General features: G+C 58.9%; 4 protein-coding genes across 7 annotated transcripts; 2 read left to right on the plus strand and 2 right to left on the minus strand.

The window, feature by feature from the left end:
* Nucleotides 1-775: 775 nt before the first annotated feature.
* On the minus strand, nt 776-3,323 carry PEX11G (peroxisomal biogenesis factor 11 gamma). 2 transcript variants are annotated; one of them, XM_054396210.1, is made up of 5 exons: nt 3,258-3,323; nt 2,992-3,180; nt 2,670-2,848; nt 2,432-2,479; nt 776-1,723 (listed from the first exon to the last, which is right to left on the minus strand). In XM_054396210.1, exons 1-5 carry the CDS (start codon nt 3,321-3,323, stop codon nt 1,495-1,497), a joined length of 711 nt encoding a protein of 236 aa, XP_054252185.1. In that variant the 3' UTR covers nt 776-1,494. The 2 variants fall into 2 exon arrangements, with proteins under 2 accessions (XP_054252185.1, XP_054252184.1); XM_054396209.1 differs by having other exon boundaries at nt 2,429-2,479.
* A 5,253-nt stretch (nt 3,324-8,576) lies between these two features.
* Nucleotides 8,577-13,371, plus strand: ARRDC2 (arrestin domain containing 2). 3 transcript variants are annotated; one of them, XM_054396354.1, is made up of 8 exons: nt 8,577-8,853; nt 9,765-9,831; nt 9,954-10,101; nt 10,441-10,543; nt 10,814-11,070; nt 11,381-11,540; nt 11,784-11,935; nt 12,026-13,371. In XM_054396354.1, exons 1-8 carry the CDS (start codon nt 8,577-8,579, stop codon nt 12,077-12,079), a joined length of 1,218 nt encoding a protein of 405 aa, XP_054252329.1. In that variant the 3' UTR covers nt 12,080-13,371. The 3 variants fall into 3 exon arrangements, with proteins under 3 accessions (XP_054252329.1, XP_054252330.1, XP_054252328.1); XM_054396355.1 differs by having other exon boundaries at nt 8,577-8,823; nt 9,735-9,831; XM_054396353.1 differs by lacking the exon at nt 8,577-8,853 and having other exon boundaries at nt 8,860-9,831.
* An 8,581-nt stretch (nt 13,372-21,952) lies between these two features.
* Nucleotides 21,953-26,783, minus strand: IL12RB1 (interleukin 12 receptor subunit beta 1). The gene is given in 16 exon segments (XM_054396051.1): nt 21,953-22,396; nt 22,500-22,581; nt 22,673-22,769; nt 22,877-23,020; nt 23,111-23,260; nt 23,372-23,473; nt 23,563-23,733; nt 23,822-24,047; nt 24,118-24,200; nt 24,284-24,394; nt 24,578-24,614; nt 25,109-25,260; nt 25,332-25,501; nt 25,666-25,814; nt 25,816-25,866; nt 26,502-26,783. Coding segments are annotated over 16 exon segments (2,451 nt in total).
* A 972-nt stretch (nt 26,784-27,755) lies between these two features.
* Nucleotides 27,756-50,622, plus strand: MAST3 (microtubule associated serine/threonine kinase 3). The gene is made up of 29 exons (XM_054396052.1): nt 27,756-27,968; nt 30,571-30,602; nt 31,999-32,070; nt 38,168-38,256; nt 38,487-38,559; nt 38,733-38,753; nt 39,923-40,001; nt 40,501-40,658; nt 41,823-41,898; nt 42,247-42,456; nt 42,536-42,637; nt 43,156-43,288; nt 43,761-43,828; nt 44,196-44,281; nt 44,411-44,619; nt 44,953-45,091; nt 45,312-45,444; nt 45,555-45,720; nt 46,000-46,101; nt 46,882-47,004; nt 47,277-47,386; nt 47,490-47,635; nt 47,816-48,048; nt 48,150-48,350; nt 48,437-48,663; nt 48,776-48,898; nt 49,026-49,162; nt 49,335-49,516; nt 49,607-50,622. The coding sequence occupies exons 1-29, from the start codon at nt 27,756-27,758 to the stop codon at nt 50,620-50,622; spliced, it is 4,659 nt and encodes a 1,552-aa protein (XP_054252027.1).
* The last annotated feature ends 596 nt before the right edge of the window (nt 50,623-51,218 follow it).

A 51,218-nucleotide genomic window follows, 5' to 3' on the forward strand; every position in this document is an offset into this window, starting at 1 on the left:
GTGTTTCAAAACGGGGTTACTTAAATCACTATGGTGACACCTTGTCCCATGCTAAGTGTGTTCTGGAGGAACAGTTTTAATGAGGTTAAATAAATATAAAAACACCACTAAATTGCAGCTGGTGACAGGACAGGGCTGCCCCCAGGCAGCAGGACCAGAGCGCTGCACTTGCTCAGGAACAAGATCTGAAGCCTGCGTAGAGGAAGGAGAAGAAGTCTCTAACGGGTAACACCTCTGAGTTGTACCAAACACTGTGAACCTGGCACCAGATCCCAAGCACAGCCAGGAAGGCGTCAGCTGGGACACTGCAGAGGGTGAGGTCTTGACAATCAGCAAGGACAGAGCATAGCAAGACCTCACTCTGCTCTTTGAACACAGGCAGATCATTTCCCTTGTCTGTGACAAAAAACATCACAGAAGAAAAGGTTAAGCTTCCTGGACATAGGATGTACACCACCCTGCCTTGCACAAGCAGGGAGCACAAGCAGGGCACGGACTCAGCAGAACTGTTCCAAAGAGGCATTCCCATGGCTGCAGTCAGCTGCTCAGAATCCTGTGGTGGGAGGCAGGCTGGGGACAGAGGGCGAGCTACAGCTAATGCAGCACAAAGTCTCTGTTGCCTCAGTGCCCTTCTGAGCTTTCTAGAAGCAGATAAAGAACATTTGCTCTCTTATCAGGAACAGAATCATTCAAGGCCACCTCTGAAGCATTCATCTCGTTTATTATTGGCACCGCCTAGGAATGGAACTGTAAAACTCATCTTAGCACTGGTCTGATTGGTCCTTGAAGGTGATGAATACATTAAAGAAGCTGCTGCGGGAGCCCGGTGGAAGAGCTCCACCCGGTGGCACAGCTGGAGGTGCGGCGCCGCTGCTCCACCTCCCGGGGAGCCTCAGCTTCCAGGGTTTCTCCGTAAATGAGCAACACAGAAGCCTCTCCAGGCACTGCTCACCATTGCTATTTCTTTCCCCGCTCACATCTGAAGAAACATCACTTGCTCCCTCCTGGTTGTGCCTGGGACATCTGCTCTGGGCTCCAAAAAACATCCCCAGCCCAGGGTGACCTCCCTGGTTTGGGTGAGGCACCAAGTGCTGAGCTGGAACTTGCAGGATCTGTCCTGCAGAAGTTGAGTGTCACAGACCGTGGCAGTTTCTCCACCTGACACTGACTTTGTGCTCTTTCAAGTGACAGCGAAGTCTGGAGGGTTGGATTTGTCTTGTGGGACAGAGGAAGAAAGGATGGAAGTAACTTTTTCCCTCCCTGTTTCACCAATCCTAGGAAATTTCTTGATTTTCAGAGGATTCACCTGATTTCTCTGATGAAGAGTGATAAAACCATAAAGTGCAATCAATCCTGTTACTCGCATCTTGACTGCAGCCCCAATTACAGGAAGTGTGGAATTACAGCCACCAACACCCAGGAGTTAAAATGCACCCTGCCTCACCAAAGGCTTTTTTTCCACGGGAAAACTGGCTTCCCAAAGCTTAATTGTGGTTATACAGCTTCAGAAGTTCCTCCTCCAGATGCTTGGTAGATGCCAATCAGGGAAGAGATGGTTCCCAGGAGACCAACTAACCAGGGAGGGAAACGTCCAGCCCAAAGAAATCCTGGAGGCAGCCAGTGGATTGCATTGGAGAGATCTGCTGTGGCTGTGAGGATGCTCAGAACCTCAGCCTTCACCTGGGCTTTCACTTCCTTTTGACTCCAGGGTGAAGATGCACTGCTGGAAACAAAGGCAGCATCAGTGGTAGCCCAGAGTGACAGCTCACAGCAGCATGCCCAGGTGGTCAAGAAGGCCACCAGCATCCTGACCTGAAACAGCAATAGTGTGACCAGCAGGAGTAGGGCAGGAACTGTGCCCTGTACTGGGCACAGGAGAGGCTACACCTTGAATGCTGGGTTCAGTTGTGGGGCCCTCACTCCAAGGACATTGAGGGCTAAAGCAGGTCCAGAGAAGGGCAATGAAGCTGGAAAAGGGTCTGGAGAACAGCGCTGGTGAGGAGCAACTGGGGACCTGGGGGTGTTCAGCCTGAAGAAAAGGAGGCTGAAGGGAGACCTCATTGCTCTCTACAACTCCCTGAGAGGAGGTTGGAGCCAGGTGGGGATTCGTTTCTTCTCCCAAGGAACAAGTGATAGGACAAGAGGAAATGGCCTCAAGTTGCCCCAGGGTAGGTTTAGGTTGGACAGGAGAAACAATTTGTCAAGCCCTGGAACAGGCTGCCCAGGGCAGTGGTGCAGTCCCTATCCCTGGAGGGGTTTCAAAGCTGTGTAGATGTGGTGCTGAGGGACATGGTCTAGTGGTGACCTGGCAGTGTTGGGTTAATGCTTGGACTGGTTGATCTTAAAGGTCTTTTCTAACCAAAACCATTCTGTGATACTAAATGAAAGCAGACATGTCTGGGTTAAATTAGCTGGAGAGGAATCATACCACCTGTGCTGCCTCAGCTTTCTTCTTAACTGGAACAAGACCCTCAGGGATCTGAAAACAAGACAACAGTATTTCTGTTTTAGCATCAAAGGGGAGTTTTTTTTCTCTAGCGTTAAGTGCATCCTTGAGGAAGAGATCTTCCTGCAGCCGAGAGGCTCCTTCATGTTAGCCTGACTACAGGGAACACAGTTCATTCCTTGTCTCCTTCCCACCACAGCCTGCAATTCCCTCCCAACCTTACCGCAGGATGCCCAGGAGCAGGGAGGAGGCCCAAAGTGCCGTGCTCAGAGTCCACCACTTCTGAGAGCCGACGTGGACGATGCCAGCGTCAGCTGCCCAGGCGATGTGCTCACAGGGGTAGTAGAGCTGGTTAGCCAGGTTGCAGAGCACCGACAGCCCCCGCACCAGGCAGTCCTCGTCCTGTGGGGAGCATGGGGGCCACGCCTAAGTGCCTGTGGCACAGCCGGGTCGGCAGCCAGTGCACCCCGTGCCCTACAGTCACCTTGGGGCCCAGCCCATAGCTACAGCTGTGGGTGCCGGTGCACTCCTTGCCTTGCGCTCACCTTGGGTCCCAGCCCGTAGTCACAGCTGTAGCTGAGCATGGCGAAGTCGTCGAAGAGGCGCAGGACCGTACGGCAGGCACTCAGCTGGGCCGACACGGCCAGGAGGCTCCGGGACAGCCCGGATGGCGAGGCCTGCGGCGTGGCCAGCGCCCCGCCCGCCAGCTGACAGCCATAGCAGAGCGCACGGACCTGCAAAAGGCACAGCCCGGTGAGGATCCGGTTGTAACGGCAGGACAGGACCCCACCGGGCCGTTCCTGGCACTCACCGCCCGGTCGCGGCCACGGTGCGTCTCCAGCGCGGCCACTAGGCCGCTGAAGGCACTCGCCGCCATAGCAACGGTTCCGGAAGTGGCGTCACGACACGGCGCGGAGCCTGCCCGGAAGGTGTCGCATCTGTCGCCTCGCGACGGGGCTCGTGGGTGCCGCAGCCTCCCGTCCATGGCGGCCAGTGTCGTGCCGGTGATCCAAGTGCCCCTCGCGGCCTCCCTTTCCTGGAGGCGACGCACGTTCGGCTGGGGACTGAACGCTGGGCTCCGGCAAGCATCTGGCAGCCACTCTTTTACGGCCAGATCCCCGGCTCTGAGGGGTTTACAGGCCGGCCCCAGCCCTGCCGCCTCGCAGTGCCGAGCCGCGCTCGGGGTGATCGCGGGGAAACCTGCTCGGAAACCCGGCTGGCAGTGCCCCCGCAGTCACACATCCACATACACGCAGACCCCCACATCCGTGTCCTCCTCGCCTCCCCTGTCCCCACACTTCCCTTTAGAGACCCCTCCCTTGCCCACGAGTGAGAAATGGCTCCAAGTCCCAGGCACCAACACCTCCCCAGGACATCTCTTCATCTGCCTCCTCTCTCTGAGAACTGTTTGCTGCGTGGGCAAAGGTTTCCAGCAAAGTGCTGACAGCGGGGCCCTGTCTTTTCCTCTCCTTAGTCAATATCCACACAGACGTGTGACTGCAAGTCCAACTGCAAAGCTTTTCTGATGTTGCCTCCTAATACACTGGCTTGAATTTAATTTCCATTTCCATTCCCTCTGCCAGCAGATGAAAGTCCTGCCCCAATCACACAGCCCACGCTGGTCCCACACACAGTATCTGGATGTCGATGCAACTTCAGACACAGAAAGCACAACTGGCCGGGGGGGCAGGAGTCTTTCTAAACTCCTCTCCCACTCCTCCCAGCAGCACCCAAACTGGGAGGGTCCCGCAGTCTCCCTGATTCCCACAGCCATGTGAAATCTTTGGGCATGGCTGGCGGTGTGTGAGCTCCCTCCCTGCCGACGCAGCCCAGTGCACGTCCCAGCTGCACGGCGCCAGCGCCTGCAGCCCAGAGATAAGCTGCAGTCCTGCTCTTCCTCCCAGGTTTATAACCCCCTCGCTCCCCTCTGCAGCCCTGGCCTCAGCCTCACACACGTCAGGTCGACGCTAAAACCCCACAGCAAAACAGGGTCCCAGGCCAGGCCGGGCAGAGATAAATTAGGGATCTTCTGTAGCCTTTGTTCTTCCTTCCCTCCCTGCAGGGCTGCGCAGCTCCCGGTCCTGTGCTCCTCAGCCCTCGGAGCCGCGGCGGGAGCAAGGCCAGCAGCCATGCAGGTCCCGGGCCGGGTGCGCAGCCTGGCGCTGGAGCTGGAAGACAGGAGCCCACGGGGTGCCTACGGCGGCGGTGAGCTGCTGTGCGGCCGGGTGCGGCTGGAACTGCGCGGGGCGCTGCGGCTGCGGGCGCTGGAGGTCTGCGCCCGGGGCCGAGCCGCAGCGCACTGGCTGGAGAGCCGCAGCGTGGGACTCAACATCGTCTACCGCGACTACACTGCCTGCCAGACCTTCCTGCACCGCCGCTGCCAGCTCATCCCCGGTAAGGCTGGGCACGGGGGTCTGCACCAGGGCGACGGGTTGGGAACCCCGTGGGCTGCAGCAGTTCCCTCCAGGAGGGCCCCTGCTCACCTCTGCTGTGGGTTTCTTTGCTGCGGGTTTCTTTGCTGCTAGTTTCCAGGAGGCTGCGAGCTGCAGCCTGCTCAGCACAAACAAGCTGTGGCTATTTTCTGTTTGCCCAGGGCAGTGCAAACAGAGGTGTCTGTTCACAAGTGTGGAAAGAGCACTTAGGAGTTCAGTAAATATTTGGTTTCAGTTTCCTGATGCAGGCACCACATGCCCAGCTGGCACATTGCTTAGATGCACGGTGGGGGGACAAGGAACTGCCTTCTTTGGTTGGGATGAAACGGTCCAGAGCCAAGGGATGTGGGACAGCCTTGCTGCCCAGCTGCTCCTTAGCTCTGCCTCTCCTGATCAGTCTGCCTGCTTGAGCCTCTGCAGTCATTATAGCTGGGGCTCAGGGGCTCTTTCTCCCCCTTCCCCTGCCTCTGATGGCCTTGTCACCTGTAACTGTGCCATGTGACACCCAACCCTGGAGATGGCTGCAGGATTTAGCTCATGCTGAAGGCATTGATTGTGTCTGTGATCAAGTGAAGCCCATAAAGTGGTGCCAGCTCTAGCTGGCAATGGTAGAGCTTGCAGGAGGAAACTGGAGCGATGGAACGAGGATGTGAGCTGATGTGAGCTGCCCTCCTGGAGCTGTTCTTTTCTCTGGACTGCACTGGGGGAGTTACATTCGCTCTTTCTGTGTGACTGCTCCTTGCCATCTGCTCCCAACACCTGCATTACTCTAGAGTCTCTGGGTTTTGGCAGCAGCTCCTCTGTGCTGAGCCTGAGGATGGCCCTTGCAGCTGCCACTGTGCCAAGTGTCCTGATCACAGTTAAGGACAAAGGGGAAGCCCATGCCCTGACACCCCCCAGCACTTGGTCGCTGGAGTGTTTGGATGGTGTCCTCAGTAGCTATAAGGTCACAGGGTGAGTTCTGTCCCCTGTTACCCCTCCAGTCAGACTCTGTAGGGAAGCCACAAGCTGCTGCAAGTGCCTTTGGCCTTTGCTGCTGGGTCTGTGGATGACAGAAGCCCCTGGAGCCATCTGGAGAAGGACACTTGGCCAGGGACTACTGGGCCTTGCCAGCGCCCTGCAAGCCTGTAGCTTGAGCAGACAGTTTCTGGCCCTCACCTGTGGCACTGGGAAAGCTGAGCTGGGCTCCCTGGGGAGCAGAGAGCCTCACCAGAACTTGGGGGCTGGGATTTTTTGTCTCTGTCCATGTGTGGATTCCTTTTCTGCTTTCTGAGACGGACACAGGTGTGTGATCTCTGGAGCTGCAGCCTGTGAAGAAGTGCTGCTCTGCAGCCACAATGTCCCCCTCTGGATCCTGCTGGATCCTGCTCTGTCCTGCTGCCCCCAGCAGCAGTGTGAGGACCTTCTTGATGTCAGCTGGCGAGGAACTGCTGAAAATGTGCCAGCACCTGAAGGTCCCCGTGACTGCTCCCCTCTTGCTGCTTCTGGATGAGATCAGCTGTGCCTGCACGGTGGTTAAAAATGCAGAGTTTTGTCATGGTAACAAGGCAAGGCAGAGGAGGGAAGCTCAGCACAGATAAGAGCCCTGCCTTCTACTCTTCTCTCAGCCCTGACTTTATCTTCAGCTTCCTGGCAGGGTGGTGAGCACCAGCGCTGGGGTGCTGTGCTGTGCAACAAGAAAAAGGGTGGAAGAAGGATGTTGGAATATTGAGGTGCTGGAGTGGGCTGATCCAGAGACCTTGGCTGGACTGGATGATCTCAAAAGTCAGGGAAGGAAAAGCCCTGTCTGAGCTGTGCAGGGTGTCAGCTCATGTAGGACTGGCTAAGCCTGGCCAGACTCTAGGTGGGGCTGAAGTGTTGTAAGATCTTTCCTGCTCTGAGCCCAGCCTGGACTTGTGTTGGGTTTGGGCACTCAGGAGCATTCTTGAATGCAAAAGTTCTTGGCCAAGGTCCCACAACTCCTGCACCTGGAGATCCCAGGAGAAAGAAGAGTCCTTTTCCCAGCACTGAGCACCCAGATTGATGAGAGGGGAACTTCCCACCCTGTGTGGAGGCACCAAGGAGTAGCTGTGGTCATCTCATGGAGCTGACACGGGAGGGAGGTTTGCAGAGATGCTCATCCCGTGGGTGAAGGATGACTCACAGGCTGAGGGGTGTGTGCCAGCAGGCGGGAGGAGGAGGCTGCCAGGCACAGGATGGAGCTGAGGACCCAGCCCCTCTCTAGAGCCCCACCATCTCTCATGTCACCATGCACTGTGGTGGGGACACCTGGCACCTTCCCAGAGCTGGTGTCACCACTCCTCAGGCTGTGAGTGTTCTGCCTCCAGCCCCTCTCCCGCTACCTGCAGGCAGGATTCATCTTTTGCTTGTGGCAAGGAACTGAAACCAGAACACAGTCCCATTCCCCTAGGGAGGGACACAGACCACTGCAGTTGGCCTTTGGAGGCAGCTAAAGCTTTGAAAAGCTTCAGGCCAGCTCATTTTTGGTGGCTGAGATCAACCCAGTTCCGCACAGCAGGTCCTGCCCAGCATGGCTGGGAGCAACTGGAAAATGCTCCAAGCTTGGGCAGCCAAATGCTGAGCAACATTTTTCAGGCCTGTTTTGTCTCATCCCCAGCCTGTGCCCGGGGTGGGGGCTCTGGAGTGCTGCAAATGTGAAAAACGTGGTTCAGGAGGAAGTTTCTAAAGCTGCATTAACCCTTTGCGGGGGGTGTGGGGTGGAGCAGACCTCTTTCTCCTCCCTTTTACAAGATCTTCTGGTGCTGTTGATGTGATGGCTACCTTGGGAATCACCAGCTCCCAGTTTTTGTGCCTTTACCCTGGCAGCAGCAGCAGCAGATGCTGCCACCAGCACGGATCCATGCAGGTGTAACTTGGTGCTGGGTTTTTGGAGCAGCACCCCACAAACACCAGTATGAGCTGGTGAAAAAACAGTGCAGGCCTGGTGACAGAGCATGGGGAAGATGGATCACTCCCTTTGTAGCTGCACAGCTGAACATGAGCCAGTTCGTGATTTCTTAGAAATCAGCAAGGCTGTGTCCCAGTCCAGCTCTGCTTCCTCACCAGTCGGCCTGGCCGTGCCACAGGAGGAGCCCAGATCCAGTTGCAGCCTGTTCTGATGCCTGGGAACGGCCCTTGAGAAAGGAAGAACAGGGATTTGAGTGCAGCCCTCACTCTGGAGGATCGGGAATGGAGGGAGCTGTGGCTCCGAGGGAGAAATCCCCCGACAGAGCCACTGCCCGTGGACCTGGGAGCACCGATCTGTGCAGGAATGGGATGGGCACAGGATGGGAGCTGAGGGGGATTTGGAGGTGCACCGAGCAACTCCCCAGGAGTTGTCCACAGCAGAGCTGGCAGCACTCAGCTTCCCCAACCATCCTGCTCCGGGACACATTCCCATAGTCGGGACACCCCCCGGGATGTGCGGACAGAGCGTCAGGATCGCGGGGCAGGCAGAGGAGCTGGGGACACTCATCGGGAACACCCCACAGCCCCACTGGAATGGGGACCACGCACCCCACCAGGGAGAGGCCGGGCCGGGGGCCGGGCCGCACATGCTCGCTGCCTTGTTTTGCAGGGCCCGGCGGGGCCGCCCCGTCCCGTCCCGCCCTGCTGGGGCCGCCCCCGGGCTCGCCGGGCACTTAAAGCGGGGCGGGCGGCGGCGGGGCCGGGTTGTGCCAGGCAGCGGAGCGCTCGCCATGATCTTCGATCGACTCAAACGCTTTTTAATCTTGCTGGAAGAGCCGGAGAGGGACGTGCCGGCCGCGTTCAGCCCCGGGCAGGCGGTGTCGGGCCGGGTGGTTCTTGAGTTGGCGGCGGCGGCGCGGGTCGGAGCCCTCCGGCTGCGGGCGGTGGGCGCTGCCCGCGTCCACTGGACCGAGTCCCGCAGCGCCGGCTCCAGCACCGCCTACACACAGAGCTACAGCGACCAGGTGGAGTTTCTCAGCCACCGAGATGCGCTGCTGGCACCCCCAGGTACGGCACCGGCCCCCCTAGAATCCGAACAGCCACCCTCAGGGTGCGGGGATGTGGCTGCACCGGGACTCAAGGGGCTGAAAGAGCAGGGACGTGGGGCAGCCTGGAGCCCTCCGATTGCTGGGTGTACAGCCACCCAACCCGCTGAGATAGGGTGCGTGGGACACTGGCAACTGGATACATTGGCACCCAAGCAGCTGAAATCTGGGTGCACGTCATCCCAAACGGCTGAAATGGGCGTGCAGGGGTGCCTTAGTGTCTGGGCGCTCTGTGAACTGGGCACAGGGGCCTTCTGCAGACACCTCAATTAATGAGTGCACCCCGGGGTGTTGGTGTGTGCAGCTGAACCCCCGTTAGGGAGCAGCCCCACATGAGGTTCCCCCTTTGTTGTGGGTGCTCCCTGACAGGGAAGCAGCATTGGAAGACTCCTGTGGAGGGTCGGGAGCTTGGTTTGAGCAAGGGATTGGACTAGAAGATCCCCAGAGGTCCCCTCCAACTCCAGCTGCTATGTGCAGTGCAGGCAGAATCAGGGTGCCAATTCTGGAATGCACAGGGGCAGCTTGGCTGCCCACCCTCCCAGAGCTGCTCCTGGCATGGCTGGGCATCCCTGGGCTCTCATTTCCGAGCCACCATGAAGCAGAACCTGCTCGGGAAGCTGCCTAGCTTCTGGGGAAGTGTCCCTGGATTGAGTGTGCCTGGAGACATGTGGGAAGCAGACAGTGCCCCGCACCCATGGGACATGCCCGGCTCACGGGGCGCAGCTGGGACTGCTGCTGCAGCTTCACCCTGGCAGGATTCCTGTGCCATTGTGCTGCCCCTTGGTTGTGTGCTGTACATCTCCAGCACCGATCTGCCCAGGGAGGAAGTTCTGCAGGAGGGAGATAATCGTCTCAAATCTGTTTTGCCCACAGACAATGGTGAGGTCACCGTCCTGCAGGCAGGCAGACACGAGTTCCCCTTCACCTTCCAGCTCCCCGAGTAAGTCACCCGGGGTTTGCTGCCTTAATGCAAAGAGGGAGAGGAGCTTCTTGGGACAGGGCATCTCACAAACAAGGCTGTTGCAGCAAAGCCCTTCTGAATTGCTTGTTGCCTCTGCACAGGACCCTGGCAACCTCCTTTGAGGGCAAGCATGGCAGTGTGCGCTACTGGGTGAAGGCCAAACTGCACAGACCGTGGTCAGCAGTGAAGAAGGTGAAGAAGGAGTTCACTGTGATTGAACCCATTGACATCAACACGCCTGCACTGCTGGTGAGCTCCTCCTGCCCCACCCTGGGGCACTGGCATCCAAGTCTTCTCTGGAAGCCCATGGGGAAGGTATCAGCCTCCCCTCTGGCATTACAACACAGCCCTGGTGCCCAGAGGGAACATTTGCCCCCATGCAACTTGTGCCCTTCAGCACTACCTGGACTGGGCAGAGGTCATCTGTGGCTCTTAGGTTTTGGAAACTTCAATGTGTTGCGACAGCTTCTTGCATCAGACACCCAAGAAGCTGCTGATGCTCCCCAGCAGGTTCTTGGTGCCAGGGAGGTGCTTGCTTTGAGTTTCATGCTTGCTTACTAAGGAGCTTAAATATTTCCCATTCTCCAGGCTCCCCAGGCAGGTGCCAAGGAGAAACTTGCTCGTGCTTGGTACTGCAATCGTGGCCAGGTTTCCATGACTGCCAAGATTGACCGAAAAGGCTATACCCCAGGTAAGCCCACCTGCAGGTGCCCTTGAACCTCTGCAGGTCCTGGGGTAGACCCCAGGGGAAGGAGTTTTGAGGTTGTTGTGAACTGGGCTCGCAACTTCTGGCATGAAATCAGCTGAGAGAGCTTTAGTATACTTGATGTGGGCAACCTCCTCAGGACAGGCTCCTACCACATTAAACCTTTGTGCCTGTGGTGGCAGACAGCCTGGCAAGCTATGGTGATCCTGTGCTGGAATCCCCTGGACTCCTCCAGCATGAACGTCTCTCTTCCAGGGGAGTTCATCCCCATCTTTGCCGAGATCGACAACTGCACAAGCCGAGCAGTGGTGCCCAAGGTGGCCATCATCCAGACCCAGACCTTCATCGCTCGGGGCACCAAGAAGCAGAAGAGGCTGGTGGTGACCAGCATCGTTGGCGACTCCATCACAGCGGGCAAGCGGGAAGTGTGGCACGGGCGGGCACTGAAGATCCCACCGGTGGCTCCATCCATCCTGCAGTGCCGCATCCTCCAGGTGGAATACTCCCTGAAGGTGAGGGACTCATGGGAAGCGTTCGCAGCATCTCAGCTTCCCCTTCTCACCACAGCTGTGCTTATTGTCCCCATTCTGAGCCAGTGCAGGAATTTTGGGGCTGGTGATTTGAGGTTTTGAGCTCTCCCTGTTGTCCCATTGCCCCTCACACACAGCACAAGGGCTCATGCTGGAGCATTTCCACCTCCCTTTGCATCCCACCGCAAGAATTCCGTCTTGGCCAGCTCAAGCCAGTGCTCTGGGGAGATACCAGCCCATCCAGACTGGGGAAATGCCCAGGGCTAAGCTTCCCTGTGTCTTGTTCCTGCAGGTTTGTGTGGACATTCCTGGGACGTCCAAGCTGCTCCTGGAGCTGCCGCTGGTCATCGGAACCATCCCACTGCATCCCTTCGGGAGCCGCACATCCAGCGTCAGCAGCCAGTACAGCCTCAGCCTGGACTGGCTGAGCACCATCCCAGAGCAGCCGGAGGGTGAGGGTCTTCCTCTTTCCGGGATCTGGGTGCTGGATCAGTGAGTTCTCAGCCTTCTCTCTTGCTCCAGGACCAACTTCTGCTTTGTTTGCTTTATTTCCTTGGTTGTGGTGCTGCATCTCCTGGGTTTCTTCTCTGAACTGGGAGAGTTTGGGCAACAGTGGATCTGAAGCCCTTTTACCTGCGTGTCTCCCATTAGTGCAGAGTGTTTCCTCCTCCCTGATGGCTCTGCTCTCTCTTCAGCTCCTCCTGAATACTCCTCAGTCGTGTCCAGCCCTGAGGCCGAGCGGAGCCTGGCTCCACCATGCCGCAGTGAGCTCGGTGGTGTCCTGGAGGGTCCTTTCTTTGCCTACATCCAGGAATTCCGATTCCGACCCCCTCCCCTGTATTCAGAGGTATCAAACCCTCCTGAGCTGGCAGGGCTGGTGGGACCAGCTAGGATGCACCCACTGCTGGGGTTCTTGACTGTAACCTTGGCTTTGCAGATTGATCCAAACCCTCCTTCAGACAACATCCGTCCGCGCTGCATGACCTGCTGAGAGAAGCACATCGGATGCGGCTGACAGAGAGGTGATCCCTTGGGTTGGAAGCTTGCACCCTCACAGCACTGGCCTGGAAAAAGGGACATGGTGGCTGTGAGACCAGAGCTCCTGCAGCACCGAGTCCCCAGTTCTGCTCACTGCTCTCGGCCTGGACTGATGCTGAGCCTGCTGTGGCGGACTCGTACATGGTAGGAGGACACAGGAGAGCCCACAGCGTGGAGTAGCTCCGTGTGTGGTTGGGCAGGATGTGGAGGGTTAACTACCCCAGTATGTTGGGGTTCAAAGGGAAGATGTTTGCTCTCCCTTTGCCTGCAGTGGCCATGCACTGGCAACTCCTGTCATGGAAAACAGGAGCTTGGAGAGACTATTTTAGGATTTCTGGAGAATATTTTAATTTTGCTTGGGTTCAAGTCCCATGGTGCTGGAGGTGCAGCCCTTCTGTAGCAGCTCAGCAAGATTGCAACTCCTGTACTGCAGCTCAGTAAAAGGCCTTTTTCTGGCCAGATGAAGCAGAGACTTTGTCTGCTGCTGATAATGTTTGACCACCACAAGCCTGGTGATGCTTACAGGAGGAATGGTTAGAGCTGGCCTGCCAAAACTTTAAAGGCTTCCATGTGCTGTTACCAGAGCAGAGGACCTGGAATTTATGGTCAGTGGCGGTGCTTAGGTGCCACAGAGAACAGGACAGCTGGTTGGTGTGTTGGCACCAAACCTCCCCAGTGTGCTGATGCCTCCCCTGTGATGGGGCTGATAACCATCCCCCAAAGTACAGTACCCACCATGGGGGTTTGGAGCTGTGCCTCTGGCATCTTGCTGGTGGACAAGCATGGTCTGAGACTGGCGACAGCCATGAATGGGAGATGTGGAGCTGAAGAGTCCTTCAGGACCAGGAGTTCTGTTCAGGACAAGCTTGATCCTGTGCCTGTAGAAGGGTTGGTGGCCCTGGCTATGCCCTCACCGTGCAGTACCCTGTGCTGACTGGCACAGGAACTGGTGAACTGGGTATTGTACCATGGGGCTGATCCTGCTCACTCCAGCAGGATCTGAGCAGGGTTTGGGTGCTGAGGACTTTTGCATTCCCTCACTGAGCCAGTCCTGCCCACGGGGCTACTGATGTCAACATGCCCCTGAGCCAGGCGTGCTGGGGCCACCTGCCCTGGGGCCACTCCACTGCAGCTTGCTCAGGTGAGTTTTGTTTTCTAGCTGTGAACATTTTTGTAACGACCACTCTTGTCTCTATTCTTTTTGTACCACTTTTTGCTGGGGAATCTTTGTTCCAAATAAATTCTTTACACCCAGATGTTGCCTGGATGGTTTTTGTTTTCCTCTGCCTTTCTGCTTCCCACTGCCCAGAGCACTGCAGCTCACGTGGCTGTTGGGATGCTCCCTGCCCTTGCTTCATTCCCTGCCGCAGGCACCCAGCTCCACCCTGCACTCAGTCCCACTCTGTGCTGGGATTAACTGGGTCACTCAGGCAGGGCTGATCCCCTGTGCTCAGAGCTCCCTGCTCTGGCTGGGGCCAGTGCTGAGAGCAATGCTCTGTGCCATGCCCCCAGCTCAAACATCTCCATGCAGCTCTGGACCTTCCCCCTCACCAACACAGCCCAACTCCAGGTGATCCTGTTCTATTTTTCCATGCTTGCTGCTTCTTCCTACCTGAGCTGTCAGAGGACAGATGTGGTCCTCTCTCTCCAGCAGCCTGGCAGGGACCCTGCAGCTCCATCTGGGAGCCAGGACACTCCTGTGGTGGCTCAGCCATTCCTGGAGGAAGTTTGGGATCAGTCCCACGCTGGGCCAGCTGGGCAGGGCTGCTGTGCAGGGATCAGGGAAGCTCCTTCACCTGCTTCCTGGGGCTGGGATTTGGTTTTCAGCAGCATTTCTGTTCTGATGCAGTGAATCTTGGCACTTGCAAAGCAGTGCTCGAGGCAGGGCTTTGGTTCTGCCTTCCACAGACTGCTCAAAAAAGTGTTGCCACTGGAATGTGATTTGATTTTTTTTTTTTTTGCCTTTATTGTTTTCGTTGTTTGCTGATCTGCTCAGGGCCGTGGCACGTGGGTGAGATAACCCAGCCCAGAATTTGCCTGTGAGCTCACAGCTCATGCAGCCTTCATTCAAATCTGGTTTTAATTTGGCATCCTTGGGCACACTGAGTAATCCTCCTCAGGAGAGGATTAACCAGCCTGGCAGTGGCGCTGTTTGCATCCTTGCTGGGGTTGAGGCATGCCCAGATCTGCCCCTGGTGGTGTGGTGGCCACTGCTGTGTGGCCTCACGGCTCTATGCCAGGGCTTTGGGGGGACATCAAAGAGGGCACAACCTGCAGCACCACAACCCCCTGGTTCGAGATGCCTCCGAAGGAAACCCTGTGACCAACCCCACCCCAGCCAAGCTCTGCCACACCGCAGCACAGCACAAGGAGGCCATTCTGTGCTGGGCAGCGCCGAGCGGTGGTGATCGCCAGGGGCTGCCGGTCAGACCATGATCATCTGCTGTGGCCACACAAGGAGCTGCTTATTCCCAGGACTGAAGGGGAAGAAAGCAGCGAGCACCCCCCCACATCCTCCTGAACCTTTCTGGGAATGCACGTCATGGTGACAGCCGTGGGGACAGGCCATGGCGGGACAGGGAATCCAATGCCAGTGGGCACCACTCCCACACCCCACATGGGAGAGATTTTCCCAGCAGGAATTCTTATAAATGCCTCCAGGGTTCTTCTCCTAAGGCCAGGCAGCAAGGCAGGGGGCATGGCTGTGATGGGTCCCCTGCCAACAAAGGGCTGTGTCCCCGAGTCCTGGCAGGGCTAAAAATACCTCGTCTGGGATCCTGGGAGCTGGGGCGAGGCACAGCTCCTCCCGGGCAGCGCTTTCACAACCACCAGTGCTCCCTGCAACCTTCGCCTATTTATCTTCCCCAGCTCCAAAGTCCTTACTGCCCAGCACAACCTGTTCTCCTGTTTATCGGCACAGCATGGTGGGGGCTGGGGGTCTGCAGGGGTGCTCCAGGGTCTGCTGAGCCCAGACGGCCCCGTGCCGGCCATGGCCCAGAGACCCAGCGCTGGAGATTCGTTGCGTAACTACAGTGCTGGGATTATTTATAGCTCTTGGCCCTGCCTGTTGGAAAATGCTTCCCAGACCACCCAACAAAATTTGCTCCTTGCAAGGGGCATGGAAACACCATACCACCCCCTGCCCCCAACTCTGCTGCTCTCGCTTTTCCTCTTTGCCCTTCAGCCTCAAAAATGTGTGACACCCTCTGCCTTGGGCACTGGAGTGCTGGGACCTTCTTCACAGCTCTTAGCTCTGCAGGGTGCTGGGACCCCCACACTGTATCTTACATCCCTTCAGTCCCTTTCTGTAGCACCTTGAGGGGCTGCTCCTTCCTCCCCAGTTCTCCCAGTCCCTGGAGGATGCTCAGTCCCAGCATGGAGGCCACAGCCTTCATTCGAGGCTGTTGTCTTGCAGCAGTCAGTGGCCGGGGGCCAGCATGGCTGTGCTGCAGGGAGGGTGACACACAGACCCTGCAGCCATCCTGGCGCTGGCAGGGACAGAATGTGCCAGCATCACCTTGGAAGGGCCAAGGATTAGCTGCACGCATGCTGCCTCCTGGTCTGGGCACCCATCCAGCTCCAAAGCAGGAGCCACCTTCCTCCAATCCAGCTGGGCCAAGCCCTGCAGGGTGCAGCTTGCCCCAGTACACATCATGGGAGCACCAGGGGCAGGGGCATGGCTGGTGATACCAAATCTGGGGACACCCAGCTTGGGATATGGTTGATGTGCTGCTCAAATTCAGCATCTTTGCAGCCAGTGGGACACGGCTGGCACAACTCTACCCTGGGGAGCAGCAAGTTGGTGCTGATGGGTGCCCAGGAGCATGGGGACCTGCTTGACCTATGCTGTGCCAGGGGTTCTCTGAGCACCTCAGGGACATGCACACAGTCCCCAGCACCACTGGGCTTTGTTTTGGTTTTGTTCTAGCTTTCAGTGCTGTGACCAGCACAGCTTGGCCATGGCAGCATCTCCAGGGACATCTCTTTGCAGGGTGGTGGCAGAGCTCTGCTGGGACACTGGTAAGCAGCTGTGCACCCCAACAAGCCAGAGCAGCCTCGTGGCCACCCTCTGCCTACTGACTCAGCAGCTCTTTGCTGGGGCCACTCCCACCCATGGAAGTCACAGGCAAAGCCCCCAGGTCCCTGTGCCGGGGTTTTCCCTGCTGGCTCAACTGGAATCACAGCTTTTCCCCAGAGCCAGCACAGGCAGCAAGGCCTTACTGGGGCAGGCTGGGGAGAGCCTGGGCTTGGTTTATGCCAAAAGCCAGGCTCTGGAGCAGTCAGCTGGACGTGCTGCATGTGCCACTTGTGCCATCCCCATGGAACACAGTGGTGATGCAGGTGGGCTTTGTGATGCTCATTAAGACATCTCACAAGCCCCAGTGGTGCTGGGTGGCACTCCTGCTGGGTTTGCCACGGGGCTGGCTGGTACCATGGGCTGCCAGCAGCAAACCACCACCTTGATTCCCTGTAGCAACCCCAACTGCTTGATTTTTCTGGGGCAGACCCCCCCCTCCCTGTTTGGGGTCTGTCGCTGTGGGCCTTCTCAGGCCCTTGCACAGTCCCAGCTCCCCGCCCTGGGCAATGGAAACTTTTTATGACTTTTTTGACTTCTCTCCAGTTGGTTGGGAGTGAGGAGGGAGCTGGGAGAGAACCAGATGCCGCGCACAAACATGTCTATGTATAAACACCCAGGGCTGCAGGGGCATGGTGCTGCCCGTGCAGGGTGCCACTGGGGACCCTCCCTGCTGAGCTGGGTGTCCCCTCCCCCACTGGGATCCCAGTGCAGCATCCTGGGCTTGGTGACCCAGAGCCATCCCTGCAGGGATGCAAATATTTTGGCTTTGTAAAAGAAAAAAAACACTAAAGCAAAAAACCTCCCCCCCCCCCCCCCGAGTCATCCATGGAAGCACGTGAGGTGTTGGCACACAAACAGGGCTTGTGGGGACGGCCATGGCACAGCTGGGGACGTGGCACAGCTCCCACACCAGCATGCTGGGAATGGCTGAGATCTGGGAATGGCTGATATCTGTGAGTGACACAGCTGTGCCCTGTGCCAGGGACATGCCACCATGGGACTTTGCTCCCAGCACTGCTCCCCATCCTGGGCCATGTTTGCTGGTGCTCCTGGGTGATGCTCCGCCAGTCGTGTGGAACCCTCATCTGACTGAGGTGTTTGGCACCATGCAGGATGCCAGTGGCATTGGTGGGTTGCTCTGGGTGCTGGTGGGGACTCAGTTTAGAGGTGAAGAACAAGGGGCTGTCACCCCCACTGGTCCTTGTCCCCCATCTTGGCCCTGCTCAAAGTGCAATGGGGCAACCTTGATAAACCACACAGCTCCAGTCCCTGCTCCTGCTCCCCAGTCTGAATCTCCACAAACAGGGATTTGCTCTTTTTTTCTTTCCCTCACCCTGCAAGAAGCAGCAGCTTTGAGCTTGATTCAGCTAAAAATCCTTGGGTCAACAAAGCCCAGTTTGGGGGAGAAGAAAGGGCCAAGCCAGCTCACAGGGACACCCACTCAGCACCAGGGCTTTACAGTTAACCCCATCCCTATTTACTGACCTCGTTAGCAAGCTTTCACTCAATTACTTTTACATGCAGGGCTTTACGTGGAGCAGGAGATCTTTTCCTGCCCAGCAGCTGTGTAAATGCCACCACATCCCAGGCCAGTGATGGAGACAGCGATAGCTTGGGGGGATCCCAACCGGTTGGAGGTGGCCGCGGCAGGCAGCACCGGCGGGGCGGGCGGCAGCGGCACTGTCGGTCGGTGCCGAGGGGCCCCGAGCCGGTTCGCTCCGCTTCCCAGCGATTTGGTGTGTGAAAAAAATGCGGGTGAGTCAATCTGCCTGCCAGGAGCTGGTAAACGGGGGGGTCGGGGGGGAGTTGGGTCTGTGTTTATCGCTGCAGGGCTCGGCGGGGAGCGATGGGGATCTCCTGCAGAAAAGGGGATCTGAGGGAGTCTCTGCTTCCCACCAAGCCACTGTCCTTAGGTCAACCCCGGCCACTCCAGCAAAATATGTTTATGCTGCAAACCTCTGGCTGGCTCTGCTGCCAGGAGGGCAGGGAATGTGTGCGCTGATAAGGGCACCGCGTCCTTCCCTCGCGATCAGCCGATAGCTGGGGAAGCGCTGCCCGGCTCCCAGAGCCTTTGTTTATGAGTTCTTTTATTATTGTTATTACAAAGTTTTGGTTGGGGGGAAAAAAATCCCTATTAATAATTCTAATAATTCCCTGTGGCTTAGCCGCATCGGGCTGCTGCCAAAGCCTGGAAAGCTTCGGCTGTGCCAGAGGCTGATCTGCCCCCTCCCCTGGGGCAGCCAGCTGAAAACATGAAAACTGCAGAGGAAAAAAAAAAAAATCATTTCTTGCCCTCAGCCTGGTGTTTCTCACGCGGCAGAGGAAGAGGATGGCTTCTGGCCGCTCCTTCTGGCTCATACACTGGGGCACGCAGCATCCCGTTGGGATTTATGCAGCGACTCAGCATCTAGGGCAAGTCCAAGCCCCTCCGGGTGCCGGGGGGAAACCATAAAATAGTTAATCTTGATGGAGCTTCAAGGCATTTTCCATTCCCGGGTCTGGAAATGGTGCTTGCCCGGGTGAAGCTGTTGCAGCAAAGGGCTGAGATTGACGTGAGCAGGATAGAGCCAGGGGTGCTGAGCGGCCACGGACCTTGTTTGTGAAGTCAAACTGCAGTTGGTGTTGTTGCGGTGAAACCGCCGATTGCGAAAGGTCGCTGGAATACTCAGGGCTTTAAAAACAAGCTGAGCCCAGCTGTGGCCAGCCCCTGTCCATCCTGCTGTGGCCGCCTATCCAGCTGCGGTACCCTCAGCCCCTTCCCCACTCCATGGGCACAGTGGGGGTGCCTGTACCAGCAGGGCTGGGGGAAGGACGAACCCAAATTTTTTTTCTTAGGGAGGAAAAGCAAAACTTCCCCTGCAGCAGCCACTGAGAAACCTGAGCATCCCCATCGAGGGGGATTGTACTGCTGGGGTGGGAAATGCCCCTGAGTGGGATGCAGCCCTCAGAGGTTTAGATTGGATATTGGGAAGAGCTGCCTGGCACTTGGTCAGGCATTGGAACAGCCTCTCCAGGGAGCTGGTGGAGTCGCTGTCCCTGGAGGTGTTCAAAACCCCTGTGGCCATGGTGGTGCTGGGTGACCTTAGAGCTGTTTTCTAGCTGAAATGATTCTGTGGATGCTGCTTAATTAATAAAATAATAATAATTTAAACCCTCCCTATCCTAGGGATTGGTTTGTTTGTTTAGAGATTAAGACGAAGCAGCTCCTGAATAGTCACCTAATTCTGCCGGGAGCAGGTGGCACTGTCACTGGTGGCAGTGGTGGCTTTTTGTCCGGCAAATAATCCTCCTCCCTGCCACGGTTCCTGGTGGGACTGGGATCAAACATTGTGCTGGCATCTGATCTTCTCCAGTCTGGGGCTTGGGGAGGGGAAAGGGGCTGGGAGAGGGACAGATGGGCAAGGGAAGGGACTTCAGGGTTGCAACCTTCTTCACTGCCCAGGCTGTTGCTCTGGGGGCTGTTTTTCCCCAAGGCTGGGAAGCAGGTTAAACTCTTTGATCCAGGAGCAAAATCCCAGCCTGACCCTGAAGCCCTCCCAAAGGGGGACCCCACAGTTCCTTTGGGATGGGTGCTGCTTTTTTTTTTTTTTTTCCCCTGCTGCGATGGCTTTTTGCTGCTTGTCCCTGAGCTATCCCAGATCTGCCTCTGCATTTAGTGTAATGAGTTGCCTGGCCTCAGGCTTCGGGTGGTGACAGCTCTGCCAGGCATAGCTGGTGCCCTTGCGGCACGTCTGGGGCCTGCTTGGGGTCGGATCCGGATGGGGGAGCTGAGAAGGTCACCTCCTGGCTGCAGAAGCTGGTCCCAGTGGCTGTCCTCGGGTCACTGGGCTCAGAGCAGCTCCCGGAGACTCATTTGGAAAACAGTTCTGTTAAGTTTAAACTAATTAGGCAGTCCCGAGCCGCTCACTCGCACTAATTGGGAAGGCTGCCTTCAATGAGCTTTCCCCGGCATGGTGCCTGCAGGCTCTGCGCTGCACCGTGCTCCCGGCTGAGCACCGGCCAGCTCCAGACGCGGGAAGAACGCACGACTCTGCCGGGGGGATGTGAGGGGTGCCGTGGGTGGGATGGAACCCTGCAGGGTGTCCCCATCTCTCCAGAGTGCAGCATTCGGGGCCGACTGTCCTGGCATGAACTCGTTCCACGAAGAGGAGTGATTAACCGGCAGCGCTGGCGCCGCACCGGGCCCGGTGTTCATGGTGCCACCCAACCCAGATGAGCCCTGACCTCTCAGCCGCTGCCCCGGCCCCAAAACCGGGCTGTAAACAGCGGCTAGGCTGAAACCCGAGCGAGTGCTCGCAGCCAGCCTGTAACCCAACGCTTCCTGACAGCAAGCCCCGCATAGCCCACTCCCAATAGAAATCTCTACATCTGATCTCCCCAATGGGTTTTAGGGACCTGGAGGATACCGAGCCCCATCCTCCAGCTGATCCCCAGGGACTTGGGGCGCTGGAGGGCAAGGACAGAGGCGGCTAGTGGCGCAGGGGCCTTCGGGCGATGCACGGTGGGCAGGCACAGATGGATATCCTGTGCCGGGAAGCTCCGTGGGACGCGGGGCTGGTGCCACCTCGTGGCTTCACCGGCAGCCAGATGCCTCGGACCTGCGGTGGCTGACACCAGCGGGCACAGCAGCGGTGGTCATGGTCCTGCGGGGCCCCGATGAACGCATCCAGAACCGCCAGCTGTGGGAATGACTCAGTGGCAGCTATCCCCATCCCCGGAGCGCCAGGCAGAGCCATCAAAGCCCAGGCTTCCAGCCGGGGGAAGGTGCCGAAGCTCAGCCATGCGCCGCCGCGGGCCCCGCTGCGTTACCTCCGGGTGGCATCGGCGAGATTTCCGCCCGCGCGTGTCCGTGCTGTGAGCATCACTTTGGTGAAATCACGAGTGGGGCCAAGAGCAGCGGCAAGGAGGCTGAGTCGTGCGCTGGCAGCTGTGGCAGTTACCACAGTTCTGCCGACAGTGCCTTGCCCCGGACTTCCCCGCGCTGCTAACCCCATTTAGATGTCTTTTTTTTTTTTTTTTCCCTTATTTTTTGCACTCTCAGCAAGTCAGCGCTGACGCCTCCAGCCCCTCACACAAAACCACAAACCACTTTTCATCTTCAGCATCTTCAGTTCTGTCCCAGATAAGGCCCAGGGCCGTGGCACAGCCCCATGTTGGGGTACTGGGGGGGCCTTGCTTGCCCCACATCACCCCCATTTCAGCCCCGCAGAGTCCTGTGCCACCCTCAGCTCTAAATCCTTGCTGAAATCTTCCTGGCCAGGCAAGAGAAACCACCTCAGCTCTGCTGCTTCTTGCATTTTGTTTTTTTTGGGTTTGTTTTTTTTTTTTTAAATTTTATTTATTGTTACATTTCTTTTTGAACATTTTGCACTTTTTTCCCTAGTTCTTGCAAATTGCCAGTGTTTATGGGCTGTTTATGCCCCCATCCCATCAGGTAGGGTGCAGCCAGCTGGGTTAAAGCTTTGCTTCTGCTCCTGATCTGGCCAAGGAAATGCCCTTAGCTCCAGATGGACTCTGCAGCCACCTTCCCTTCTGATTTATTGCCAAGGAACAGTTGAGGCTGGGATGTGCCTGGCCAGATCCCGGCCCATGGAATCTGGAGGCATCACCTACCACATCCTGGTAACCAAAAAGAACCCTGAAAATGCCAGTTTGGCCACGAGTTCAAGGGGTGAGTGCCCAGCATCCCATGGGAGCCCCCTGCCCCCTTCCTGCTATCCATCCCTGCTGCCCTTGGTCCAGTGCTGGTTATGGCACCAGCTCCTCCTGTGATGGGTTCCATCCTTCCTCATTCCTGATGATGATGGGTTTGTTGGAGATGAGAAGGGTGATAGGAATCAGTGGCTGATGCAGCCCCCATCTTCCCTCCTCTTCCTCCTCCTCCTCCTTGCTGGGCATGTGGCTGATGCAGCCAGCGCTGCCAGGTGGTGGCAAAGCCTCTGGGCTCAGCACCTCCTGCCTGCGGTAGGCGAAGGGCAGCTCCTGCTCACAGCCCGGTGGGCACAGCACCACTGGTTCCTCAGCTGTGGGACCAGGCTGATGTGTGCCACGCCATGTGCTGCTGTTAGCCATCTCCTTGTCAGGATTCAACTCTGGGATTGGCAGCTCCTTGCTGGCATTTGGCTCTGGCATCAGCAGCTCAGCAGGGCTGAACCTCTCTGAGGGCTCCACAAAGCCTGGCCTGGGTTGGCCCTAACAGCAAGATGCATTTGGGATGGGGATGTCCCATGCCAGGACCATGCACAGGTGCCTGCTGGGGGGCAGGACCTGACCTTTCCTGCACCTCCTATCTCACCTGGCTCATTTCACTGGTGGAGAACTGGATGGCTTTGGTGCCCATGGGCTGGGGCAGGGGTGGCAAGAGGAGGCGGCGAGCCCTGGGGAGGGGGTGGTTGGTGAGGGGGTGGATAATGAGGGAGTTGGGGGCCTGGCGGCCAAGGCAGGTGGGGGTGAGGGTGCTGCCGTCACCTTTTTTTGATCAGCTGGTAGATGGTGGCCATGGTGGGGAGACTGAGTAAGATGCCTAGGTACTTCAGGTTGGATTTCCATGCTGCTGCCTGGGGACCTGGGGATAGACATGGCTGGGTGGTGGCACTTCTGCCCCCAGCACCACGCGGGACTTAAGAGCCATTTCAAGGCAAGGGTGAGCACCCTGAGCACCCCAGCCATTACCCAGTGCCTTGGTCCGGAAGTGCCACCAAGTGCCACAGGTCCTTCTACTCTCCTCTGTCACCTCTCGAACAGCCACCCTGTAGGTTGTGCCGGGCCGCAGGTTCTGCAGGGTGTGGTGTGAGACTACGGCGTCCACCTCGGCGTCTACGCAAAAGGAAACGAGCGAAGGGTGTCCAGCAGCTGCCTGCAGGCTGACCTCCTCCTGCCCTACGGGGGAACAGGGGTCCCACTCACACGTCACATTGTCCCCCTTGGCCATGTGGCAGATGAGGTACTTGGCCATCGCCCCAGGACAGGTGGCATGGGGGGGTGGGCTCCACTGCAGGGTGATGGTGGTGGCATCCCCGGTGCTGGCGTTGATGCGGATAGGCACGGCCAGTGAGGCTGCGCCCGATGGGGGCGGGGGTAAAAAAAAAAAAAAAAAGGGGAAGAGTTTTGCAGCCCTCTCTTTCTGCAGCTGAACCCAGCACAGGCACTCCCTGGCTCCCCAGGTACCATTGCCGGCGTAGTGGTGCTGCAGGGCGAGGGTGGCCCAGCCCTGGTGCGGGGCCCAGCCGTGCACAGCCAGGCGGTGACACGCAGGCACCTGCAGCGCTCCTGGGGACGAAATAGGGATGCTGGTTAAACCCCACAGGGCCCCAGCCCCAAGCAGGGGGCACAAACTGGATGCTCAGGGGGCTCCTTGCCTCTCTCCACGTGGATGCTCCCAGATGGGAAATCCTGCTGGATGCAGGTGCCTTGCTTGGGGTCGCCATGCAGCACCTGCTGCTCAAAGCAGTAGACAGAGCCAGGGCTCGGTGCCTCCCACCGTGCCACGATGGTGCCGCCAGCCACACTGATGTCCTCGAAGCCAAAATCTGGGATGAATGGGGGCTGTGAGGGACGGCTGGGAAAAGACCTCCCTGGAGGCTGCCTGGGAGCTGGGTCCCTCCATAGGGTGGATACCTGCATGCTGCTCTGCTGGCACATGGAGCTGCTGTGGGGGGCCCGGTCCAGCAGCATTGGCAGCCATCAGCAGGATTTGATACTCGGCCCCGGACAGGGTGAGGTTGTGCATTGTCACCTCCCTCCTCAGCACCACGACCTCCTCCTCAACCAGCTCGGTGCAGTGGCACGCTAGCATGTGCGCACGCAGTGTGTAGGTGACATCTCCCTGCTCCTTGGGGGTTTGCTTGGGGAGAGAGAGGGAGGGATGAGATGGTGGGGGGCACCTGGCAGGGTCCTTGGGGATGGCACCATACCTGCCAGCCTAGCCTCAGCACGCGCTGCCCAGCTCTCCCCAGTTTCCCCAGCTGGTAGCTCAGCACAGGGCTCGCCCGGATTTCTGTGAAAGGAAGGAGCCTGGCTGGGCCATTGGTGGTTTTGGGAGCTGCCTGGATCCCATACACCTCCTCTCCTCTTCCTCACCCTCGGGAACAAAGATGGAGTTGCTCCAATTGCTCCAGTAGCTGCTCCAGTGATGGGGCTTGTGTCGGAGCTGGACCTCAAAGGCACCATTCTGCCCCAGGGCACAGGTCACTAGGGTGGGGTGACAAAGGCAGGCAAGGGGTAACATCCTCTCCCCCTTTTCTCCAGCTTTTGGTTGTTGGGGAGTGCTGGGGGGCAGGGAAGAGCTCAGGGCAGAGCCTCTGGGCTGCACGATCTGGGACCCCTCCTTCCTGGGAGATGCTTGTCCCCTGCATCCCCACAGGATAAACCAACCTGAGTCATCCTTGCCCATCACTGTCTCGCACATCACCTGCAGGGAGAACCAGGGGGGCAGGCACCCACCCAGTAAAACCAGTATATTACTGGGACATCAAAGTGGATGCCACACTATGTCCCCCCAATCAGGGGACTGAGAGAGCAAAGCAGGGCACAGGGGACATGGTGGTCAGGAGGGTGCCCTCAACCAGGGGCACCACACCTTTGGTACTGGCACCTGCCAGCAGCAATCATGCAGCATCCCCAGCTGCTGGGGACAAGTGTCCAGATTTTCTCTGTCGTCATCGTTGGTGTAATCCGGGGCTTGGCTGCGTAATCCCCACACATCGCAGCCTGATCCCCTTGCAGGCACAGCAGAACCCTGCAGCTGGGAGGAGCCAGCAGAGCTGATAATACCCCGGAACAGATTGGGCACGGACAGCTTTGGTGGCACCACCAAGCCCTTGCACTCCCCAGGCTGCCTGAGCTACCCTGGCACTGCTGCCCATCCCATCAGTCACCGCTGGTTCTGGCACACCAGGGCTTTACCTGTATCCAGCCTCGGTTGCCCAGGCTCCGGAAGCGAGCCTCCCGCTGCAGTGGCTGGTGCCTGCGGTAGCACGGTGCCCCTGGCACCTGCAGCCATAGCTGCCCACCAGTCTTGTTGAAGGACATCCCAGAGGGAGGTGGATCCAGCTTGACTGTAAAGAGCAGGTTTAGTTATGGTTATGGTGCACGTGCTGCTACCCAGCCTGGCCTCACCAGCACTTACCAGCCTCGTTGAGGTACAGGGTGATGTTGGGGGTCCTGTGAACATGGTGCCCCCAGCGTGCCTCCACCCAGGCAGTGACATTGGTCAAGACATAAACGCGACGCTCACTCAGGATGTATGTTGTGCTTGTGCCCACCTTGAACTTCTGGCACGGCCTGGGTGGCATGTAGCTGGAACAGGAGTGGGCACAAAGTTGGACCCACATGGGGCAGCACCTGCCCTCCCAGTGGGTTTGGGACTTGGAGGGTGCATGTCTCCATGTGTCCTGGTCAGGATGCATCCCATGGGATCCCCAGGCCAAGATATCCATCCCCACTTGTAGTGCCCGACTCACCAGAAGGTCAGCAGGTAGGAGGTGTTGCCGGTGGGGCCTAGGGGTGGCCAGGAGCAGAGGAATGGGCGGGAGCGGGACTGGCACTGCTTCCAGCAGGAGAATCCAGGGGCCATGGCAGTGCCTACAGGAGAGGGCAGCGGCTGGGGGGATTCCCACACCCCAAAACCCAGTGGGTTGGGCAAGGCCGGGATAGAGCAGGAGCTCCAATCACTGCTCCATTGCCATGTTGCTCACCCACGGTATCCAAGCAGCCACCTGGGTGATTCTCACCCTAAACTCCCCATTTCCCCCCTCCCGGGAGCTGTGGCACTGGCCAGTGCCGTTCGCTCTGGCCCCTGCCCGCTGCTGGCAGGGATTCACCAGGCTTCAGTCGTCCCTGCGGTTTCAGGCGAGCGTCTCCATCGCCGTCGCGGCTCCCCGGGGCCTTATCGCCCCCGAATCGTTCATTGAAAGTCTGTAAAGTTATCTCTCATCTGCCAGCGCCGCAGAGGCACTCACCGCCCGCCGCCAGCGCCGCCAGCGCCGCCACCAGCCACCCGGCCATCAGCCACCCAGAGCGGCTCACGCTGCGCCGGGGCTCTGCTGCCCTTCCTGGATGCCCTCTCCCCCAGCACCCCGTGGGTGCTCCCTTCCAGCTCGGAGGCAGCCCGGTGCTGGCAGCAGCTCCCCGCGCCCGGCGTTTCCTCTTCTGCCGAAAGCTCGCCCCAGGAGGCTGTTCCCAGGCACCCAGAGGCGGGGGAGGGGGGAGGGGGACGGTCATGCCTCACTTTTACCAAAACCAAAAGAGAAAGCAACCGAAATGTCCTTCTGTGCCACCCAACCTGCTGGGAACAGACCCGGCCCTGCCCCCATGGCCCGCTGAGAAGTGCAATGTAAGCCCGGGAGAGGCCGGGAGCTTGGGGGCCTTCGGCTGAGCTCTTGGCGTGGTTTTGGTCCCCCTCGTGCCGTGACCGGGCGAGTCTCGGGAGGCTGCTCCAGGGCTGGGCTTGTTCAGGTGCCCGGTAGCGTGTGCCTGGCAATTGCTGAAACCAGGCTCTTGTCCCCATCCCCAGCACAGTTTGCCCCTCCCGGCCGTACACAAAGCCCCAGTGAGGCAGGCAAGCAGCGGGCACCGGCATGCTGGTGGCCGCGTGATGGGACGGCTGACGCCAGGCTGGTGGAGCCAGGTGGCATCGAGGGCCAAGCACAGAGTCCCCTTGTTCCCACAGAAAGTACCCCCTTGTGTGGCTTTTGCTTGGGGCCGCAGGGCAGCAGTGGCAGGAGTGTCCCTGTGTCGTGACCCCTTTGTACCCCTGCTACTGGCATGGTCAGAGCTGAGACACAGAGGGTGCCCTGGCACCTGCTGCTCTTTCCAACTCAGCAGTGTGTGCCCCCTCCCACCTGCCATGCTGTGCCAAACTGAGCCTTGCTGGGCTTTGGCAGGCCGCAACATACAGCAGGACTGTGCTGTACCTAGCTGGGCTGTGCCATGTCATGCTGGACTGTACTGGACAGTGCTGGGCTGGGCTGGGCTGGGCTGGGCTTTGCTGAGCAGGGCTGGGCTGTGCTAGGCAGTGCTGGATTGTACTGGGCTGTGCCAGGCTGTACCAGCCATGTGACAGATCTGGGCTGGACCACACTGAGCCAGGGATGCTGTTCCCACCCTGTGCCCTGCTGTGCTAGCCCCAGGCCATGCCATGCTGGGCTGCATTGAACCAGGCAGACTGTGCCAGTCCTGTTCTGTGCTAGCGTCAGGACATCCTGTGCAGTGCTGTGCTATTCTAGCTCTGTGCCATGCCATGCTGTGCTGTGCCAGACCCAACACCATGTCATCCTGTGCTGTGGTCTGTTCCAGCCCTGTGCCATGCTGAACTGTCCCATATTGTGCCATAGAGGACTGTCATGCTGGGCTGTACTGAGCCAGGCAGACTGCCAGCTCTGTGCCAGTCCCTTGCTGTGCCATGCAATACCAGCCCCGATATGCTGAGCTGTACCAGGCCAGGAAAACTCTACCATCCCTGTGCCAACCTCACGCTATGCCATGCTAGGCCCTGCTATGCAGGGCTGTACTGAACCAGCTAGACTGTGCCAGCTCCTTGCCACGCTCTGCCATGCCAGCCCCTGATGCGCTAGGCTGTACCATTCAAGGAAAGCTGTGCCAGCCCCTTGCCGTGCCGTACCAGCCCCGAACCGCTGTCGATGCACGTCCCGTGGTGACGCGGCGGGGCCGCTGGGCGGCGCGCCGGGAGCGGCGGGAGGCGGCGGGGCGGGAGCACCGGGAGCACCAGGAGCACCGGGAGCACGGGGATCGGCGGGAAGAGGAGGTGGGCGCGGCGGGATGGACGAATCCAGCATCTTGAGGCGGCGGGGCCTCCAGGTGAGCACTGAGAACCGGGTACGGAGAGCGAGGCACCGGCGGCGGCGCGGGGAGCCGAGCCCCGGTGAGCCCGGGGGGAGGTGGTGCTGTGGTGGTGCTGCGGGGGCAGGGGGCTGTGGGCGAGAGGTAGGTGCTGAGGGTGAGGGGTGGGTGTCCTGGGGACGGGGCGCAAGAGGTGGTGCTGTAAGTGGGAGGGGGGTGCAGGAGGTGGGTGCTGTGAGTGCTGTGGGTGCGCAGGAGGTGGGTGCTGCTTGTAGGAGTTGGGTGCTCAGGGTGCTGTGTGCCAGAGGTGAGGGTGAAGTGTGGCACCCAGTGCCAAGAGCAGGGTAGAGTACAAGGGGTGCCCCACGACAGCACCGTGGTGCCTCCAGACCAGTCCGTGACAAACCACTGTGCCAGCACCACGTTGCCCCCTCGAAACAGCCAACCCCCCCTCCGTCGCTTTCATTCCTGCTCCTGCCAAGGAGCCCCCACCCTCCCTGCCTGTCCTGCACCCGCTGCCCACAGGAGCCCCAGCCCCCGTGGGGTGAAAGCCGCAGTCCCCTACCCAGGCTCCGATTTTCCGTGTGATCTTCCCCCCGCCCCGTGCCCGCTGGCAGAAGGCAGTGGCACTAATCGGGGCCGGCCAGAGCTGTCGGGGCAGTTGGAGGATGGCACCAGGCTGCTTTCATCTGAGCTGGCATCTCCGCGGGGCAGTTGTGCTCCATCACACGCTCAGCCCAGGAAGGAGCCTTGGGTGGGAGCCGCTTCCCCTGGGTTCTGGGTGGATGGGGCCATGGCCATGGGATTTGGGGCTCTTGGCCATGGGTGTCACTGCTGGCAGTCCCTGGGGAGAGTGAAGCCGTGGGGCCCTGGCTGTGCCCACATCCCCATGGCAGGAGCGATGAGAAGGGACTCAGCAGGGAGCAAATCCCAAAGTGCTGAGCAGCAGTCTCCATCCTTAATGCCATCCCCAATCCCATTCTCAATGCCATTCCTGATGCTGTTTTTGATGCCATCCCAAATACCATTCCTGATCATATCCCAGGTCCCACCAGGACCTGCTGACAGGAGATGCCTTGTGGTGGATGGGGACATGGGGTACCCCATGGGTCCTGGTCCAGTGATGCTATCCCATGCATGTCCCTGTGGATGGAACATGGCTGGAGAGCCCCTGGCAACGATGGGTGCTGGGTGCCATAGGGCTGCTTTGTATCCTTGCACCCATGGATGGGGAGGTCTGTGCAGTGGGGTGGGGAGGAGCATGGGGCACAAAGGCTCTGACCTTCTGTCCCTCTGTCCCAGCTGCATATGGCTGACCAATGAAACTAGCTGCTGCCTCTGCTCAGCAGCTGGTGGCACAGCCCTTGTTGCTGGTGGGGATCTGATCTGGGTGACAGCAGAGCTGGGTCAGAGTGCTGGGGGTCTCCTGCTGCATGTGGGGACCCTGCAGCCCCTTTCCCAGCAAAGCCCTAGGGTCACCCAGTGCTGCTGGGTGCACTGGGACACCCACCCCCACCCCAGGCACCCACTGCCAGTACTCATCCCACCCCGTGCCAGCACCCACGCCACCTCAGGGCAGACACAGAGCAGTGGGCCCTGGGGCTGCCCAAGTCCCTGTGTGCCAAGGCATGATGTCATCGGTTGCCATGGCAATGCTGCTGCATCACTGCGTGGCAGCACACCCCAGTGCCGGGATTTCCGCAGGGGCTGCGTGGCGTGGGCAGCAAGATGGGGCACAGGCAACCCGGGGTGGGGTACAATGGGAGCTGCTGCATGCATCCAGATGGGTGACAACACCCCCTCCCTGCCGGGACCTCCCTGCCCGTGCCAAGAATGTGGCTAAGAGGCTTAGGGGTATTGGCATGGCAGGCACTGGCGGCGGGCACAGGATCAAGGTGATGATGTGGCATTAACCACCACATGTGCCAGCATCCCACAGTGTGCCATGGCACATGCCAGTCCTTTCACACCATGCCCCTTGCAGTGGCTGGTGAGATTTGTGCCACTCTCTGTGGCACATCTGGTGGCACATGGGTGGGCACCGGGGTTGTGATGGATCCCACCATGCTGGGAGGATGGTATAGGCCAGGGTTCCTGCCCACACAGGTGCCCTTTGCCCTGTTGCACTACCTGGAGCAAACAGGTCTTGGAAGAAATATTCCCAACAGATGAAAAAATCAAGGAGTGCAGGCACTGCTAGCTGCTGCCTGCAGCCAGGCCTGGGGGGACAGGGTTCGGGACAAGGTGCAGCCACCACCATGCCATGCTCCAGCCAGGCACCTGGGTGCTGCTCCTACTCCACCACACTCGTGACCACGCTCCTGGGCCTGGCCATGATGCCACCAGCCCTGGGAACTGTGGAAGATGTGTCCTTGCGCTGAAGCCAGACAGGGGATTCATCACCCTTAGAACTGGGGCACGCAAGGCAAAACTGATCCTGCAGTGCCAGCCAGGTGCTGGGGGCCATAGTGGTGGCTGGCAGGAGGTCGTGGGGGTGTCCCATGAGTGGGCACCCCTCAATGCCTGGCACCAGGCTCTGACCCTGATTCTCATTTTTTTCATTGCAGAAGGAGCTGAGCCTGCCACGGCGAGGACGAGCGTAAGTGCCTGTGCTGGGCCACCGGGGAGTGGGGTGGCACTGGGAGGGACATGCCTGGGGACGTGGCACTGGCATCGCAGGGGGCAGCAAGGATGGGTGTCACATGGTGCTAGGGCTTGTTGTGAGAGGGTGGCGTCGCCATGGTCTCTGATCCTGGAGGAACCTGATTGTATGCGTGCTGGGGGTACTGGGATGTATTGGGGTGAGGAGTGTTCTGCTGCAGGTGTATTGGGGTGCACTGGGGTGTGCTGAGGTACTCTAAGTGGTACTGGGCTGTACTAGGCTGTGGCAGGAGGCTGTTGTAAAGCTCCCGTGGGGGCTGTGTGTTGTTGGGTGCACTGGGGCTGTTGTAAAAGTATCTCGGGGGATCACTGGGCTGGAGCCGTTGGTGAGTCCTGAGGCTTGTGCTGGGGCATGAAGGAGCTGTGCTGGGAGGGACCTTGTGGCAATGCTGGCGCTGTACTGGAGCCATACTGGGGCTATACTGGATCTGTATTAGGGATGCACTGGAGGAGCACTGGATCTGTACTGGGGCTGCGACAAGGATGCACTGGAGCCATACTGGGGCTGTGTTAGGGCTGTGCTGGCGTCATACTGGGGCTGTACTGGGGCTGTGCTGGAGCTGCGATGTCTCAGCAGCGGCATCACCCCAGCACATCCTGGGCGCGTTACGGATCAGGGCTGCCGCTGAACCGAGCCGGGTTGGGTCGGGTGCACCGGGAGTAGCCGTGCCGTGCCGTACCGTGCCGAGCCGCACCGTGCCGAGCCGCAGGGGCGGGGCCGGGGCCGGCGGGCCAAGCGGGGAGCCCCGGGGCCGCCGCCGGCGGAGCCGCCCAGCGCGGGGGCAGCCGGGGCGGTGGCTGCGACGCGGGGAGCGGAGCGGGGCGGCGGCAGAGGCGGGATGAAATCTCGGCGGGACAGGCTGAAGATCCCCTCGCTGACCTTGGAGTGAGTCGGAACGGGGATGGGGAACGCCGGTAGCGGCCCCGAGGGTGGGCAATGGGGCACGGGAGCATCCCCGTCCCGCTGCACCCCCAGCCCAGAGTATTCCCATCCAAATCCATCCCTATCCCAGTCCATCCCCTCACCCTGGGGACACAGGTCCCAGCCTTCCTTCCCTCATCCACAGCGCAGACCCTCGCCCGGTGACCCCCCCGCGGCAGACCTAGACCCAGCCTTAGACCCTTCACCGTCCCTGATGTCCCCTGTGCTCATCCTCCAGCTCTGCCTCACTCCCATCTCCCTGCCCCATTCTGATCTCCTGTCCCCATTCTGCTTTTAGCCCCTGGCCGCCTCTGGACACCCCACCCCCCCCCAGCCCAGCCAGAGAGGTCTGTGCCACTGGGGTGCCCGCTGGCCCACCGGTGACACTACCCTGGCACATCTCTCCTTGCAGCTTGCCCCCGAGCAGCCAGAGCCCAACACTGCTGAGCCCCTGCAGCCCCTTACTAACCCTGCACCCCTGGAGGTAAGACACCCCTGAAACCCCTCCTCGGGCACCACAGCCACCAGCTTTGTGGAAGAAGGGAACAATAGTAGAGATGGCAGCAATGAGATAGATCCCCCCCAACCAAGAATGTCTGCAGGACACGTGGGGTGGCATAACCAGGGTCTGTCCCCAGCCCTGTGCACCCTGAAAGTGGCCTGGCTATGCCAGTGGGCTGCCAGCTGGTTCATACTGGGAATGCCCCCACAGGTGCTGGTGTTCAGGCTCCAAGCATCCTTGTTTTGAGGGGGGGGGTCACCTCAAAATCAAGCCAGGGCAGGGCCCCATGAAGGGAGCAAGGTGGCAATGGCAGTGGTGCCTTCATCTCACCCAGGAAACCTCCACTGTCACCTTTTCTGCTCTGCCATGGGGCAAGGGGAGGTGGGGGCTGCTCTAAGGGTGGGTGCCCCCTGCCAAATGCCACAGAAGTGAGTGGCTGGGCCCTGTTGTGTGCTGGCTGCTCTTTGCCCTGGGGACAAGGTGCAGCGTGGGTGTACCGACACCTGGCAGTCACACCTGGGCCCTGTGCCTCATGGTACCTGCCTGACACTCATGGGTGACGCTGGGGACCTCCACCTGTCTGCTAGGATTGGCACTGGATGAGAAGGAACTGGCAGGAGCTCTGTTGCTGCACAGCACCATTTGTGGCAGGCAGGGACAGGCAGGAGGCAGGATGCTGCCTGCACACAGGGGTCCCTGCTCCCCTCTGCCAGCCCTGTTTGGCCTTCTCTTGCCCGCAGCAACTGTGGCACCTGGCAAAATAAGCATGGCCAGGGGGTCACTTAGCCAAGGCCTTGAGGATGGTGTTTTGGAGATGATCATGGTGAGGATGAGGATGGAGATGAGGATGAAGAATGTAGCAATACCTCTGGATGTTTCCATGTGGTGGTGTCTCCTGGTTGCTGGGCAGATGAGGGAAAGCACAATGCTGCCAGGTTTGGTGCTGGCCTTTCACCATGCCCAAACCACCTGTGTCAGGATTTCAGGCTGTGGCACCAGCTGGCTGCCACGGGGGGGGTTTGTCACCAGCAGGGAGGAGGATTGGTGCCACTGCTCTTTGTTTGGGATCTGCCTGGTGAAATCCCGTATGGGAGGGAGGTTGTGGGACATTTGTTGGGGCACTGCCAGGCAGATGCCCTCCAAGAACAGTGTCCTGTAGGCAGCAGGGTGCTGCTAGAGGTGTCCTCCCCCTGAAGGACTCCCAGGCTTTGGGGCTGCCCCTGCTGACTTAGAGAGGGGATTTGTGCTCCTTTTACGCATCATCAGCAGATGCTGCATCTCCATGGTAACGCTGACCCCATTTTGGGGTGCTGGCCCATCTCTGTGGTAACCTCAAGCCTCCATTTTGGGGTGCTGCCCATCCGTATGGCAAACCTGACTTCTTTTTGGGGTGCTGCCCTGTCTCTGTGCTAACCCTTACCCCCTTTTGGGGTGCTGCCCTGACCCAACAGTAACCCCAGGTCCCATTTCGGGGTGCTGCCTCTTTTCTGCGACAGCCTCATCCCCCGTTCCCTTTGGGGGTGCTCCCCCTGTCTCCATGGAAACCCCGGGCCCATTTCGGGCGCTGCCTGTCTCCATGGCAACCCCGGCGCCGCCGGGCGGGAAGGGGCGGGCGGCGGCAGCGGGAGGCGGTGGCGGGAGCCCGGACCCAGCCCCGGACCCAGCCCCAGCTCCCTCGCGGCCCCGGTAGCGTCTCTCAGGCCGTGCCGGTGCATGCGGTCGGGCCCCACGTGGGTCCGAACCGCCCCGGGATGTCGGACCCGAGCTGCTGGGGAGCCCTGCCCGGTTACCGGAGCCAGCGGGCCGCCGGCGCCCTGCTCCAGCGCTCCAAGAGGTACCGGGGGCGGGCTGGGGAAGGACCGCGCAGCGGGGCGCGGGGGTTGGGGGGAGCTGTGCGCTGGGGTGTGTGGACTGGGGGGGGCTGTGCGCCGGCGTGCGGGGGTTGGGGGGAAGTGTCTCTGTACTGGGGACGCGCACACTGAGCTGTCGGGGGGGGGCGCTGGGTGTGGTGTAGGGGGAGGTGTGCACCAAAGATGCCTCTTTTTGGGGGTGCTGTGCCCTGAGGATGCATCCTCAGAGCCCCGAAGGTGCCAGGGAGCAGAGCTGGGGCAGTGTTGGGCGCCGCTGTGTAATGGAGTGCTAGGGGGGCTGCCGCAAGCCTCCAGGCTTGAGCCAGGCAGGAAGGTGTCCCCGGGGAGGGTGACAGGCAGTGCTGCTCTGGGAAAAGTGCCGTGAGTGCCCTCTGAGCACCCCTCCCAGTTGTGGGTGCTGGCACCTGGCATTTCCATTCAGAGATGGAGCAGCAGATGTGGGCTGCTGTAGCTGGCCCTGGCACGAACCCTTCACCACAGAAGGTGTTGCCAGTGTGGAGGCAGAGGGGAGAGATTCTCATTGTGATGCCCTCGGGACGTGGCCGTGGGTTGGCACCAAGCGACGCAGTTGCTTGGCAGATGAATCATCTGGCACCAATCCTGCCCCTGCCAGCCTCCTGCTTCACCTGAGCTGTGGGAACCATGGAGATGGGGCCCCTGAGTGAGTGAGGAAAGCCACTGGACGGGGTTTTCCAACCTGGGCAGGGGGCCTGGGAGGGATGTGTAATGCAGAGATGATCTAGGCAGGCATCTGTCCCCATGATGAGTTTGTAATTCCCGTGAGGGGCAGAGGATTTGTTCTTCTCTCGTTGGCATTCCTGGAACCCACGGTGAGAGCTGCCCTGACCTATTTACAGTGGGCAGGAAGCATATGATGTTATTTACTGGGATTAAGAGGTTTGAGGGATCCTAATTTCCCCTGGGGGGATGCTGAGATGGCTGGCAGAGGGCAAGACAGCTGCTGCTCGGGTGGCACAAAGCTGTCCTGTGTGGATGCAGCCTGTGGGTCTTCATTCCTCACACGCCGCAGCGGAGCCTGCCAGCAGCTGGCACAGGTACCTTTCCCTACCTGCTGATGGGGACCTGCATCAAGGGGAGGTGCAGGGGTGCATCCCAGGGTGGGGGGTAGGCTTTAGGCTGTTTTCTTGCAGTGCAAAAAAATAAATAAGTCCATATCTAAATTGTTGCCCTGCGATTCCCTGCCGGGATTTGGGATTTTGCTCTTGGGAGGTGCCCAGCGCCCTGCTCAGCACTCCAGGGAGGGCTAATCAGAGCATCCACAGTGCCAGGCCTGGGGCTGGGTTGGGGTGAGGGGCTGGAGCAGCTCTGCAGAGCCATGCTGGGTGCTTGGTGGAGTTGTGACGATGCGGAGGGGTTGTACATGGTGTGTGCCAGGCAGTGTGTTGCATTTCACTATCCAGATTCTGATCCCCAGCTTCCCCCATCCCACTTTCCATCCCCTGAGTTCAGTCTGTCACAAGTCATGGAGGAGAAATGTCATGGAGAAACTTTGATGTTAAACACAAAGGAAACCAATTTTTCCAGCCTGTGCCTTGAGGCACTTCCTCAAGCATCCTTACTGTGTTGTGAGCCTGTTGGGGGGGGGAGTGAAGGAAAAATGTGGTCTGTAGCCACGTGAAGAAGGAAGCCAGGAGTCCTGGCTGTGAATCACACAGCCAGGAGCAGAGCCCCCTCCTTGCTCTTTGAGCCTGTCCCTGCCCTGGCAGCTACCTTGTTCCCACCACCCTACACCCACTGTGCCCCAAAACACCTTCTTTACACCTCATGTCCACCTCTGCTGCCATCTGGCAGATGCTGCTCTACCACCCTGGGGTGTTTTAGGGGTCAAATCCTGCATGTGCACTCCGTGGGGTTGACCTTGCCTGTGGATGGGTGTGACCCTCGGTGTTGGTGCTAGCTCCTTGCCACCCAGCACCGTTTGCCCAGATCCCAGTGGAGCCATTTGCCAGTTGGAGATATCAGTGTCGTGCTGTGTGGCTGCATCTTGCCCTTCCCACAGCTCCGAGGGGGAGGCAGCCTGCGGGAACTACTGGGTTTTGCTCCATCTCCTTCCTGTGGGCATCCTGACCATACTGTGCCAAGGCTGTGTGCTGATGCCAGTTCCTCCTTGCAGGCAGGCTCGGGGTGGGTGACACAATCTCTTGCTCCCAGCTTTGGGTCACAGCAGCTGGCACACACTTTTCACATCCTTTGAAATCAGTGCTGGACAGCAAGGCTGAGGCAGCCTCAGCCTGAGCAGTGCAGGAGGAGACGCTGACGGTGATTTTCCACTCCATGTTTGGTACCAAACGCACAGTTGGTGATGGAGGCAGAGAGGGCAGCAGCCCTCACTCCTGTCTTCAGACCCTGGCAGCTCAGCTCTACCCCACAGGCTACTTTCTAGCCTGAGCTTTGTGTGCTGGGAAGGATGGGAACCAGCTGCAGCTGAGGCAGTGGGAGAAGGGAGGTTGAACAGCGCAAGATGGTTGCAGTGCTGAGGGTGGAGTGCACGGAAACAGGAAGCTTTGGCCTCCCTCTGTGTCACCCTTACTGGAACTGCCTCCTCAGAGGGTTTGTTCACTTCCAAACCGAGTGAGAAGCAGCAAGCCCCCGGGGTGACCCTGACCCCCATGCATGAGGCACAGGCACCCCAGGCCCCACGGCAGGACCCAGCAGAGCATCGCAGAATCCCTGAGCAGCTCCAGAGCTGTCTGCTCGCTGCAGCCCTCCTGCTGCAGCCCTCCTACTGCTGCCTTTGCTGCCGCGGCCTCGGCTTCCCCTCATGCCTGAGGTGGCAACAGGTTGTGGTTTGCTCCTGCCCGGGGCGTGGGTGCTGGGCTCTGACTGCAGCTGTGGGTGCTTAAAAGCAAACAAAGGGGCCAGGCAGGGCTGGGAAGGGCTGACTCGTTGTGGGGGAAGGTTTCTGCCCCTCCCTGGCATTGTAGCTCAGCTCTGTTGCTGTGTGGGGGAGCTCTGACCACTCTTGTGGAGCCTGGGTCCATCCTCGCTGTTTTCAGGGCTGATTCTGGCTGTGACATGACGTTCAACGATGCCCTTTGATTCCTGGCATCCATGAGAGTTCCTGTTCCCAGCCTGATGAAAAAGTTCAGTGCTGCCTTTGCAGCTTGAGGAAGGGCAGATGGAGGAAGGGGAAGGCTGTCCTCATGCTTGACCTTCTGCTCAGTGCTGTGGATATCTGCGGTTCCCCCTTGGCAGGCTGATAGCAGTTAATGAGCCTGCTGGGTCCCACAGAGGGTTGAAATGGGCTGCAAATGGGAGTGGGCTGCAGCAGCCCTGCAGGCAGGAGGGCTTTTGAGGCTGGATGGCGGCAGCCTTGGGCTTGGGAATGGAGAAGGGTTGGAAGAGAACTCTGTGATCTCCAGAGATGGTGGTGTGGAGATAGAGATACAGAGACTTGGCACTTGCAAGCATGGCCTCTCGGGTGTTCCTGAGGAGCTCTGTGGGATGCTGGAGTGTGGCGCTGGGATGGGAATTGTGTTGGGAGTGTCAGGGTGCTGGTGCCATCGGTGTGGACCTGCACATGGTGCTGCTTTTTACCTGCTGCTGGGGCATGAGTGTCCCTCCTGCTGCCTGCAGGGGCACAATCAAGCCAGGTCTCTGCCAGGACATTGCACTGGTGCCAAGCATGGGCAGAGCAGAGGGGCTGGAGGTGCTGCAGGCTTGGTGACAGCAGTAGAGTTTCTCCATGGGGCTCGGACAGCTGGACAGTGTTGTGTAGTGACATGGGGCCTGGGGACCAACTGTCCTCCCTGTATGGCACAGGGGCTGCCCAGCATAGGAGGCTTATAGGAACTGGGAACACTTCCACATGATGGAGCAGGTCAGGTTGTGGCCTCGAGCTGCTTGGCATTTCCATCACTTCTTCCTTTTACTTCTCTTTTTCTATTCCTGCCCTGGGCCCACTGCCCAGGGTCTGCCTGCCTCTGTCCCCCCAGCCAGCCAAAACTAGAAGTGGGACCTGGACCAGAGGGTTCCTCATTAAAAATAACCCTGAGGCTGGGCCCTCTCTGGAAGCATTGAACCAGGGCTGGATCCTGCCCCTGGCAGGAGATCCATAATCAGTGGGTGATGGCAGTCATGTGTCCTGGGACAGGGCATCACATATGAGCAGCCCTGTCTGTGCCCCGGGCTGCCCAGCCCTGCCCATCCTTTGCTTCCCCAAATTAATTCCTTCTTTCTCTTCCCAGTTGCCGAAGCAGCAATAGGAAGAGCTTAGTGGTGGGGACCCCCTCTCCAACCCTCTCACGGCCTCTCTCCCCACTCTCCGTGCCAACAGGTAAGGAGTGTGCCAGGGCACTGCTGGGCATCTCCCCAAATTCTCTGAAGGTTTGGAAGGTAACCCCTCTGCTCCTGCAATGCCATGCCAGCAGCAGGGGTTGCTCTTTCCCAGGAGGGAATAGCTCGGGGAGTGATTTAGTCTCCTTTCCTCTGAAGGAGCTGCCCCTGGCACCCTGGGCATCATGCTGGGAAGGGCATCAGGGTGACCCTTCCCCCTTCTCCCCACAGCAGGGAGCAGCCCCTTGGACAGTCCACGCAACTTCTCTGCCAGCGCCTCCATCAACTTCCCCTTCGCTCGCAGGTGAGCTACCATCCCCCAGCCCATTTCCAGCCCCCAGTGATTGCAAGTCACCACCTGGGACAATTCTGTTAGGCTCCAGCGGTTTAGTTTAATTTTTTGTGCTTTTTTTTCCTCCCTGATTTTGGGTCTGGTGGTGTTTGCTCTACTCCCATTGGTGTGTCCCACCACTCCAGCCATGCTCCTCGGACTGACAGGTGAGTACCAGGGATGGGCTGGGGTTTGCATCTCAGGGAGATGTCTGCTCTGCATGGGGGCTTGTTCCTTTTTGTGCCACCTGAGCACTGCTGGCTCATCTTCGGCTGCTTGTCACTCAGCACCTCCAGGTCCCTTTCTGCCAGACACCTTTCCAACCACTCTGCCCCAAGCCTGCAGCATTCATGGGGTTGCATTTTGCTCTAGGAGCAAGCTCCTGGCAGCTCCAGGAGCAGAAACAGCGTCATTGCCATCACCAGCCCCAGGCCCCAGCTCAGCCCCAGCTCAGCCCTGCTCTGAGCGCTCCCAGCAGATGCTTGGCAGATTACTTGGGACGGATGCTGGGCTGGGCTCCCACAGAGGCAGATCTTGCTGCATCCCCTCCTCAGCCCACGCCAAAATCCTGTTTAACTAATTAATTAATTATGCACACGGGGGTGGGTGGCCGATTTGAACCCATCAATTGGCACATGGAAAAAAGCTGGAGGCTCCCTGTGGGGTTCAGGCTGTAATAGCAAAAGCCAAGTCGTAAAGCTGGGGGGGTGTGAGCCTGTGGGCGGCAAGGATGCGGTGGTGCTGGTGCTGGATCTGGTGCCCTGCCAGCTCCCATGTCCTTGACCCGGGAAACGGCAACAGGAGGTTAAGGGCTTTGTCCTGATGTGAACATTGCCACATCCATTAGGAAACCTCTCCAGGAGGAAGCATTCTCCAGCGGCTGAGCAGTTGCCTTCCTGTTTATTGCCAGGCTCTGCTCCGCGGCGCCTGCCGTCTCGGGATGGGGCTTTAGGAATCCCCAGTTCCCGTTAAACAAAGGCCCAGCAGGCTGCATTTGGCTCCAATTAAAACTCAGATTTTTCATAGTTTGAGTTTTTTTTTTTTCCATCTGAAACAGATTCACCACCCGACCAAGCCCCAGCATTGTCCTTTCACAGGGACCTGGCTCACTGTCATTGTCCCCAAGGATGCCTGCAGGTTGGGGTTACAGAACAGCTTCTCCTCACTTGCAGACCTCTCTTCCTTCACCTGATTTCAGCCCATTCTGAAAAGAGGTTGCAGGGTTCCTTATTCAGAGCAAACTTACACCATCCCCCTGCCAGCTGGTGCTGAGGTTGCTGATTTGCATTGGGCTGCTGGTTTGTTCCCCCTGTGACCAGGAACTTTGTGCCCACAGGGCTGATGGCAGAAGGTGGTCACTGGCTTCGTTACCCTCCTCTGGCTATGGGACTAACACCCCCAGCTCCACGGTATCAGTAACATTTGCTTTCTCATGGCAGCAGGAGGGTAAAACCCCAAAATCCTTGGGTTTTGATTAAATGTCTCCCCAACTCCACGGTGCTGGGTCCTGGGCAGCCTCTCTGTTCCTTGAGGACTATGAGGTTCAGCTGCATCCTGCTTCCCAGGAGTGCTGATGGCTTCCAGCATCCCTGGGCATTCCAGTGTCCCTGCACAGGGCACATCCCAGCCTTGCAGGGCAATGGCCAGGCAGGAGCCACTTGGGATGCTGCAAGCAGAAGGGATAGGGCTGGATTTAGTGGGAGAACTGGCGGCATCTGGAGTGGGACTGGGCAGCACAGACTGCCCCGGCCTGGCCTTGCCACCCATATGCCACACTACCGAGCACAGAGCCTGCTGCCCATCCACGTTCCCAGCCTCCAAGAATATTTTCCTTGCGGGACTGCTGGTTTCCACCCCACTGCCTGAAAGCAAGGGTCTGTCTCCTGATGCTCCCGCATCTGTCCTTCCTTCCAGTCATCTTCATCCTCCCAAGAGCGCCTGCACCAGCTGCCGTACCAGCCCACCCCCGATGAGCTGCACTTCCTTTCTAAGCACTTCCGCAGCTCAGAGAGCGTCACGGACGAGGAGGGTCGGCACTCGCCCTGCCTGCGCCCGCGGTCCCGCAGCCTCAGGTACAGCACTGCCGCCAGGGGTGCCGACAGTGCTGTCAGGATGGTGCACCCAATGCTGGCACATCCAGGGCATCCTCTGCCCCCTCCAGAGCTGCTCCTGGGATGTGCTGGTCCTGCTAGGCTCACCCCAAGGTGTTCACCTCCATAAGGCTTTTTCTCTTCTAGGAATGAGGAGGAACTGTGGCTTGAGGCTGTAGAAGCCTCATCCCTGGAACCATGGGGCTGTGAGCTTCTCCTTCCTGGGAAGCTGCTGGAGCCCTGCAGCAGGCTGCCCAGAGAGGTTGTGGAGCCTCCTTCTCTGGAGAGCTTTCAACCCCCCATGGCCATTGTGCTCCTGGGCAAGCTGCTGTGGGTACCCTGCTTTGGCAGGGGGGTTGGACTGGGTGAGCTCCAGAGGTCCCTTCCAACCGCTCCATGCTGAGGCTCTGGGTAAATCCTTTTCCCCCACTGAAAAAGCCCCCAACCCCCTTTCCATGGAGACAGAGCTGTAGCCTACGTTTTGCCAGCAAAGTTTTGTTAAAATCAGATTAATTATCTGAAGGGGTTTGTACGTGGGAAGGTTTTCACCAAGGAGATACCAGCTCTGCAGTGGGCACAGCAAAGGCTGCACTGGGGCTGGCCACGAGCAGCTCGGGTCTGGTTTTAATCAGTTATTTAATTATTTAGTGGTTAATGAGTTACTGCTTCTGAGACTTACTTTGTGTAACAGAATCACCAGGTAGGGGCCTGGGAGAGACAGTGGTGGGTGAGGGTAAGAGAGGAGCCTTGTTCAGGGAGCGTCCTGGTGTTGTTTTTTTGCTGATGAGCTGCAATGGGAACTGTGGGATGCAGAGGAAGGAATGGATGAGCTCTCTCTCCAAAGCCAAGTTGATCCACCAACCTCTGGACTTCCAAAGGGCTTGAGTTTGGAGACCTGGGTCTGTGGGAGGTTAATCTTCCCTGGATTATGTCCCAGGGCCACAAGTTTCTCATGAGCTTCCCTGGTGAGAGAGATGCTCCTGGAAGTGCTGGCCCAAGGCTGAGGGCTCTGCTCAGATAAGCATTAACTGCTTGGGATCTAGAGTTAAGAACATGGGACAAATGTTCTCCAGAGGCAGCAGAGACGTCCAAGCCATGGGTGGCAGGGCTTGGACCCCATCACGCAGCTGGTTCCTCCTTCTGCAGCCCCGGACGGACCAGTGGAACATTTGACAATGAGGTGGTGATGATGAACCATGTCTACAAGGAGAGGTTCCCCAAGGTAACTGCTGGCACTGGGGGGATGAGCATCCTGACTGTACCTTCTCCAGAACAGCCTCTTCTCTGTGCTGGAACACAGAATGCATGAGTAGATACCAGAGGGTGTTGAGGACGCTGGAGGTGTGATCATGAACTGTGGAGGCAGAGCTCTGTGGGTCTGCATCAGCACACATGCAGGCAGAAGGCTCTGGAGATTTAGGTGGAGCTTTTCCAGCCTGTTGGAATGTGGGGCCAGGATATGCATGTGGATATTGGAGTTGTGGGAGCTGGTAGCATGAGGTCAGGGCTGGCCAAACCCAGCACATTGGGGCACATGTTCCTGGGCACCACCATCCACTCTGCCTCGCAGGCTACAGCCCAAATGGAAGAGCGTCTGCAGGACACCATCACAAACTTCTCTCCAAGCAGTACCCTGCCCCTGGCAGATGGGGTGCTGGGCTTCATCCACCACCAGATCATTGAGCTGGCTCGTGACTGCCTGGCCAAGTCCCAGGGAGCTCTCATCACCTCTCGTTACTTCATGGAGCTGCAGGAGAAACTTGAGAAGATGCTTCGTGATGTGAGTATGGGGTAGGCCCCTGCCTGGAGCTGCCTCAGGAAGCCCCTGGTGGACACCTGGCTTCTGTCACCCCTGGCAGGCTCAGGAGCGTTCTGAGAGCGAGGAGGTGAAGTTCATTGATCAGCTGGTGAGGAAGCTGCTGATCATCATCTCCCGTCCTGCTCGCCTGCTGGAGTGCCTGGTAAGGCACAGCAGCTCCTGGGGTCTGTATTCTGTGGTCTGCCCCTGCCCAGAGAAGAAGCAAAACTTTGACCATGAAAGACAAAGCAGCTTCTGGCCACCTTGCATGGTCACCGTGGGAGCTGCTGCTCCTCGCCCTGGCCAGGCTGCAGCAAGGACTTAAACCCTTTCCTAGCATCCAAACCATTTCTCAGAGAGGAGCAGCTGGATTTCCCAGTGACCTTATCAAGCTTTCCCCTCCACTCTCAGGACTGTTTTTTGCTGTTGGGATGGATTTCTAAAGCTCTGTGCTGTGGTCCCTGCAGCTGGAAGGAGGAGCTCACAGGGCTTTGTTTTTTCCTTATCCCTTAGATGGGGAGGGATGGGGAATGAGGATGGAAACAGCAGCAGAGCTTTTAGCTTTCTCCTGGAAGCCTACAGAACCTGTCCCCAACTACTGGTGTCACCTGCAAGACTTAGAGGAGAGGTTGAACATGGTAAGATATTCCTCCTCAGCTGCTTTTGGTTTTCGCCATCCAGGAGTTTGACCCAGAGGAGTTTTACCATCTCCTGGAAGCTGCAGAAGGCCATGCCAAGGTTGGCCAGGGGATAAAGACTGACATTCCTCGGTACATCATCAGCCAGCTGGGGCTCGTCAAGGACCCACTGGAGGGTAGGGAACTGCTTGGGTTGGTGTCCCCAAGGTCTGCAGTAGGATGTGGGTTTCCGGTTTGGTCACACAAATGCACGCTGGGAGCTGGTAAGGGGATGAGCAGGGCTGAGTTGGTGCAATGGAGTGGGTCCCAGCAGGCCAGCCCCACATCGTTCATTATTGCTCCCAACATGTTCAGCAAAGCAGATTAAGCTCAAGAACATTTAATCCATAGGAAGGCACAGGGCTGGGGGGGGCACCATAATCCACCAGGAACACAGGAATGACTGGAAAAAAAGAGAATTATATAAATGGTCACCCTGCCGCTGAAACTCTGGGCCCTGTGACCTCAATTTCTCCATGCAACAGCTGGAGCCGAGCCCCTGGCTAAACCCCCACAGGATCTCCCAATGTGGAGGGCCAGTGGCTGCTGGGGGTTGTTCTGGTGGGGCCTGAGGATGAAGAAGGTAAAACCCATCCCTGTCTTCTGCAGAAATGGTCCAGCTGGATCACTTTGACAGTGGGAACACCATTACGCCAGAGAGCAACGATGCCTGCGAGGTGAGCGTGGTCCCCGCTGCTGCCCACTGCTCTGTCCTGCCTCACCCCCACCTAGGCTCTTGGCAGCTCCCCTGTTCTCTTAGGCTGGCACAGGGTGACTGGGGCTGTCCCCAAGGGTGACTCCTTCAGGTGTAAAATCTCAGTCCCTCAGATGGCTTCTTGAGTGGACAGAGCTCAGAGCACCTTGGCATGCAGAGCATCTTGGCCTTCTGGTTTGGGGGTTGGGGCTGCAGAGGGCTCAGGGAGAGTTGTCCTCTGCCAGCAAGGAGCACTTGGAGGTGATACCTGATGGTGCTTGGTGAATTCCTGCATATGCTCAGAGAATCAGAGCATGAGAAACACCAAAAGCCTTCTGTGTCTTCTTCAGAGCCAGCCTTTGGCCACTGCTCCTCGGAGGAAGCCCTGTGAAGGGGACTTTGAGACCATCAAGCTGATCAGCAATGGGGCTTACGGGTGAGCTGGGGACTTCTTAGCACTTGTCTCCATCTGTAAACATCTCCACAGTTCTCCCTGTCTGGGCCTTGCAGTGCTGCATGGTTGGCCCTGGTGGAGGGACAGGTCTGAGGTCCAGCTGTCCCCTAGGGCTGTGTACCTGGTGAGACACCGGGAGACACGGCAGCGCTTCGCCCTGAAGAAAATCAACAAGCAGAACCTCATCCTGAGGAACCAGATCCAGCAGGTGTTCGTGGAGAGGGACATCCTCACCTTTGCAGAGAACCCCTTTGTGGTCAGCATGTTCTGCTCCTTTGAGACGAAGCGACACCTCTGCATGGTGATGGAGTATGTGGAAGGTGAGGAGGAGCTCCAGGGCTAGATGGTGTAGTGAGGAGGGGAGATCAGTGTCTGAGCATCAGGGACACCACCCTTGAGCATCTTCTGTCCTGCTTTGCTCTGGGGAGCAGAGGGCAGAATGAGGAAGTGCTTTGGTGAGCCTGAGCCTCACCCTGATGCTAGTAGTGGCCATGGTCATCTAGGAGAGGGTTTGTGGCCCATGCCCAGGGGTCCACACTGCTCCAAGGAGGCTCTTGCTGAGAGCTTGCTTGGCAGGAGAGGCAGCGTGGTCCTGCCCACTGTCCTCCTGCTTTGTCTGAGCCCATGTGCCAAGAGGATCTCTGTCCACACAGGAGGGGACTGTGCCACATTGCTGAAGAACATGGGGCCACTGCCAGTGGACATGGCCAAGATGTACTTTGCCGAGACCGTGCTGGCACTTGAGTACCTCCACAACTATGGCATCGTGCACAGGGACCTCAAACCTGACAAGTGAGGACGGGGTCCAGGTCTGAGGAGGGGTGGGCTTGGGTCTGAATGGGGAAGGGAAAGGGACTGCACCAAGCCAAGAGGACAAGGCAGGATGAGGTCATGGGGTTTGGTGCCCAAAGACCTGATTCATAGCCAGTCCACCAAGAGCAGAGATCCTGGGGTTTGGCTGGGGTCTCCCCAGAAGCAAACAGCAGCACTATGGGTGTCTGTCCTCTTGCAGCTTGCTCATCACCTCCATGGGACACATCAAGCTGACAGACTTTGGTCTGTCAAAGATTGGCCTGATGAACATGACCACAAACCTCTATGAAGGGCATATGGAGAAGGACACTCGGGAGTTCATGGACAAGCAGGTAGGAGGACCTGCTTTGCTTGGCCAAGTTGCCATCAGCAGGGACCAGGGCAGCCTTGGGTCTTGTTGCAGAGGTCACTGCAGAAGTATCAGCTGCTGCTTCCCATGTAGGTGTGTGGCACTCCAGAGTACATTGCCCCAGAGGTCATCCTGATCCAGGGCTACGGGAAGCCTGTGGACTGGTGGGCCATGGGCATCATCCTCTATGAGTTCCTGGTGGGCTGCGTCCCCTTCTTTGGAGACACCCCTGAGGAGCTCTTTGGGCAGGTGATCAGTGGTGAGTGCTTCTGGCAGCTTTGCTCCAGGGTTTGCCCTTCCCAGCAGCCATGGCTCATCTTTAACGAGCAGAGAACCTCCTCCCTTCCTGTCATGCTTGGCTGAGTGGCCAAGGGGCTCCTCAAGCTTGACTGCCAGCCTGGGAGGGCTTTCAGATGCTGTGGCTCCTGCATGGATTTTCCTCTTGCCCAGATGTGACTTCTCTTGTGACCTTGTATCATCACAGCCCCCACTGTGTGCAGACTTTCAGCCACCCCAAACTCCTCCTTTTCCCTCACAGATGAGATCATGTGGCCAGAAGGGGACGAAGCTCTTCCCACTGACGCCCAGGACTTGATCACACGGCTGCTGCGGCAGTGCCCCCTTGAGCGCCTGGGCACTGGTACGTGGCAGTGCCCACGGGGCAGCCTGGCACCCCAGTTCATATCAAGCCATTTGCTGAAACCAGACTGCGTCCTGCCACGCTGAGGATGCTCAGAGGAGGTCCTCTGCTTGGAGTTCCTCCTGGGAAGGCAGCGCAGGGCTCTGGTCCATGCTGGGTTAAGCCATTTGGGGTGATTGTGCCCTCTGCTCTGCTTTGCTGAGACCGTCCTGCAGTGCTGGTCCATTTCTGAGTCCTTAGCACAGACAGGGACCTGTTGCAGTGGGGCCAGAGGAGGCCACAGCAATGCTGGGAGGGCTGGAAGCCCTCCTCTGGGAGACCAGGCTGGGAAAGTTGGGGATGTTCAGCCTGGAGAAGCGAAGGCTCCAGAGAGACCTTCTGGAGGCCTTTCAGGACTTAAAGAAAGCTGAGGACAGACTTCTGAGCAGGGCCTGTTGTGACAGGACAAGGGGGGATGGTTTGAAACTCAAAGACTGGAGAGAAGGGAGAAATTCTTACACTGAAGGTGGTAAGAACCACCTAGGTTGCCCAGAGAGGGAGATGCCCGTCTGTGGCACCATTGCAGGTCAGATTGCTTGGGGCTCTGAGCAACCTGCTCTGGTTGCAGCTGTCCCTGCTGCTTGCAGGGGGTTGGACTGGAGGAGCTTAAAGGTCCCTTCAACCCAAAGCAGCCTGGAATCAGTGATTCTGTGACGTGCTTTGCGTGGAGGACAGAGCCTGCTGTTGAGGATGGCAGCAGGAGCACCCTGGGTGCCTGACGCAGGTCTCTGGGCCCGGCAGGAGGTGCCCACGAGGTGAAGAACCATTCCTTCTTCCTGCACCTGGACTGGAACGGGCTGCTGCGGCAGAAGGCAGAGTTCGTCCCCCAGCTGGAGTCGGAGGACGACACCAGCTACTTCGACAGTGAGGCCACCCTGCTCCCCATCCCTGCCCAGCCCTTCTCCCTCTCTGGGGTGCCCTCAGTCCCTGCACAGCCACCAAACAGAGGCAGTCCTGTTTCCAGGCTGCTCAGCTTTACCCAAACCCTCACTTTATCACCCCAAAACTCCCCAGGGATTTGGGAAAGGGCAGAACAGCTGCTCATGGGTGCTGCTGGCACTGGAGCCTCAGGGCAGGCAGGCCAGGGCATGCCAGAGCTGAGTGACGGCCCTGCCTGCTCTGCCTCTTGCCTGCAGCTCGCTCCGAGCGGTATCGCCACTTGGACTCAGAGGAGGAGGAGACCAATGATGAGGAGTCCTCAGTGGAGATTGGGCAGTTCTCCTCCTGCTCTCATCGCTTCAGCAAGGTGCTGCAGCCCTGTCATGATGGAGGGGCTGGTGTGGCTGTGCCAAGCTTCTCTGTCCTGGCTGAATTCCCAAAGCTCTGCTTCATGTCCTCCTCCCCGCCAGGTGTACAGCAGCTCTGAGTTCCTGGCAGTCAACTCCAGCCTCAGCCTCTCCTCCTCTGACCGGAGCCACTGTGATGACAAAGAGGAGCGGTGGGACAGGCACTTGGGAGACGAGGACAGGAGCCGGTTGGCGGGTCCAGAGCCCCGGTGTGTGCTGAGAGGGGGGTGCAAGGCTGGTGGGGGCTGGTGGGGATACCGAGGGCTTGTGGGGACTCCAAGGGTTTGACAAGACATTGGTAGGATGTGTCCAGGGATGCTGCAGCAGCTCAATGCCATCCTCTGAGCCTGGTGGTGGTGGTCCTGAGCCCTCCTCCTCTCCCTGTGCAGGCTCCGCTCCTGGACGTCCTGCAGCTCCACGCCCTACAGCTCCCGGCATGAGCGAAGCCACAGCCCTGCCGCGCTGCCCAGCACCTACAGCCTGGACACCATGCCCAAGTTTGCCTTCTCCTCAGAGGATGAGAGCCCTTGCATGGCATTCTCCAAGCCAGAGAGACCCAAGTTTGTGCTGGGAGACCCTGAGGTGGGGACAGGCAATGCAGTGAAGCCATCAGGGTTATCTGGTACGTAGGCTGTGGGTGCCAGGGCAGGGTGCTCCCAGGCTGCATATAGCACAGCATGGCTTCTTCATGTACCCAAACTCTTCCTCCTCCCCTCTGCACAGCCGATCTTGTCAGCCTGAACCGCATCCGGCTGCGGAGCAACAGCACTGGCACCAAGAACTCCACCCCCCAGGGCCTGGAGCCGAGTGGGAGCTGGCGGCTGAGCTGCCAGAAGGAGCTGCCCGACAGGCAGAGAGCTGCACTGGGCAGCCGCGTCCCCAAATCCGCCTCCGTCTCTGCCCTGTCCCTCATCATCACCTCAGGTCTGTTGTGTACCGTGGGGTTTATCCTGTGGGGGGGCAGCCACTGTGCACCTTCCCAGGCTGAGCTGATTTTGTCCTGCTTGCAGATGACTTTGGTGGTGGTGCCCTGATGAGTCCCATCTCCCCCCACTCTCTCTCATCCAACCCCTCCTCCCGAGACTCATCCCCAAGCCGAGACTCCTCCCTAGCCATTGCCAGCCTGCGCCCCCCCATCATCATCCACAGCTCAGGCAAGAAGTTCGGTTTCACGCTGCGAGCCATCCGCGTCTACATGGGCGACAGCGACATCTACACCGTCCACCACATGGTCTGGGTACGTGGGCTGGGCTCCCTCTGCAGCGCTGGGCACCATGAGTGCCAGTGGGAAAACCCCAGGAGGAAGTTTAGTCTTTTATCCCAGCAAACTCTTGGGTTTCCCCTTACAGAGCGTGGAAGAGGGGAGCCCGGCACAGGAGGCAGGGCTGAGAGCAGGGGATCTCATCACACATGTGAACGGTGAATCGGTGCTGGGCTTGGTGCACAGGGACGTGGTGGAGCTGCTGCTGAAGGTAGGTGGCCAGCAGAGCTCTGCTCACCCAGCGCTGGTGCATCCATCCAGCAATTCCCTGGCATTGCCGGGTTCAGATCCGGTGCTTAGATCTGGCATGCTGCAGCCATTTGTTTTCCATCCCTCAGAGTGGGAATAAAGTAGCCCTGAGGACCACTGCCCTGGAGAACACCTCCATCAAAATTGGCCCTGCTCGGAAGAACAGCTCCAAGACGAGGATGGCACGGAGGAGTAAGAAGAGCAGGAAAAGGGACGGCCAGGACAGGTGGGTACAACCCAAGGTGCCAGACCGGGGTAGGGCCTTGCTTCAGCTTTGCCATACTGGGAGGTCCAGCAGGGTCTGGTGCTGCCCGTGCCAGCTCAGAAGCCTCAGGGGTCACCAGCTTTCAGGAGAAGCTGAGACTTCCTTTCCCTGCCACCTTTGTGTCCCCCTCCAGGAGAAAATCCCTTTTCAAGAAGATCTCAAAGCAGTCCTCAGTGCTGCACACCAGCCGCAGCTTCTCCTCGGGCCTCCACCACTCACTGTCCTCCAGTGAAAGCCTCCCGGAGTCCCCCACACACAGCCTGTCCCCAGGTCCCCCCACGCCCTGCCGTAGCCCCGCTCCCGACCTGCCCCCAGGTACCCATGGGCAAGCAGGGGGACTTGGCTCCAGGCACGGTGGGGGTGCTATGTGTCCCTCATTGTGACCTCTTTCTCTTTGTGTGGCAGATGCTGTGTCGCCACAGAGCACCTCACCCTCCTCCAGCACCCCAACATCGCCTGCTGGCCACGTGCGCCCCAGCTCCCTGCATGGCCTGGCACCCAAGCTGGGTGGGCAACGCTACAAAGTGGGACGTCGTAAATCCACCAGCAGCATTCCCCCCTCCCCTCTTGCCTGCACCCCTTCCTCCACCCAGCGCCCACCTTCTCCCCAGCGCTCCCCATCCCCACTCCCCGGGTATCCCAAAGTCCCCCATACCTTCCAGGGCAAGACCTTGTCCCCTCCCACCATCGTGCGGCAGAGCTCCCGGCCCCGCAGCACCGACTGCCCTCGCTCGCCGCTGCTCAAGCGAGTCCAGTCAGCCGAGAAGATCGTCAGCATCCTGGCGGAGAAGAAAAGCGGTGCCGGCAGCCGCAAGCTGGGGCTGGAAATGCCTCGGATGGACGGGGAGGCCACCGGGGTGGGCGAGGCGCTGGCGTACTCCGGGGAGCACGGTTACCACCCCGCCAGCTGCCGGCCTGGGGAGAGGCACGACCGGGACCAGGAGGTGGTGGTTATGCGGCGCTTGAACCTCTCGGAGCGCCGAGACTCCTTCAAGAAGCAAGAAGCGGTTCAGGAAGTGAGTTTTGACGAGCCGGAGCCGGCGCCGGGGGGCGAGGACGGCGGCAAGAGCGAGGCCGGGCAGGGTTCAGCTCTCCGTGGCGGCTCCACGGAGCCCCGGCCGAAGCCCAGCCAGGTCCCGCAGATCGCGGTGCAGGGCTCCGAGAGCGACGAGCAGGAGCCGGCGGTGGCCGAGTGGGAATGCCAGGGCTCCTACCCCATCGGCCACGCTCAGCAGGCGAGTGGCAGCATCTCTGGGGGCAAGCAGCGGGACCGTGGCTCCTGGCAGCACCGGGACTGTGGGGAAAGAGCAAGCAGCTACCAGCAACTGGCGCGGGGGCCAGCAGCACGGGGCCAGGAGCCGGTGGGTGCTCAGCTCCCAGCGCCCCGGGGCAGCACCTGGAGCGGAGCCGGGCACGCCTGAGCCCCGCGCCAGCACCCGAGGCGGGTCCAGGCTCCCTACGGCATCGCAGCACCTCTCCAAACCCCACCCCGCGTGGCATATCCACGAGAGGAACATCCCTGGAGCCGTTCTGGACCTTGGGCTGGCTGTGCCCCGGCACTGCGCCTCTCCCTGCAGAATTTTTGTACTCCCCAGAAGATTCTCCTATTTTTCTAGAGACGCGGGAGCTGTTCCGGCGGCGGCGATTCCCCGGCAGGGCCCCAACCTTTGTGTACAGAGAGGATTCGATGCAAATATTCCTGAATTAATTTATTACTTTTTATAAGCTAAGCAGGTAGGGCAGGAGCGTCGCCCTGGCCTGGGAGGGGGCAACCCCAGACTTTTCCCTGCGTCTCCCCCATTTTCTAAGCTCTCACAGACCGACTCACTTTTCCCTTCCTGTTAACTTCAGTTTTAACTAAAGCCACCCCAGAGCTCCCAAGGAACCTCTGGGGCGGGAGGGTGGGGGGGAATTATATTTAACATGAAAAAAGCCTCAACCCCCCAGCCCTCCCCCCCACCAAATGGTGGCAGCCCAAGCTGGGATGGAGTGGGGGAGTTGTTCGCTGTGGACGTTC

Source organism: Indicator indicator, chromosome 36, assembly GCF_027791375.1.
Source record: "Indicator indicator isolate 239-I01 chromosome 36, UM_Iind_1.1, whole genome shotgun sequence".
NCBI lineage: Eukaryota > Metazoa > Chordata > Aves > Piciformes > Indicatoridae > Indicator > Indicator indicator.

What these genes read in the sequence shown, in the direction of transcription:
- ARRDC2 (XM_054396353.1), top strand. Translation starts at nt 9,485, where the DNA reads ATGAAGCAGAACCTGCTCGGGAAGCTGCCTAGCTTCTGGGGAAGTGTC. An exon ending in TCAACACGCCTGCACTGCTG is followed by an intron (nt 10,102 to 10,440) that starts GTGAGCTCCTCC and finishes CCCATTCTCCAG; the next exon opens with GCTCCCCAGGCAGGTGCCAA. An exon ending in AGGTGGAATACTCCCTGAAG is followed by an intron (nt 11,071 to 11,380) that starts GTGAGGGACTCA and finishes TTGTTCCTGCAG; the next exon opens with GTTTGTGTGGACATTCCTGG.
- MAST3 (XM_054396052.1), top strand. Translation starts at nt 27,756, where the DNA reads ATGCCAGCCCCTGATGCGCTAGGCTGTACCATTCAAGGAAAGCTGTGC. An exon ending in AGGGACCTCAAACCTGACAA is followed by an intron (nt 45,092 to 45,311) that starts GTGAGGACGGGG and finishes GTCCTCTTGCAG; the next exon opens with CTTGCTCATCACCTCCATGG. An exon ending in AAAAGGGACGGCCAGGACAG is followed by an intron (nt 49,163 to 49,334) that starts GTGGGTACAACC and finishes GTCCCCCTCCAG; the next exon opens with GAGAAAATCCCTTTTCAAGA.
- PEX11G (XM_054396209.1), bottom strand. Translation starts at nt 3,323, where the DNA reads ATGGCGGCGAGTGCCTTCAGCGGCCTAGTGGCCGCGCTGGAGACGCAC. An exon ending in ACTACGGGCTGGGACCCAAG is followed by an intron (nt 2,849 to 2,991) that starts GTGAGCGCAAGG and finishes TGCTCCCCACAG; the next exon opens with GACGAGGACTGCCTGGTGCG. An exon ending in CTGCTCCTGGGCATCCTGCG is followed by an intron (nt 2,480 to 2,669) that starts GTAAGGTTGGGA and finishes TCTTGTTTTCAG; the next exon opens with ATCCCTGAGGGTCTTGTTCC.